This window comes from Babylonia areolata, chromosome 2, assembly GCF_041734735.1.
Source record: "Babylonia areolata isolate BAREFJ2019XMU chromosome 2, ASM4173473v1, whole genome shotgun sequence".
Classification (NCBI taxonomy): domain Eukaryota; kingdom Metazoa; phylum Mollusca; class Gastropoda; order Neogastropoda; family Buccinidae; genus Babylonia; species Babylonia areolata.
In genome coordinates, this window is record NC_134877.1 from 26607673 (window position 1) to 26679761 (window position 72089).

Sequence of the window (72089 nt, forward strand, 5' to 3'; positions counted from 1 at the left end):
TAAGTGTGATGTGAGTGGCGATGATGATTTTCATGATGCGGCTGTTCATTCTTACTTGTCAGCTCTACTGTGCTAATGCATGTACTTGGCTTTGATGTATAATTTACATTCGTCTGTGTGTGTGTGTGTGTGTGTGTGTGTGTGTGTGTGTGTGTGTGTGTGTGTGTGTGTGTGTGGTAGTAGTAGTAGGAGTAGTAGTAGCAGCAGCAGTAGTAGTGTTTTTATTGTTATTGTTAGTCTTCTTTTTGTTATTACTATTATTTTATTTTATTTTTTAAATATATTTTTTGAGTTATCATAATCTTCCCCCGAAAACGGAGTGTGGCTGCCTACATGGCGGGGTAAAAACAGTCATACACGTAAAAAGCCCACTCGTGGACATACGAGTGAACGTGGGAGTTGCAGCTTACGAACGTAGAAGTTGTCGATTTCTATTATTATTAGTAGTAGTATCATCATCATTGTTATCATTAATATATTGATACTCTCTCGATCCCACAACTCAACCTATCTCCACAGAAGAAACCGCGGATCTGACCAGCAGCCAGACCTTAGAAGTGACCGAGTCGTCCGCAGACCCCGTGACGTTTGAAAGTGTGTCTGAAGCCATCAGCGAGAGCCAGGCCGACTGAAGTGGTCTGTGGAAGGAAGGAGCTGAGAAGCAGACGTCTGGCTTCAGCAGTGTGGATTGTGTCCTGAACAAGCTGAGGGACAGACAGCTCATTGTTTTTGCATGCATGGTCCTTATTTTTCCACAGTGGCATCAATATGTACGACAATGCTGCAGAACCCATACACCCAGTTTATTCATCTAAATTGTCTACAACAAATGAATAATTAGACTGCCTGACAGTTCAAGACAAATTGTTAAGATGTCACCAGCCAGTCAGCACCAGTGACTTATTAAACACATGGGGGGAAAACGCAAATTCCTGGACAAAAACCCCTGATCTGAATCATATATAGATAGTTTGTGAGAACGTGCTGGAGAAAAGATGCCGAGGAAACTGATCATTTCTATTTTCACAATCCTTTGTGCCATGTCCCTATCATTTTGTGTATGATATCTATGAACAACCATGTGAATAAACATTAATACTTTCCTTCAATCTATGGTTTGTCACATTAAACACAACACACACACTCCGCATGAGGTTTCATATGGCCAAATATTCTTTTATGTGGAATATTTACTGAAATTTAATCATTTAAAAAAATATCGTTCAGCTTATGACTTAAAAAGAAATGCCTGATTTAAACAAGGTAGTGTGTGTGTGTGTGTGTGTGTGTGTGTGTGTACGTGTATGCCGAACTTGGATGTGCAATTTGCGTCTGCGCTGTTCATTGTGTCTGACATTCAGTGCAGTGATGCAAGACCCCACCACGCAAGTGCATAGGTTATATTTTGATAGCATGTTTGTTTTTTTACGGATTATTGCAATTTAAGTTATTGAGGTGTGTGTGGGTGTAGGGGGTGGGGTGGGGCGTGGGGGGTGGTAGAAGGAGGGGGGTGGGTGGCTGGTGGGGGAGTGAGTGCTCTTGTATGTCTTTTTCTGTCTGCTGTTTATTTGTATGTTGCTTGCCTGTTTGTCAATATGTCTGCTTCTCTTCTCTCTCTATGTTCTTTCTGTGTCTGACTGGTGTAGTTACACACACACACACACTCACGCACACGCACACACACACACTCTCTCTCACTCATACACACACACACACACACACACACACACACACACAGATTTACAGCAACCAGCGAAGTCAGTTACACGTTTACCCAGTGGCGAAGTTCCCTTTCACCACTGCAGGCATTCACCGACCCATGAACACAAGATGCCGAGCCATGTACTGATAGTTCAACACACGCGTACACCCGTCTGTCAAGTCATGCTAAAATGAACTTTATTGAGGGTACATAGCCTTTTTGCATCCTGCCCTCAGAAAATAAGAGAACAAGAGAGGCAAGGCCTTCAAGACTCACTTGTGATACACTTTAAAAAAAATCTAACCGTTAAAATGTGTTCTGTATTTGTTATTATAAAGCTTTGGGTTAAAAGAAAAAGAAAAAAAAAGTCCTAACGGCAGATTCGAACTGAAACAGCAGACACGGTACTGACCATTAATAGAACAGCGTTTGTTTCCCACATGGTAACCAAGTTACGACACCAATTTTCTATTTAAAAAAAATCAAATTCAAGTATCTGGTCTTCTGATGTGTGAAAATCCTAATTAGTCATCTCAATGTGCATAAAATGTTTGTTTACGCAGAAAAAGAAAAGGAAAAAAAGGAGAAGCTTCAAATGTTCTTTCACTCTTCGTTTGTCTTTTTGTTGTTCATGTAACCTAAGCCTGTGGCCTTTCGAATCTAGCGGTCTCATGTGGCGATGCCAATAATTGTGCTTCTAAAACATCCTGGACACCAAAATCACGTCTTTTAACCACGTGGATGTGTTTAAAACGGTACTTGTAAGACAGAAAAATCAAGAAAACTACAAAATTATGCCATATATTGGTTAAATCAGATATTTTTTAGAGCTACAGAGACAAACAAAAGGATAGACAGGAAGTTAAAAACTATTCTAGGCATGTTTGGAAGTGGTGGGGGCACAATTCAAACTGATGTGGTTTCTGGTAAAAGAGAACTTTGGCACGGCTCTTTCTCCTCAAGTTCTTCATTCACGTTCATCTCTTTTTCTTCTTTCTTCTCATGGGGGTTTCTGTGGAGAAGATTGAAAACAAAATTCAGAGGAAGATGCATGAAACCCCTCTTCACAAAAAAAAAAAAAAAAAAAAAAATCCCTAAAGAACACTCACATATACATTTGTCCTCATGTGCAAGCATGCATATTATATATTAATTGGAAACAGATATCTTAGTGTTTTCTTGAAAAAAGTACACATTTTCAGATTATATTGTGACATACATAACCTCTTTGAAGACTACAAGAATGTTAGTACTGTTGCGGTACTTCACAGTAACTGAAAATGAGGTCTTTGTAACTGTTAATGGTTTGAAGCCCAAATCAGTTAGCTGTGATTTCGTCAGAACACATATCGGTTCAAGCAAATAATGAAAAAGTATTCAATGGAAAAACATGTGATCAAAATATTCAAATTTCTCGCGATCTATGATCAACATTTAGAAATATTTCCAGTTTCATCAATAAAATACTGTAGAAAACTGTCATTTGTCAATATGAATTCTTGAATGACATAAACAAGTGAATCAAATTTGTTATTTGTGTTGATGCATGAAGCGGGCATTTCTGCGTACAGAAAGGGACATAGCACGGAAACGGCCTTATTACGTGTGGTCAATGACCTGTTGCTAGCATCTGATGCAGGCAAGGTATCCATTCTGTCACTGCTGGACCTTTCTGCAGCATTTGACACGATAGACCATGACATTATGGTCAGAAGGTTGTGTGCTGTGTTCGGACTCAATGGTACTGTTTTGAAATGGTTTCATTCCTACTTATCAGGTCGCACACACCCTGTCCTTATAAATGGAAACCAGTCTGTTCCGTCTGTGCTCAGATATGGGGTACCACAAGGTTCCGTCCTGGGACCTGTTCTCTTTACAATGTACACACAACGTCTAAGTTTGATCATCCAACAGTCTGTACTTCACTATCACCTGTTTGCTGACGATTCTCAACCGCATGATTCTACTATTCCATCTGAAATTCCATGTTTAGCTTCTAAATTTAAAACTGGTATAGAAAATGTAGCAAAGTGGATGAAACAAAACAAACTAAAAATGAATGACAACAAAAGAGAACTCATGTTGACTGATTATAAAAATAAGCTCAAGCAGATAAATACAACGTCTATCATTTGTTCTGGCATAGAAATTTCTTTTTCTAGTTCTGTCCACAATCTTTTTTTTTTTTTCCTTTTTTTCTCTTTTTTTAAGGGTGAGCTTATATCGTGCTCTTTCATGTGTCACAAACAACAAACGCAATGGCGAAAATACACACAATATCTGATAATGAAAAGAAAGTTGAAGTGCAAGGCAAAACTAAACAAAACAAGTAACCAAAAAAAAATTACTTCTATCACTACAACTACCACTGATAACGACAACAACAATGATAATATTGATAATGATAACAACAGCAATGATAATGCACTGAAAAGTAAATATCGCTTACAGCGTAATGTAATTGGAGAGGGGAGAGAGAGAGAGAGAGAGAGAGAGAGTGTGTGTGTGTATGTGTCAGAGAGAGAGAGAGAGAGAGTGTGTGTGTGTGTGTGTGTGACAGAGAGAGAGAGAGAGAGAGTACAAAGTGAACCCGGGGCCATTCATCAAAATAAATTTTTTTTATATCACTACAGAGAATATTTCACGCTGCTGTGACCTACATTTTCCTTTTTTCTTACCATTCTGCTGTCCACCGGGCTTGTGAGATACAGACACCTGCAGTGTTGGATTTTAAAAAAACAACAACAACCCCAAAACCCAAACAAAAAACAGAAAAAAAAGATAAAAAATCACAAAACTCTCAGTGCTGCATGAGTTAAGTGTGCAATACTCGATTGTATCGTCTTTCTCTCTCCACCCCCCCCCCACCCCCGCTCTCCCCCCCCCCGCGCCCCCGACCCCCAACCTCCGTTCTCTCCCCGTCTGTATCTCGTTGTCTTTCTCAGTCTGTGTCTCTGTCTGAGCTCGAACATGAACAAAAAAAACCCCACAGAATAACGTATCATAAGCATGGTAAAAGGGTTCGAACCTAAATCCGACCATTCATCAATCAGCCCGTAACGTGACACTAATCGATGTACCACGTCAGTTGAGAGGGTGCGTCCGAGAACGACGATGGGAAAGGATGGAAAGAAGTTCGCTGCGTTGCCGTACTTGGCAACCATTCTGAAGATTAACGGCTTCATAAACCATCACCGTTATCGTCATCCATCAGTGTCATAAACTCTTGGGATCGCAGAAGGGGAGATGATAGGGGTGTAGGTGAGGATGGGTGGGTGGGGGGTGGGGTAAGGGATAAGAAGGAGGAGGGTTAGTAGTGGAGAGGGTGAGATGAAGAAAGGGGAACAATGTACAAAGATGTATTGCCTGTTGTTGTTCCCCCCCCCCGCCCCCTCCCCACGGTCTTGTGCTACGGTTTGCGTTGATCAGTGAGGAGATTTTCTTTCTTTTTTTATTTTTCTCCCCCCCCCCCCTTTTTTTTTTTTGTCCCCTTCTTACTTTTTGCTGCCTGTCACTCGCTTCTTCTCTCATTGTTTTCTGTGTACTTTAATTTCTTTCTTTAAATTTTTTTTTAAATTTCAATTCTGATTACACACATATATATTGAACATAAGTACTTAGATACATCAATTAAATACATAAATAGGAAAAGAAAGAGTACATGATAAATGAAACATAAGGCATGACGACGTACATAATAGTGAAAATAGGAACTGCAACTCAAGTATATGTCATTTGAATATATCCTCAAAAAACAAAAACTAAACAACAACAAAACCACACACACCAACAACCCCCCCCCCTCCACCCTCCCCCCAAAAACAACAACAACAACAACAAAAAAGACACAAACAAACAAACAAAACATACCATTCCACCCGAAGTAAATAATTTCCATATAACATTACACAATGCTTAATTTCTTCACCCCAAAACAAAACATTTGAAACAAGAGAGGCAAGGCCTTCAAGACTCACTTGTGATACACTTTAAAAAAAAAAAAAATCTAATCGTTAAAATGTGTTCTGTATTTGTTATTATAAAGCTTCGCGTTAAAAAAGAAAAGAAAAAAAAAGTCCTAACCAGATTTGAACCCGCGTGTTCGGGTGAGAAAAAACTGCCTTATCCTTACACTATCGTGGCTCCTTAACTGACGTTCTAAAATTTAACATTTTAACATACTTTTTTAAAGGGCGATAAATCAATTGCGGTATTCGCAGTGAGAACGCTGTTTAAATCATATTATTTTTGTGTATCTTGGGCATTAAAAAAATCTTTAAGGGCAATAAAAAAAATTCTTTTTAATGGCTATCGCTGCAATCACACTGCAATATTTAGCCATTTTCACTAGATTTAGATAGATGTACAAGTTTAGTTACACCCGCCGGGAATGTAGTACGACACGGTCGATTCAATTTCTCTTTTATGTTCATGGTAGTTTTATAGTTTTAAAGTTGATAGGAAACTTTAATATTTTGTTAAACTAAAAGCATGTAGAGCCAAGTACAAGTACTTCTAAACGTCGCAAGAAGTGAATAGGACTTCATTTTGAGAAAAGTCAAGACTGGAAATTTTTTCGTTTCAGCGTGATCAACTCGCATGGTTTACAATTTTTAACTGTGAATTCCGACTGATTCTGTGGATATTTTTATGACAGTTTGGGGCATAATCCAGTAACTTTCCATCACATGTTATCATGTATTGTCCATTGAATATAGGATTGAACGGGCAGGTCAACAACTTGAAACAAAATGGCGTCGTTCGCGTTCGCGAAGAATATGAGCACACGCTTTGAATGTGTATAAATATGTGTATGCAACTGATTTTTGCCCATGACCTTCAGGGCTCAGCCAATAGATCTATAAAGTCCACTCATCATATTGATTTTAGTATTTTCCGAAAAAGACCACTTGGGCGAATGAACATAGTGAAAGCCCTGTACACTGAGAGTAAAACACACAAGCTTTTTATGTACTGAGCATAATTTCAAAATGCAATGTTTAAGATGAGAAAGATCAGTTTAAAGCAAATTAAGTCCCTTAGCATTAATTACGGAGTAATTTCCCTTTTTAACTTTCTGCACCAAAACGTTTGCAAAATAAATAAAACTTCCATGCTTAGCAAAAGAGGTTCCTGTTTGAACAAAAAATGACAATAATGACTGCTCTTGTTGTTGTGTCAGAATATCAGATCAAAGTGCCAAGTTTAGAGAATACAAAAAATATAACAGTAAATGCAGTTTGCATATAATTAGGCTTCATTTTTTATTTTTTTGTGCCCATCCCAGGGGTGCAATATTGTTTTAAACAAGATGACTGGAAAGAAGTGAAATTTTCCTATTTTTATGCCTAATTTGGTGTCAACTGACAAAGTATTTGCAGAGAAAATGTCAATGTTAAAGTTTACCACGGACACACAGACACACACACACACAGACAACCGAACACTGGGTTAAAACATAGACTCACTTTGTTTACACAAGTGAGTCAAAAAGCATCATGGAGATTTACATGTTTGAGTATCTTAACTGTTAATAAGCGTCTCATATATTGTTTTCAAGCAAAGGTAAATATGGTAGCCATTTTCTCTTGAAACTGTGTATTTTACATGTGATCATTGCATTATATTCTTCTATTTTGTATCTTGAGGTGATATAATTTTGAAATGAGTGAATATTTGGTAGACATTTATTTAATTTACATTTATATATATACATCTTCCCCAGGAGGATTATCAAATCAAGAACTTGGTCATTAACTATATCCATATGGAAACCAAAAAGTATTATATGCTTGTTAAACTTTAAATTTGCACACATTGTACATTTTGTTTTGAGTAAATCTGCTAAATTTATCCAAAAAATTTTTTAGAGTGATCGCATCGCCAGGAAAAATGCTCAATACCATCTTTAGCTTCTAAGCAAAAGTCACAATTATTACTGTTTACTGTTCCCATTTCTTTTAAAATTACATTTGTTCCGATGATTCTGTGTATTGTGCGAAGTTGTAGCCATTTCAATTTTATTTCTTCTATTTTATGAATTTTAATAAAAACCTTTTCCCAACATATATTTGTTCCCATTTTCTCAGACCATTTGTAACAAGCATTTGGAATTATATTATCAGATGTCAAAACATCGTAGTTTGCACGTGATCCCTTAGATACTGAGTAGATTACTTTTAATGCCCATGGTATATCCTGTGTACTTTGGTTTGTTAGCATACTAAGTTCTATCCGCTGACAATAATTCTTAATTGCTTTCAAACAACCGTTGTAAGCCAAGAAATGTACATTATTTCATATCTTCTGGTGAAGTCATTTTGGGTAAGAAATCTTCCATTGTTGTCTAGAAAATGTGAAACACAATAAACCCCTTTATCAATCCAGGTTTTATAATTTATCGTTATAGAAAACTGGTTCTGACTGAAGATATATTATTGATTTGGGCTTCCACTGACATGAAAATTCCCTATATGCCATAAAAGTGTGTTTCCAAAATAAATTAGTGTTACTTTTAAGCAGTGCATAAACAGTTCCATATTTTTCTATTTCATTTAGAAATGGAAACATTTCCATTGCAATGTTTTTCCATTTGTGTTTTGTAGTTCTAAACTTTCTTAACCAAGTTAATTTCAGTGCTTCAATATATTTTCTTATATCTGTAATGTTTAAACCTCCTTTCTTGATACATTTTATTGCTGTCTTTCTACTTATCTTGTCTCGTTTGCTATCCCATACGAACTGAAAACACATTTTCTGACAATTATTTATATAATTATCTGGAGGATTCGGAATTCGGAAGAAATGTTTCTTTTTACCCATATCTTAAATAGGGCCTTCATTTCAGATAATTTCTCTGCATAATTAATATTTTTGCAGTCTTTGATATCATTTATAAACCATATTCCCAGTATCTTAAATTTATATGGGTTCCATTTAATGTTTAAATGCTGCATATGTTTTATTTTTAAATTCTTTTTATTTTCTAGCAATATAGCTTGTGTTTTTGTGCATTCATGAACAGGCCTGAAAACGTACCAAACTCTTCTACTTGATGAATAGATCTTTCAAAAGATTTAGCATCCCCAATATTCATCAGCTGTGCATCATCAGCGAATTGACATATTTTATATTATCATCAATGTTTATATCTTTTATTTCTTCATCTTCCCTGATCATAATTGCTAATATTTCTACACATAATATAAACAGATATGGAGAAAGTGGATCACTTTGTCTACAGCCCCTTTCGATAAGGAACCATTCTGAAGTTTGACCATTGACTATTACAGTCGATTTTATGTTTTTATAAAAGGTTTGTATCCATCCACATATACTATCACCAAAACCATATGCTCTCAAAGTTTTAAACAAGAAATTCCAATCCAGCGAGTCGAAGGCTTTTTCAAAGTTTAAGCATAGTAAAAGTCCAGGTAGATGTCTTGATTCTAAATAAGTGATTAAGTCATAAATTAGTCTTATATTATTTGTATGTGTATGTAAGCCAACATGTGTGTGTGTGTGTGTGTGTGTGTGTGTGTGTGTGTGTGTGTGTGTTAAGTTTTTGTGTAGTGTGTGTGTGTGTGTGTGTGTGTGTGTGTGTGTGTGCGTGCGCGCGCGCGCGCGCGCGCACCCGCGCCCGCCGTGTCTGTCCGCAATCTTGGTTTTTACCTCGATTCATCCCTCACGATGGAAACTCATTTGAACCACCTGTGTAAAGTTCTTTACTTTAAGCTTCGTAAGATTAGTAAAATCCGCCCCTTCCTGTCTGTTGATGCCGCCAACAAACTTGCTGTTGCCTTCATTTTATCCCGCCTAGATTCTTGTGATTCTGTCTTAGCTGGCCTTCCCAGTGATAAACTCTACAAGCTCCAGAAAATACAGAACAGTGCAGCTCGACTCGTCCTTTAAAAGTCGAGGAGAGACAGTGCTACTGCTCTCCTGCGGACTCTTCATTGGTTGCCTGTTCAAGCCAGAATTGAATATAAAGTTGCCTGTCTATGCTTTCAGTGCCTGAATTTTGATACCACACCCTCATATCTTTCTGAGCTTGTTAACCTGTACTTGCCAAACAGAACATTGAGATCTCTTGATTCCTCCCAGCTAACTGTTCCCCGATACTTCCTTAACTCCTGTGGAAAGAGGTCATTTTCCGTCTTCGGCCCAACACCTTGGAATTCTCTGTCTATTGCTCTCAAACAAACAACTAATCTATCTACCTTTAAAGCAAATCTTAAAACTTATCTCTTTAAAAAATACTTGTCATAACTCAAATAGTGCTGTTGTCCCAGGCCCATGGCAATGTGAGTGTGTGTGATGGGAGAGTAGAGAGAATCAGGGTGAGTAGATGGATGGTGGTGGTGTGGTTCGAAAGGGAGAATTACCCGATTTTTACCCCTTTTACCTTTTCTATCCAAAATTTTATTTTACAATCTTTACAAAATATGTGGCATGCAGATTACAGTTATGTTCCTTTTTACATGCATGTATTTTAAGCAAAAATTGCTGTCATCTCAGCCGTTTAATCATGTGTGTGTGTGTGTGTGTGCGTGTGTTAGCGTGAGTGCTGGAGTTTAACAGTTGCAGTATTGATAGAATTTTACTTTGTGAGTTTTATGCATTGTGCTTTTATAATATCAATGATTCTGTTTTATGTTTCTACTACTTTTTATATGCTTTCTTGTTTCACTTTAGGTACTGGATTGTAAAGCGCTTAGAGCTTGCTTATGATTGTATTATAGCACTATATGAAAATAAAATATATTATTATTATTAAATTTACCTTTTTATTGCCATAATACTTCCATACCTTGGGAAAGGATTAGAATACCATTGCTAGTTCCTGGCATCAGCCATCCTTGAATGTCAACCATGCACCACCCCTCCCAAATAAACACTGGCGTTTACCGTTCGATGAAGTATATAGTTGTCGATAATATCCAGTTCCAATACAGGACCAACAGATGGTGCATTCTCTTATTCTATTCTATTTTTCAATTTAACACAGTTTCAAACGTGCTGTCACACGTGAGACTTGAAAACAACCACATTTTGTAACAATCAGTTGATTCATGACATATTTATCTCACGAAACCTGCAAAATGATCACCTACTACTTCTCAGATGATGTGTGTCAATGTTGTTGTTTTTTGTGTGTGTGTAGAAATGACTGTTTTGTTTTGCAAACTGGAAACATTATTACTTGCATTGTTCTTAGTTTAGAATAGTAAATTGAAATAATGTCTATTGTTCCATAAATAGCATCATCAAGTTTGATTTATATAGCATGGGACTTACTTCACCAAGTTGACGGCATCTACCAGTGTGTCTGGCAGCGTACGGTTCAAGGTTTCCGGCAAGTAAAGTGCCGACAGTCCAGCCAGAAGAGCAAGTCCCCCAAAGATAACCAGCGGCAAAGCACGGCCAAACCGTCCTCCGACATACAGGGCCTGGAGAGATGCCGAATGTTTCAGGTTGGGGGAAATGAGATAAGATAACAGTGAATGAAACGCGTAGCAGTCACATCTTAACTTTTCTGAGGGAATTGCAAATGCATAAAACTGAGGACAGAAGACGACTCACAAAGAAATCGTATGCACCTACTAATTTGTGATGTTATGAGTCAGTATCTGAACTGCCTCGGAACATAATTTAATGTAAAAAGATTATGACTGATGTGCAACACCATCAGGCCAGTGTATTTAACAGCTACAACAACAATAATAATAACTATAAGAAAACATTAAAAAAAATAAATGTGCAGAGACAAATCGAATCACTTTCACACCCAACTTTCAAAAATAGGTATTCATGATAACTCGGAAACAAAGGGACTGAAGACAAAACTTATAAATGAATACACGTAGACAAAACGCCAAAATGGAGTAGGGGTGAAAAGGTGGGGAGTTATTTTGGAAAGCGGTAGGTTTTAATACCAGAATTCCCTGTCATTGTGTTTGTGAAGATTTTGTAGTTTGGGAAACCACGCTGAGGGGCCAGTCAACGAACAGGTACATTGCGTCTTTTCATTCATTCATTTATTCCATTCGTTCATTTTTCTAAATTGTTCGTTTATTTGTTAATTTGCTTTACATACCTGTTTGTGTAAACATGTAATTAATTAGGACCTTACATAGAATGACATTTTAAATCATGCAGAAAGCCTGCACTCTGTGACACAAGATTACTAATTTACAGTCTTTACATGCAGTGATATCACAAGTTGTGTTAACCAATCACAGTACCTACCAGGTCTGCTACATAGGGTGACACAATACTGCCAATTCTTCCAAACCCCGAGCTGCAGCCCATACCAAAGTTACGGATAACTGTGGGGAAGATCTCAGCAGTGATGAGATATATAGCTGTGAAGGACCCAGAAATTCCCAGCTTTCCCAGCATGGCCAGAGCTGTTGTGATCCACTGTAACTCTGTGAAAATAAGGAGGATTCTTTCAGTGTGAGAGAGACACAGAGAGAGGGAGAATTGAATTGAACTGAATACATTTTATTTTCTGATGGTAATATTGTAAGCAAGACACTGCTTTTTTTTCATCCAGTGCTTGAAGGGGAAACAGAAATGAAACAAAGGGGGAAATTTATTTAATCAATACAGCGTGCACATTATAATCACCATTACATAAATGGTAATTTGGCATTTACAACAATACTTAGGTAGATGAGAATGAAGAGGAGAAAATTTAAGGGGGGTAGAGCGAGAGAAAGTGACACAGAGAGAGAGACACCGGAGAGGGGAGAAAGAGAGAGAGAGAGAGAGAGAGAGAGAGAGAGAGAGAGAGAGAGAGAGAGAGAGTACTAGACATGAAAATTAACATATGTTAGATAAGGATTAAGCAATAAGAAACTGAATTTGAATAAGCACGCATGTGTTGCAAAAACAAAAACAAAAAAACAAACAAACAAACAAAAAAACAAACCAGTAATAAGAATAACGCCATTTAAACAGGGAGAGAAAGATACACACAGACCGAGAGAGAGATACAATGACAATGACAAGGTTATTATCATCAAATTAGCATTATAACGCCCTTCAGACAAGGGGATGAGAAAGAACAAGACACAGCTGAGAACACATCTTAAATAATTTGAATGATCATTTAAACTACACACGCATGTAAGATTTCAATCAAACATAAATTAAGTCACGCACGCTCAGACTCGCGCAACGTTTCGAGCGCCAAGGCGCAGCCATCCCTATCCAACCCCCTTCCCCCTCCTCAAGTTCACACACACACACACACACATACACACACACACACACACACACACCAACTCTGTCCTCTTTCAAAGGAAAACTTAAAACCCACCTGTTCAAAATGGCCTTTGGATGTGACAAAGCATAGTCCTTTGTCTGTCTCATCCCACCCTTTACACTTCCCTTATGTCCCTCACCCTCCATTGAAGTCTTCCTCTAGTGCGTGCTTGTGGGTTGTGTGTGACTTTTTTATTTCTGTAAAACCTTTCCTCCCCTTTCTGCAGGTCTCAGACAAAGCAGTACTGATACTCAATTTTTGTTATAAAAATGATTCCATCCATCCGAGTTTATTACCTTAACATCTTCCTCCAAACTGATCCACTTTTTCCCTGCTTGCCAAGTGTCTCTCCCTTCTAAATACACCAATATTTGTCTTGTCAAAGTAAACTGCCAAGCACAGTCTGTCTGATTCCCTTTTTAAATACTTCAGTCGTCCAACAACGAAATCAGACAATGAAATATTACCTTCAGAGAATATCAAGAAAATATTTGTATAGCACCAGGAACAAAGTGGATACTATGTTAGACTGATCTGGACAGTCAATAGCTAATTTATCAATAAAAAAACAGAAAACAACTGAGGCCTTAGTTGGCAACCTTGTTGAAATAATCAGAATAGCAACATTTATCATTTGCACAAGCCAGCACATTATCATAAACACCTCTTAGCGCGTACCAGAGTTGACCTTTAACACCGTTTCCCTCAAAATCGCTGAAAGCACATTTCTTTTCACTGAGTCAAAAGCCTTTCTGAAATCAACAAAAGCTACAGGAAATTTTGGTTTTTGCTTGAAACATACAATGCATATTTTAAAAAAAAGAAAGAAAAAAAGTGGGACCATTACTGAATAGTGGTGTTATTATTTATGATTTTTTTTTTTTTTAAATTTTTTTTTTTATATTACATGTATGTAAACTGACCTGATTGTTTGCGAAAATTGTTCCAGGTCGTAAAATGTTTGTCTCAGTTTTGTTAATCTTATTTGATCGAATCAATTTGTCTTTGTGCGTTATAAATGGTTACATTATTTTCCTTCTTAAACGTAAGTTTTTTTTTCTATTTTTTCTTAATGTGACCAAGCACGCTATGCTTGCTCCAACACTATTCACGCACAAGCCAGAGCAGACGACGTTTTCCCTCCTAACCCTTGCACAGAATATGTGACGTCACTCTGCTTACATCATTTTGTCCTGGCCAGACCACCTGCTGACTGCTCGACCAGTGTCGCGTCGCGATACGTCATTGGCTGAGAGCAAACTTGTGTTTCTGTTCCACAGTATTTAATTAATAGCTCTTTTGTCAGATCAGTAAACTACAAGTATTATATACTGGCAGTATCGTCGCAGTTCCATCTTTAAGTCTGTTCCATTTATGTTAGCCTACGTGAAACTGATTTAACGCAGTTTGTAATTTTCAGCGACGAGCTCGTTAAAACTGACCCTGTTCAGGTGACTTAAATTAAGATTATAAATTCATCTTAAATAATCAACACTTCATTTTACACTCATTATAAAGTAGGCGTTGAGCTCTTTCTTTTGCAACTTATCCGATGCAAATCGGTTCAGTAATCATCTAGAAATCTGTCACTGAACACCTTGTAACAAGCACAGTTCTCATCAGATTTCTTCAGATTAGTGACGATCTGGTTTGCAGCCCACGTGATTGTCTTTGTAGTTCGCCTAATTTGTATAAATTGGCCGAGCGGTGATGAGTGGTCACTTCCACACCCGAGCCAGCCGCGGTCAGCACCTGCTCTCTTTGTCTCTTGCCGTGTAGTGGTCAGTGTCGTTCCCACAACAGCAACATCTCGCTACGTATGGCTGTAAGTACTATTGTGTAGAATGTGTTGACTTGTGAAAGGTATCCTTCGACACAGTACTTGTGTTCATATAAGTATGTTCAGTTGTTGCTTTGTTCAGTTAATTCTTTGTTTAGTTACGGCTTTGACATGTTAGGCACAGCTCGGCTATGATTGATCTAGAAAATCGCCATGTCGTCATATGTCCGTAGAAGTATTCCATTTGATTCTTTTTACGTCAGTCAATGACGTCTCGGGACACAAGATAGTCTGTTCCAGAATGTTCTAGGGGATGACTCATTCTCTCTCATCTGCTGTCACTGAAGGTTAGGTTACTTATCCCCGCTTCAGCGGAGACGATTTAAATGTTGAGCGCAAGCTTAGCTATGCTCATATTTGGCTTTGATGCAACAGATAACTTGTGTAAGTTCATTCACCACTTAATGGTTAAGCCATGATGGTGCTTCACTTACTCTCTGGTCTATCAGGTTGCCAGTATTATATCTAAGCCACTGATTCTCCATCTTGTTTACTATTCAGGTATTATCTTACATGCTGATCTCGGTTGTACTGCAACAGTGTGCTCAGTACTCTTAAGATGTGTGTAGTATTCTGTTGAGGTGATTACAAGATAGTGTTTGATTAATATCAGTTATTGGTTAAAACGACCTGATATGTATCAGTCTGTTAATTGTAAGTTAGTTATCATGCTCTCTCCTATACGGCTTATTCCCGTATAGTGCTACATGATAAACTGATTCATTTGAGTCACTTTGACACGGTATGAGCTTTTCCTAATCTAAACTGTCAGTGTACATCTAGTCAATCAGCTTAGCCACAACCACTGTAACTGCACTGTTTAAATGTATTAGGAAAGTCTTTGGCTGTCATTGTTTGGTTTTCACATGTATGCATTATTTTTATGCTGTGGCTTAGTCCAGACCAAGCATTAGTCTTTCCAGCTCAGTTATTATGCTTTCTCCTATACAGCATACTCCGGTATAGTGCCACATGATGATTGATTCATTTGAGTCGCTTTAAATTTAATACAGCTGAAATAGTTTTCCATGAATTAGGTTGTTTGGTTACTTTACTAATTAAGTATAACCCTAGCCCTTTAGTTGCATGGTCTTGGGGACCAGGTGAAGAATAACAGACATGTTGCTTTTATGAGTTTACTGTGTATGTGTACTTGATAGTGAGTATATTTTATAAATTATATGTTAAATATTTTATGTACTAAGTTTGAGGTTTGATTTCCCATTTGGAGTTGGTAGGATGAGTTTGTTGTATTTTGATAATTATGTTGTTATTATTTACTATAAGGTATGTTAGTATTAATGTTACTTGACAAAGGGAGTGCATATAGTTGTTTTGGGCAAATACCAAACCCAGAGGTAGGCACAGCACTGTGTATGCTCCATGTTACCCACATCCATGAATGACTGACTTCCCACTTATGGTGCTTCTGGTGTTCATGTATTGTAGCATATGGTTTTTGTGTTTCGGTTTGGTTTTGGTTCCCTCCTTTATACTTTGTTGATGCAGGTACTCCACCAGTCTTGGTCTTTGCCTCATGTATGCTCATTGTTATACGTACATGCAACGTTGACATTGTATTTATGGCTTTTATTTGTTTGTGTCTTGCAGGCACTGTTTTCGTGTAATAGCTGTAGTAAATAAACAATTGAAAGGGCGTCCGCTTTCATATGCTCCTACCTGCACGAGAACCTGCTATCTTCTACTATTCCTCATTCCACTCCAACCATACCCTTATCCCCTGTCCTACTTATCCCTATCTCCACTCCACTCCAACCCTACCCTTACCCTGAGTCCATCACATTAAGATCTCTTGAGACGGCTGTTCTTCTGTATATCGAGCCATACAATCGTCAGAACAAAAATACGTTCTTCAACATTAAAATTGTCAACCACATGTCTGTCGACATCATTGCAACAATAAACATCCTTCCATTCAAACTCAACAGGTGAGTGCCATGAATCTGGTCTGTCACCAATAATCAGATCACGTCACTGTTTGTAAAACATATCTTCTGACAACATCACGTTAATCTATGACACTGTGGCCATGTAGAGAAATGTGAAATTTAACTGGTCACCATTAACATTGCTATGGCAACGTTCTTTGGCTAAAACACAGTTCAGCAAAAAACATGAATTCAGTAAAGATTTTCAAAAATCACTGGACTCATCTATCTTTTGAATTCCTTTGCACACCATTTAAACATAAAGATTTTCAAAAAAAATATTAACTCATCTATCCTTTGAATTCCTCTGCACGCAATTTAAACATGTATTCCCATCATCACCACCACCATCACCATCACAACACCATCATCGTCATCATTGTCATCATCAGAATATGAGGAGTAATTCATCGTTCATTCAGTTTTAGATTGTTTTGTTTACTTGCAGTGCATAGTGAGAAAGAAAGAGAGAGGGGGAGGCAGGGAGAGAGAGGGAGGGAGGGAGGGAGAGAGAGAGAGCGAGCGAGCGAGAGGGAGAGTTTCAGTTTTTCAAGAAGGCGTCACTGCATTAGGGCAAATAATCCATATACACCACCTCTGTTAGGAACATTCCTGACAGCAGCATAACCCAACACATTAGTTAGGCCTTGAGTGATGCTTGAGAGAGTATCAGTATCAGCATCAGTAGCTCAAGGAGGCGTCACTGCGTTCGGACAAATCCATATACGCTACACCACATCTGCCAAACAGATGCCTGACCAGCAGCGTAACCCAACGCGCTCAGAGAGAGAGAGACACACACAAAGAGAGACAAAGAGAGAGACAGAGTGTGTGTGTGTGTGTGTGTGTGTGTGTGTGTTCTGTCTCCAGAAAATTTATTTGTCATTTTTAGCTCCTGTTTATATCGTCTTTTAAGAGCCTGGTCGCTCTTCCAAACATTCCGACTTCAAATCCCTTCAGTTCACATTAAGTAAGCCTTTTCTCTTTGTTTGCATCATGAAGTAGATAATCTATTTTTGTTGTTGCATTGATGTCAAGTGCAGATTATTGATATTTTTGACATAGTAAGTGATTTTCTATCGCATCCGGTCGATCATATTTTTAGATCTGATCCCAACTGAGACAACAAATTGATTTGGCATGTAGATTTGTAAATTTCTGGGTTCTTCCAAAAGCTTAACCTTTCTTTGCTATCGTAATAGTATTTTAACACACAGTTTTTGAAGCCGTGTTCATTTTTATGTACTGTAGTATCAAAAGTCACGTCTTTTCCGTGGAAATAATTGTTATAATTTTCGGTGTACGACATCTTTGAAAAGCACAATGTGACGTCGCGCTCTTTCAATGTTTTTGGTGTGCGGTGGCACAACGGATCTGACTTTCATTATTTTCTGATGTTAGCATTTGTGTTTTGGAAACTAAGTATCTTTTTGTTTATGTTTCAGTTCTTCGCCGTTTCAGCTTACCTGCCATGCTATTGGGCTGCACATTCATCATTAAAGGAAACAGATCTGACCCATATTTGTCGTGTGGTGTGTATGGTTGGTGGTTGCTAATGACACTTTCTGCATGACCATCTGTTTAAAAGCGAATATGTGAAATACTTTTATTTGAGAACATATGTTTATTACTCTTGTTTAATCAAGTAATCCGTGTGTGTGGGGTGAGTGGGTGCGGGTGTGTGCCGATTATCTGGTTGCGGGTTTTCCGCAATTTATCTTTATTCTTATCTTATCTGTCTATTATAATCAATGTGCAGTATAGCAGGCTATGTTTATAATTATATTCAAATAATGTTTCTTAATTCTTTCTGTTTTTACATTAAGGATACTAGTTATTACCTGCAGTGTGTGGATGTATGTATGAAACGGTATATGTGATATTTTTTACTTTTGTATCTTCGTAATATTCGTAAAAGCTGTTGTTGACGTTTACAGTTATGGTCCCCATGTTGTGTACTTGTCTTTGTTGTGATAATGCACCTGACCAAATTTCTCCAGTTGGAGAAAAGTTATTCTTATCTTATCTTATCTTCTTTCGGGACTTGAGTCAGAAAAGACACCTCTCTCTCTCTCTCTCTCTCTCTCTCTATCTGTATATGTATATGTATATGTATATATATATATATATATATATATATATATGTGTGTGTGTGTGTGTGTGTGTGTGTGTGTGTACAGAGAGACAGACAGAGAGACACAGAGAGCAATAAATAATGGTGAATAATCTTGACCTATGGCCAGTATACAGATATACGATATTTCATTTTTGCTTTGACCTGCTTTGACGTTTGAGTGGCGTTCTCATTCTTAGCCCCCTACAGACAAGCACACCCAGGTTGTTCTGCTGCAGTCCCAGCGTCAGCAGTCAGTAGGCAACAATCAATGTCAGGTCACAAGGAGGCTACACTCCAGATGGAACACCAATGAGTCTCTTTGATGGTGCTCAGAAGCATCTGTTCTAATTCCCCACACAGAGAAACCACCTGCTACGCCTCCTGCTGACAACAGTAATCGCTTACTTGCAGAACAAGACTGAGTGAGTGTTCCCTGGAGTGGAGGCTGTCACCACGTCCCTCCAAATACAGTCCTCCATGAATCCTTTAGCACCAGAGACCTTTACAGGAACCCACCACAAGCATGGAAGTGGAGGGGAATTCGGAACTGAGGTCACCATGACAGCAGCGTGTGAAAGATTTTGAGATATATTTTCTTTTCTATATTTGATTATAGACGTGCTTTTGAATTGAATTGGGTTGAATTATACTTTCACATTTTGCTATCTAAATGTATGTATTTTAAATAATATGTGACCTCTAAGCATCGTGCATTTTACGCTGGAAACGTGAAATCCATTTTCCTCCGGCCTCGGATAAAATGGGCAATCATCGTTGAAACTGGTATCTTCTCAAACATATCCATTATTAATTACTCTAAGATCACTTATGAAGAAACGGAGTCTGATAAGGATGTCTGTAGATCATGTTTTTAATGCACAATCTAAGAATATTTCAGGAACAAGTGAAGACTAGATATAACAATTATATAAACTGTCTGTCTCAAGAGGTCACCAGAGAACATTTCGAATGGAGTACAAATAAAGAAATAAATATTTTTCCTGCGAATAAATGCACAGGCTCCACTGGAACATTTCTTCCAGAACGCTCCAGGTACAAAAATGCAAAAGGATTGGTTAAACCTTTTGAATGAATATAGTTCTGACTAAATTCCCCTATTCAGACGGTTCTAGATTTAACATCGAACAGTGCTCATTTCGCATTCATAGCCAGTTGTTAGGTTTTTATCAGGGACTCATGCTGTGATAGTGAAACTCAAATCAATATCTCTGTTTACAAGAACACCATACGGAATTGTCATGATTACTCAGATACGGACCCCCGTCCCCTATTCGCTCTCCCCCTCCATCCACTTTCTTCTGTGATTTGAAGGCTGAGATCAGTTAACACCTTTAGAACACGGTCAATTAGCATTTGAAGTCCATATGGACTTCATAATAATCAAGCAATAACTAATTCAGCTGTACTTGGTGAGACATCGATGACACGTTATAGATATATTTTGTTGAGCTGTTGTATAGAGGACAGGGAGGGAGAGAGAGATTGACTTTTTAAGTACAGGTACTGTGGTTTTAGTTGTGTATGGTTTTGGATATTTATATGTATCTTACATGTAAGGAAGCTATCGTTTTAGTGTTTCAATGCATGTTTAATACATCATTTTTTACATTTTGAGCACACCATCAACATAATAATAATTATTATTATCATTATCATAGTGCATTCATAGTATTTAGATATACAAAAGACATACCAGCTCTGCTTAACATCTTCAATATCCTGGTTCATTTGTCTGGGTCATATGCTTTGGAAAGATTAATACAAAGTAGTTTCCTCTGCTTTCCGACTATTTTGAAAGGCTGTATACAATAGACATACAATACGATCCACCTGGAATGTCTACATATAAACGCAATATTTTTTTTACTCACTTGTGTGAACAGAGTCTATGTTTTAACCCAGTGTTCGGTTGGCTGTGTGTTCGTGGTAAACCTTAACGTTGCCATTTTCTCTGGAAATACTTTGTCTCCCAATACCAAAATTAGTTTAAACATAGTATGAAAAAAAATCTTCACAGTCATACCAATAACAGGTTGCAAAGTCTCCCGAATTAAGCCGTTTTTCTGAATCATTAACGGATTATTTCGTTGAGATCTGCTCCGGAATCCGAAAATTCTAAAAACCGCTTTCAACGTGTTTTCCTGTCTAGAATGCAGGTCGTTTTCGAAGACGACATGACCTCGTGTTTCTTGTTCACAATTAAAAGGAAAGAAACACAAATTCTGGACAGAACACTTAAATGATACTAATTACACCATCGACGTGTTTACTGCATATAAATATTCTAAAGTGGGCACTGAATTAACTGGAATGAACATAAAAGAAAAATGGAATCAATCGTTTCATTCAGCCTGTTGTAGACTGGTTTGTGCAGATATGGAGATCTACAATGTGTTGCGTTGTGCTTAAAGGAGATGGCAACGTCTCTTTTACCGACGATATGAAAAAAAAAAAAAACAAACCAATCTTCTTCTTCTGCGTTCGTGGGCTTCAACTCCCACGTTCACTCGTATATACGCGAGTGGGCTTTTTACGTGTATGACCGTTTTTACCCCGCCATGTAGGCAGCCATATTCCGTTTTCGGGGGTGTGCATGCTTGGTATGTTCTTGTTTCCATAACCCACCGAATGCTGACATAGATTACAGGATCTTTAACGTGCGTATTTGATCTTATGCTTGCGTATACACACGAAGGGGGTTCAGGCACTGGCAGGTCTGCACATATGTTGACCTGGGAGATCGTAAAAATCTCCACCCTTTACCCACCAGGCGCCGTCACCGTGATTCGAACCCGGGACCCTCAGATCAAAAGTCCAACGCTTTAACCACTCGGCTATGGCGCCCGTCTAAAAAAAAACAATCGAATTATAATAAAACACACAAAAAAACATGATTTAAACACGTTATTACGTCCACCACAATCACGTCTATTCATCGCATGAAGAAGAAAACGTCAACAATTTGACGTCAAATGTGCTGCAGCCTTGGGGATTAGTCTGCTTGCATCGGAACTGAACATGCGTGGGTCGATCCCACTCACATTCCTTATCTTATAAGCTTATCTTATATATCATATTTAAAACAGAGTACTTTTCAAAGATTTTTTTAGAATTTTTTTTCTCTCCTCATGATTCCTTTACTGGATAAAGCGCAAAGCACAAGTGAGTCTTGAAGGCTTTGCCTCTTGTTGTGTTAGTGTTTGTTTGCTTGTTTATTTTTATTGTTTTTTGTTACCTTCTAGCCAACTGTGCATTTTTTTTTCAGTGGCAGGGCTGCATTTTCCAACAATATAAAGTAGTGGTGCATCTTTATGATTATAAACTGAACACACGTCACCTTTCTCATAACACAAAGGCAGACAGTCACAGAGACAGACAAGTAAAAATACAGTGACTCAGAAACCCATCAAATAAGGGATTAAGTAGTATATATATATATATATATATATATATATATATATATATATCAAACTTCGCAGGACATGAAAAATGATAACTTGAAAATATTGATTTATGACAAATGGGATTCTAACCATGTTGACAGTTTTGTCTTATGTATTCAATTAACACCATGTTCCTAACAAACATGTTCTTTATTATTTATCACTAAAACTAAAGGACAAAACAGTGTAATACCTTGGCCTCCAAAGGACACAGTCAGTATGGTAGCCAGACAGGCCAGACCAGCTGTCAGCATGAAACAGCAGTGAGAGCGCTTCCTTCCCAGCCTATCCAGCAACACCCAGCCCAGCACGTAACCTATCATCTCCACTGTGGTGGACACAAAGAAGTTGATGCGCAGACTTCCACCAAGGTTGCCCACATTCAGAGAGATGCCATAGTAGGTCATAACGATAACAGTCCTGGGGTAAAAAAGACACACACACACACACACAAATGATAACGTCTTTTAAAAAGTGTATTTTTGTACCAAGCGAGACATGTGACCATGGTTAGGACTCAATGAGCAGCATGGGGATAATGGCACTGGAACAGCGCAGTGGATGGGCAACAACAGATAAGAGGAAAGTGGAGGAGGAGGAGAAGAAGAAGAACAAAGAGGAGGAGAAGAAGAAAGGAATTCATGAAGTAAAAAGAAACTTTCAAATCACGTTTAAATTTCCTGATTTCACAAATACTCAATCTTTTTAAGAATTGTCCCAGTGTTACGCATAACAGTGCTATTATTGAATGTTAATTATGGATTAAGGGGCACTAACTTGCAGAAATGACCCCTTTAAATGACCACCTCAGGCAAATTCTAAAAAGAGAGTGACAGGAAGCACCATCAATTTTTGCTGTTACAGATGCTTTGATCAACACTATAAATGTATGTTTGAATAAGATGGTGGACGGAAACACTGTTTCGACGAAAAAAAAAAAGTGTGTTTATCGAACTGAAGGTTGAGTGCTAGAAACGGGGCAATTCTATCTTAAGAATCCATATTCCATTGATTTACGATCATAAAATAGATCTATGAAAGTTCCTAACATTCCCTGTCTTTATCCCGGCTTTTCAATTTCTAAAATTCGGATTTTAAAGAAATCGCCTTTCGACAAATTATGTTTGGCAGTTCGGACACAAATTTAAAAAATGTCGTCTTTTCTGGGACTCAAGTTAAGGTGACCTGAGGTGTGTACACTACCAAAGTCACTGACTATGATATCCAACCATGTTCGAACATCGCTTTGCGCTGTTTATTCAGCACGAACCCCCCTTGACCCTGATTCATTCTTGATGGACCTGATGAACTCTCCTATGTCTCTCGTTTATCAGTTTACTGATCCAGATGAAGCATTTGAAATATGGTATCATAATTTCCTCAACATTTGCAACAAACACACCCCATTCAAAACTAAAAACCAGTCTGAAAAAGCCTTGGATAACGGGAGACATAGAAGACGCCATCGATTTCAGAGATTTTCTTTTATCAACTGGAACCCGAGAAGATTTTCAAAAGCAAAGAAATGCAGTAAATAACATGAAACGTTTAGCGAAAAAGAAATGTTTTCAAAAGTTGATCACTTCTAAGTCTGATAGTAAGTCTTTGTGGAAAGCCATAAATCAGTTGAAAAATAAGAATAGAGCCACACAAATTACATCACTCACAGACATATCCACAGATAGACTTAACTCACATTTCTGTAACATAGCTACTTCAATTATAAAATCAGACAAATCAAACCTTAACTCTTTAGATGCTCTGTTAAAATTCTGTCAATCAAAAAATATTTCATCCACATTAGATATTCCTTTGATATGTGTACATGAAGTTTATAATGCTCTGATCCATTTAAAACAAACTAGTACAAGAGGTCTTGATGGCATAGACGGAAAAATATTAAAACTCTCAGCTCCTATAATAGCAGAATCCCTCACATACATATATAATTTAAGTATTACAAAAAATAAGATTCCCAAAACGCTCAAAACTGCTGAAGTTATTCCTGTATATAAGAATGGTGATCGCTCTGAACCATCAAACTACAGACCAATTTCTATTTTGCCAATATTATCAAAACCCTGGAAAATCATATAAATAAACATATTCTTAAGCATTTTAATAATTTTGACTTGTTCCATCCAAATCAGTCTGGATTCAGAGCTAATCACTCATGTCATTCTGCACTAACAAATTTAGTAGATCAATGGCTCACTAACATTAATAATAACGAAATTACTGGAGCTCTTGTTGTCGACTTTATGAAGGCTTTTGATGTGATTGATCATTCTCTCCTCCTGAAAAAACTAAAGATTTATGGTTTGTCTTTGAATACATTAGAACTTATCTCATCTTTTCTCTCTGAAAGAAAAAAACTTGTGTCCACAAATGGTTCAAAATCAATGTTATTACGAATTAACTATGGTGTACCTCAAGGTTCTGTTTTGGGACCTATCTTATTTTCTGCATATATTAATGACCTACCCTTATCTATCAAGACACCATGTGAAATGTTTGCTGATGACACCACCATTCATACTAGTCATACTAACCTATGTATCGTATCTCTTTCTCTTCAGGAAAGTATTGACCAATTGATTGAATGGTCCGAACTAAACCACATGTGTCTCCATCCTAAAAAAACAAAATTCCTAATAATCACAACAAGACAAAAACGTCAAAATATATCCATAAACTGTCCGCCTATTTTCATCAAAGGTGACAAGATTGAAGAAGTTGACCACCATAAAATCCTTGGCATCACTATCGATAATAATTTGTCATGGTCACATCATATTTCTCTGTTGTGCAAACATGTATCAAAAAATATCTATCAACTGTCTAGAATCAAACACTTTTTGGATCTTCACTGCCGAAAACTATTTGTCAGTACTTATATAGAATCACACATTAACTATGCTTCGACAGTGTGGGATTCGGCGAGTGACAGTATTATAAAACCTCTATTGAGTCTGCATAGAAGAGCTGTAAAATTAATTCTTTTAAAATCTTCATCATTGACTGTATCTGATTATAAAACTCTCGATATCCTCCCACTGAAAACAAAACTTCTATTTAACAAAGGTCTATTTATGTTCAGAATCATGTCTGGATTTGCTCCCCCCTCACTGAAGAATAAATTTGTAACCAACACTCATCGTCATCTTCATAAAGTTATGGTACCACTTCCAAGGATCGATCTTTTTAAATCTAGTTTGTCTTATTCAGGGGGCTGTTTATGGAATGAATTATTATCCTGCCTCAATGTAAACACTGTAAAAAGCATCCCTAACTTTAAAAACATATATCGTGCACATTTATTGAAAAACATGTGATTATGTGACACATATCAATTATAAACAAAAAATCATGTATAGATTGTCATTATATATACGCCTCTCTCCTCCCCTGTTAGTCTCTGTCTCTCCACTGTCACTGTTACTATATCTGTCTGTTGTCAGCCTCCCCTGCCTTCTTTACTCTTCCCTTTGTCCATTCTTCCTTCCGCTCTACACCCCCCCCCCCCTACCCTATTGTCCTCGTTGTTATTCATCTATTGCGATATTGTATTGTACATAAGTTCTATGTTTATGTTTGCACATGCTTATGCAATTTTGACGTTGGTGTTGTGAATTGACTCTCGCTTTTTTTTTATTTTTATTTTTTTATTTTTTACTTTGTTGCTTTTTTTCCAATTATTATTTATGCCCAGAGGGCTGGATGTAAAAACGTACTTTGTGCTTACTCCTTTACCCTCGTAAAATAAATTTTCGTTCGTTCGTTCGTTCGTTCCCCCACCCCTCCAAAGAAAAAAAAGACAACTCATAAGCGGATTCCGTGAAAACGGACATTGCGAACGCATCTCTTAACACACTTTTCTCTCCCTCAACTCTAGGAAGTGTCATTGGGGTACCAGTTGACTAGATTACTCCAGGTGTATTAACTGTGTGCCAAAGCCTGGGTCTCTGGAAGTGGTTTTCCTGTCCAGTCTGCAATGTTGTCAGTCCTTCGTTTTTCCTGTCTTCTCCTCCGTTTCCCTCCCTCAACAGTTCCTTGGAGGATGTAGCAAAGCCATTGGATCTTGTTACGTGGCCATACCAGCGCAGTTTTTAACTTTTGTCAGCAGATCTTAATTCCAGTGTACTGCTTATGGTTTGGCGTACATATGATTGGTGATATGATCAGTGTATCTGATGTTTAATATTTTAGAATTTTATTTCCATGGCTTGATTCTTCTTTCCAAAATGTCATGAGGGTCCATGTCTCACATACACACAGGAAGACAGAAAATACCAGTGCATACAGGCGTCTGGTCTTGTTGTTCATACTGTCAATACATGTTTGTTACAGTCTACACAATGCTGATGTAGTCTTTGCTACACTGAGAGGATTTCTGGTTTGGATCCTTCATTGCTCATGATGGATCCCAGGTGAGTGGACGGCCGAACAGTTCCTATCTCCTGTCCCTTGACAGTTACATCAGCAGTAGTGGTGATGTTGTGGCTGGCCATCAACTTTTTTTTCAGACGTTGATTTCTATGCCATATCTTATTGATATTTCATCCAGTCTTTTGACATGCTTGGTGAGTTCTTGCTCACTACCTGCAAAGCCACACACGTGAGCCCAAAATCCTTCACTAAAACAAAGCAAAAAACAAAAAAACAAAAAAACAACAACAACCCTATTCAAGTTATTGTTGACTTACCAGTTGAAAAAGATGATGAGAGTCACAATGACCAGCTGTGGATATTTGACCAACTGAAGCACAGTGGACATGATATTTACATTCCTGTCTGCTCTGGGGTCTTGTTGAAGCTTTGCAATGGTCTCCGGAGAAGGAGAAAATGGCGTTTTGTTGACACGTGCCACCTTCTTTATCACCGTCAGTGCTGCTTTCGTCTTCTTCTTCATCAGAAGCCATCGGGGAGACTCTATCAACAGCCTGTGATTCAGGTGAATAGCAAAATGAAGGTTAAGTTATTGCACAGTCTGATAAAGTTAATTTCACTACTCTAATCCCACTCCCCTTCTGCACGTCTATCTGTCTATGCAGGAAAATAATTTCCCAGGTAGTCCTGTGTAAATCATCCTTTTCCCAACAGATGCCTTTGGTAACCATGTGTTACATTTAAACTTTTTTCTGCAATGCACACAAATATTTTGTTTACAGGTTACCATTTCGTACATATATTTTATGATGAGCCATTACTAATAATTGTGGAGGGGTGAGGCCATAGTTCTGAGCTGCTACGCCAAGCTTTATCTTCTCAGCTGGACGGGAACCATTTGTTGCCTTCGTAGCTGAAGGGGGTGGTCGGCTATTGGTCTGATTGTATCAGCCAATTAGGAGCAAGAATTTGATAAGCTGACCACCCTCCTCCCATCACAAGGTTGGAGGTTCACTTTGCTAATGTCAGGTGATCGTGGAGATAAGTTTGCACACTTGATCTAAGGACGTCGGACAGGGCAGACGTACTGATAGAGGCCTGTGTGTGACTGGCCAGTAGTGCTTAAATGAAGTACAGTATTTCGTTTTCAAGCTGCTTAGTTGAGTAGTGGTGAGACAGGCAAATTAATGTAACATTAAAACAGAGAATTAGCAGTAATAAACCGATATACAGGTGGATTACTTTCAGATTACTTAGTTTATGGACCTTCCGAAGACAGTGTTGATTGCGAGTAATAATTAAGGTTGATGTGTGCACACCCAGCTCTTCCTCACTTTCCGTGGCTGTGTCTTGCGTGAAAATTGGGGGAAGTTCATCATTCTGCATAGCCTGGCTGAACGTGGATTGCAGAGAGCGGCCAGTTGTTCTGGTGAAGTGCTTACATTAATCATTTGAGCCCTTCTATGGGAAAAGTAGAGTTAAGCCAGTGTTAGTAGGCAAAGGCTTCATCCCCGTGTCACTGTTGTCCACATATCTATGTATTAATCCGCCTGCTTCTCCATCTGTTCAACAATCTACCAACACCTTCAACTGGTTATTGGACCATCTTCTTCTACTGCCACTGGGCTTGACACCAAATGTTCCTCTCCAACACCACCACGAGCTGTTGCTGGCTGCCGCCAGACGCCACCACTCCTTGGGCCACTGTGTCAGCTGGAGCCAGAGCTGTTACTGTTAAAGTTTTCAGTATTACAGCATGTGTTGGAAATCGTTTAACTTTTTTTTTAACCCTAGCAGAGAAGGTTCTTTTCTTTTCAATAAGCACAGCATTTTTAACACATAATGAGCTGAAAAAAGATTGGCATTTAATAAAGTCAGCACCACTGATAATATGAAAGAGTGCTGATCTTGTACTTGCAAGAGAGGAGTGATTTTCTTGATCGTTTTTCTTTCTTTCTGAGGACAAGTCGAAGCGAGTGGAGAATCAGGTTAACTGAACAGTAGTTACAGAAAATTCGAGGCTAGAGAGAACGAGAAGCGATGTGCTAAAATGCTGCGCTGTTGGACAGATATTTAAGAAAATATTTGATGCGCTGTAATTGACAGAAGTATGATTAACAGTTCCAACTGATTATGTTTTGCATGGGCAGTGTAGTGTGTTCAAGACCAAGGTCTCGACTGAGGGATGTGTTGCCGAGTTTGACTGAGTCAACAGTGAGAGAAAAGAGTTTTTGTTTTGTGTGAGATGGGTTTCCAGATTTCAGGTCAAAAATACTTGAATTTATACATACAGAATGTAGACAGTAAGTTTACTATTTGTTGCAAATCATTCATATTACTACAGTACTAAAGTATTCCCATTAATTTCATCTCTGGCTTCATCGATATTTGAGAGGTATTTTTGTTTCATCATTATTACTACTAATGTCAGCTTTTAACTTTGACAATAATTTCGATGTTCAATTTTGTTGTCTCCCTTGCATTATCATTTGTAACAGTCAAATTATGCAGATGATAGACTGAATAACTGTTTGGAAATAATGAGTTATATTTGGTTTCAGTTTCAGTATCAAGGATGTTTCAAGGTGTGGAGACTCATCCATATACGCTACACCACATATGCTTATAAAACGTCATGAGCTTAAGAGTTTCTGTGGGAACAGATATAAATCAATGTGTAAGGATAATACCCTAACATTGTGATTTTACTTTGGAATAGGTCAAGTGCTTATGATATGCTTCTATGTTGACTGCAGAAATAGTTTGAGGGCTAAGGGGCTAGGGGATGGGTTTCACCAAATCTGGTTGTTTTGCTCACAGATTTTTTTTTTATTGGTTGCTTGGATATTGTTTTTGAATTCAAAAATATGAGTGAACAATTTTGTTTTCAGAGCCATAAAGAAAAATAAAACTAACTGGTTTACAATTACATTTTCGAGCATTATGAGTTTTTATGATAAAATTCCAAGAAACAAAGTATATTCATTAGTATGCTTTGCAGGAAAAACCACAATATTTCGAAAGTTTCTTTATTACAAACGGCAAAAACTGCTGTTTCAAATATATGATTTTTGAGTGATCCCAACATTGGTTAAGAGGTATATCTAAGATGTAACAATGTTTGTTCACTGACACAAATAAAGTACACACACACACACACACACAAAAACAACACAAAAAACAACTTATATAGTGATTGAAAAGTCATTTGTGAGATTTTTTCTACTCGCTTTCCCATCCTTAATCCTAAAATCAGTGGAATAACCAGGTTAAAAAGAATACAGAACTCACCACCAGTGACCCAAGCAGAGGACTAAGGGAGAAACGCTGGCAATCTGCAGGTAGTGCCACTGTCTCAGCAGGAAGGAGAGAGCAGTCAACAGGAAGGGACCCACCAGCCATATAACAGACAGCATGGTGGCTGCCCTTGTTCGTTTCTGTGGTCCGACCAGCTCCACCACTGGTACCGTTAATAAATCCAGACCATGTCATTGTATTGAACAAACTGTCTTTAATCATTTTGTACATAATCTACTCGTCCTATGAATCATTCACTTCAAAAACAGTTATAAGCTGTACGTTAGTTACTTTTTTTGGTCTTAACAGAGGACAGACTACACAGTGCAATTGATCCCAATAATGTTGGTGACACAGCAAAATCAAGCAGCACATGAGGGGAGATTGTGACCAAGAAAGAATGTGACAAATAATCTGACCAGACTACATACATCCCCTCTTCACTTCAACACCCACCCTCCCAACAGCAAATGTGATCAAATAGCCACAGAGAATTCAGAATAAAACATTACAACTTGGGATGACATGGCATTGCTGATTCATCTATCAAGGGTTGCTTCCCTTATACTTACACAGTAATTGTATGTATGTTTAGAGAACGTGTTTAGTTCATTGGCTGATTTTGTTTGTAGTTCTTTGATCATAAACAAAACATGGTCAAGGCAACTAATGATTTTCTTTCATTTTTTTGTTTGTTGAAATTATGAGCCGCATAACCAGATATCAATCGTTTATGAAACTTGGTTTATTCTCTCATCCCAGTGCCTTCTCCAAGACCTAAGGCGACATGAGGGACACTACCCTGGCCAAATTCCTCCATCTGGGCCCGTCTTCTGTCCTTTATTGCTCCATGTTCACCCATTATTTCACGCTGTCCACCTCTCCGTCTGCCTGCCTCTTCAAGTGTCATCCTCTGGGATTCTAGCAGACCTGTCTTAGACAACGTATTAAAGCAAGGAATATGGCTGAACCATGCTGTTTTCTTTCTGTTCACTACTGCCAAAAGGGGCCCAAGTCGGCCAACCAGTACTGTTATCTGCCTTCTAACAAAGTCGATGGCCCTGCAGTTGGACCAAGAGACCCCTTGTTTTCATCTGTAGACTTTGGTCTCAAATTTCTGGGTCTTTGTGGCATCTGGTGCTGCTTTTGTTTTGTATAACAAGGAAACAACGAAGGTCTAGTATCGTGTCAATGTTGTACGAAACATGATGTATTTGCTCTCCCATATTTTGCATAACTTTGTTCTAAGTATTGTTTCAATATGAAAAGATTTTGCTTTTGAAAGTTTTAATTCCTTGTGCAGATATATGTTTGGCAAAGCTTAAGATTTATTAAAACACTACATGCTTCATTATGGAAACGCACTCTGAAACAAAACTCTTGTTGTGAAACATTGGAGGACTGACAGCCAGCTGGTTTTATGCAGAATAGGCTAGGCCAAAACTCTCCCAGTGAGTGTCTTTCACTGTGCCTCTGTCTGTTCCTCTGCTTGTGTATGCCTAAATACTTATATACATCTGATCACACATTTATAAACCAAACAATTATGCACAGTTACACATTCTCTTCCCGTCCCTATTCCTGTTTTACTGTCGCTATCTCTCTCCGTCTCACTGCAAGCGTGCACATATAACATTGCCATTGTTGCTTCTAGCCGAGCCAACCACACAAGGCCATATCAGGACTGCTCTGCACATTCACACACGCTCACAAACGCACAGTGATGCACAGTGAGAGGTGTGATACTGCTCCAAAAATTAGTTTTTCAAATTTGAAAGACCTGTCGGGGAGATGTTCAAGACATCCACAACCAACAAACCAACAGTAATCAACCAGTTAGATAACCAGCCAGACACAAAACGACCCAGTGAACAAAGACACAAGCAACATGTACTGCTGCACATTACACTGACCCAGTACAAAGGCTGAACCATATATGGACATTCCAAAGATCGCAGTCGGGACACGGTAGACAATGAGGACCTCGACAGTGGGCGGAAAAGCACAAGCCACGCCCAAAGCCAAAGCAATCACGCTGCTGATGAAAAAAACTGGCTTTCTGCCTAACCTGCAACAGATCAATGAAAACCAGTTCTTTTTGGTCATTGCTTAAATCTGGATCATGCCATTATATCCCACAAAAAAACACCAAAAAGCCCCCAAAAAACTGCTTCTTGATATCTGCTTTGTAGTTTATGTCTGTCATATGACTTCAGGTATATTCTCAGTCAGAAAACAACTCCACAACTAATGACCCAGATTCATATCTTAGGAAATACGCTCCGAAACCCTGTGATCAACCTCGTGGATGTATTTCCAAGTAAAATCCCAGAATCCCCAGAGTGAACCGTCTAACGACTCTTCAGAAGGTATTTTCATGTCGAGGGAAAGTGTGTAGGGTGGACAGACAGAAATTGATGGAAAGGAGAGACTAAACTTATGAAGTAAGTTTGGATAAGTTGATCAGGGAATGATCCCTTTTCATATCTGTAAGGCGTTACACTAATCATATCAAACTAGCCATTTGCTACTCTGCCTCTCTGTTGTGCCACCCACAGACCAAGGCATATACTGGATCCAAGCACGAGAGAGACAGCAAGTTCTGTTGTTGTTTTTTTTTCCAGTGTTAACCTTTGTCCATGATTCCAGATTTTTGTAAACCAGTGACAAGTCTGGATTTTTTATTTTTATTTTATTTTGTATATTACTCATGTCTGGTCTTGGACAACAAATCATGATTTTTCATGATTTTCATTCTTCCAACATTAATGTAACACATGTCCTTCCATTGCCTCTCATACTGTTGATCATGACTTTTGAGTGCTTCACATTAAACTGCACCAATCACAAGGTAATCAGGCATACTAGCCACTCTTGTAAACATTCATGTCTTACCACTCATACGGTAAACACTCATGCCTTACCAATCAGTCAGGTAGCCCGAGACAAAGGCACCAAAGAATGTACCAACGAAATACGCCATGTTGAGATGAGCTTTGTAAATATTCCTGTCACATACCAGATCAAACTGCACACACACACACACACACACACACACACACACACACACACACACACACAGAGGGTTAAGTTGCGTCATTATCATCATCAGTGTTGTTGTGATAATGTATTATTTTTGTTGCTACTGTTAGTATTGTTATGGTGATGATGATGGTGCTGATCATACAATAATGATCATAAACATTTGTTTTAATAAACATTTTACCATGCGGCTCTAACTGCATTTTGCAATACATGAAAAAGGCACATTATTATCAGTATATTATTATTATTATTACTACCAATCTTCTTCTTGTTCTTGTTACTAATCATTATTGTAATTTTGTGATGTACCCGTGCATGCTTTGTTCGCAACCAGCTGACAAACATACGATACACGTGCAGTGTTGCAGGCAGTCACGCCACTGACAAAATCAACGCACATTGAGACCATGGCACGACATGCCATTTGAAATGAGAAAACGTTGTCCATTAACACGAACACCTCAAACAGTTTATTACACAAACTTATGCGTCAATCATGTCAAATGATGATTGTTGTGCCAGCATACTCTTTGACACTGGTCAGTATAGATTGTCATCTCAAATACACACACACACACGCACACACACACACACACACACACACATACACGCACACACGCACGCACGCACGCACGCACGCACACACATCCTGTGTCACGTCACACAGTCCGTTGGCTCCACGGTTGCTGCACTGTCTTCTTTCTCCTTCTTCTTCTTCTTCTTGTGGATATCTTCAGTTGAATATATGACTACTGTAATAAAAACAAATGAAAACTCAGTTCGACTGGCCTCTGTATGTCCATACCTGCGTTGATTTATCTTCAGTTCACGGGATGTAGGATCCCGTTCAACCCTATATCCCTATTCTCCATGTCCTTAATTCATCTTTGCAAACCTTTCCATTTTGAACCACTTAACCATTGGATATTTTGGTGCTGCGAGCAGGATCAGCTGGGTGCGAGAGGCAGTAACTTAGATGGAGATTAGAGTGTAGTAGATTATCAGAATGACCCCGTCCAACCCCCTGCCCAAACTACAGACGTTGTCAAGTGAGAAATGTCATGAGGATTAAAATGAACAGGGGGTGTGTGCTCACTGCTCTGAACGATTATACCCACTATTAATGACTCTCTGTCTCTCTCTCTCTGTCTCTGTCTGTCTGTCTCTGTCTCTGTCTCTACCTATCTATATGTGTCCGTGTCTGCATCTGTATCTGTGTGCCTACACGTGTACACGTGAGGTCATATGCAAGTTCTCAAAATAGGAGGCACAGTATAGAACCTGACTAATGACGGATGTCTCCACTACGGACGTATCATAGACCCATGCATGGCAGTCTTGCAGCTGGCGGCTTTCTTCACTGTGATTGGTGACAGTGCTGTGGTTCCCACGTGTGAAGATGGAGCACTGGGAATAGCTGGAGTCGTCACTGTGCTCCATGGGAATGGTCTGGTTCACCACCAGTCTGTGCTCTTCGTTCTGAATGGCGTAAGTGTCGCCCTGCCAGCCTGGGATCTGGCATCTGCAGGAATCAGCAACACTGAGGTAACTACAGAAGTCTTTCCTGACCGTTTTAATCGATTTTTTCTGTATATGCATCAAGTTTCCTTCTTTAAACGTTTTGATTAATACTGTTCAAGAGGTAAATTGGCCATCACCTGTGGTAGGGCATGTGGAAGATGAAGACAGGCAGCATAGTCACCATACCCAAGGAGACAATAGGGACAGCAAGGAGGAAAAAGACACGGGTTTGGTATGGCCCCCACTCCCCAAGGTATTCGTAAAGCTCTTCCATCCTTGGTTAGGTCTGCCAACACATGCACAGACAAAAGCGTAGTGGCGTTGAGCTGGTCTCTCATTGCTATTCTGTGTTGTATATATTCAAGATAACGTTGCTCTACTTAAGGAATACACATAACCTCCTCTCTCTCTCTCCTTCTATCACACACACACACACACACACACACACACACACACACACACACACACACAGTGGGGCGTCTATCTGACGAACGAGAAGTAGAAGAAGATTAATAGACATAAAACCAGCACTAGAAGAGTGGCAGAAAAGAGACCACAGCCAAGCTCTTTGACTACCTCAGACGTCCAGCGACACGGGATAACCTATGTTTAAGCAAATATTCAAAATCAAAGACTGACTTACCCTGAAATCGTTGTGAACACGCAAAACCACGCTACACCGTACTATAAATCGTGAGCAGTTTATGTGCTCAGATTTTATCTGAACAAGACCAGTCGGGTGTATTTTTGCTTCACTCCTCGGCAAACGTGTCTGGCAACTTTAGCGAAGAAAACGGCTGTGAAGCATGCAACTATTTTGTCACGCCATTCATTTGATAAACTCAGCATGAGAAATATGCTTGCTCAATGGGCCCCCTACTCGAGACGACTTGGCACGTTTTGCTGCAAGGCGAATGTACTTTGATGAAAAAACATGTCATCAGTTTCTCTTTAAGAGATGAAGTAATTTTGTATCTTGAATTCCAGTAACAGAAGGGCCAAGTCACATCATACTCACCAGCGTCACATGGACGTTGCAGGAGAATTGACCACGGGACACCACGCTCTGTGGACACTCATAAAACAGAAGTCATTCAGGGCGTCAGATGTGAACAATACCATCTGACCGTAGTTGCTTTTGCCTTCCTCTATGGGACACCGCAAAAACAGGTTTGATGGATCTGAAGAGAGACACCGCCCGCCAGGATATGTTCACTCTGAAACTGTCTGGTCGTGATGAACAACTGTCTGTGGGGACGAAGCCCAGATACGAGTTGTTTTGTTACTCACAGCTAAAAATTCGGTTATGACAACCATAGGCACACGACAAGAACTTAAGATACCAAAACGAATGGGGATATGATTATGTGATACTGATATTAAAAGAATTATTTCTCGTGATGGGTTGAAATTAAAGCATTAATTTTCTTTTTCAGTCTGCAGATTTATGCAGTCTATGAATCTCTTTCTTTCTCTCATCCAGTGTTGGAATCTGTTGCATTAATATATGAATGAACGGAGTTGTTATGTGTTGGGTGGCCTGTTGGTTTCTACCATTTCTCTTCAAGGAAAGAACTTTGTTTTGCTTCAATATTTGCTTTCATAATTTTCATTCGTTTATTCGAATGTTTTGTTATGCAATGAAAGTATGTTGACGCATTCACCCATGTCATAAGGACCTCGTGGCCAATTACATTTGAGTGTCAGTCTCTCCTTCTCTCTCTGTCTCTGTCTCTCTCCCTGTCTTCCTCTGTCTCTCTCACTCTCTCCCTTTGTTTGTTAACTCTTACTAGTCACACAATAATGATTCATCCCATTTCTCTTTGCTTTTGGACCTTTAGATTTCTTTTTAAGAAGATACTTGTAAAGCATTTTTTTCCTTGAAGCGTTTTTGTTTACTCCCGGGCGGACGTGTGAGAATTGTGCTCTTGTTTGTTGTGTAAATTACAACTGTTCTAGTGCATAGATTTCGGAAAACTTCGACACAGATGCTGATGGATGGTGTGTTAATGTGAAAGTGTTTTTCGTTGTGTCAGAAGGTTGGTAGATTGTCCACAATTACTGTTTTTATTAATTATTATTGTTGAAGAAGGGACCAAAATATCAACACCACTCAAGACCGTCAACAGATGTTCATTTCGTTCCGTGTCTGCTGCACGAGTTTTTCGTAGGCACGTTTGCAGTACGGCCTTACCGAATGTTGTTGAACTCGTCACGTGAGCGTGCTTAAACACATCTGTTATTTGCAGTGCACGTGCACTCAGCGAAACAAGCGTCATTGAACACAGGCGCCTGCAGACGTTAAATTTTGTTTCATACAAAAAGTTATTAAACTAACAGAACTCATGAGTTTTACCGGCATTTTGAGCATTTTCATATATTTCCCCCTGTGCCCTGTGAAAAACGGTCCCTCCCCTCAGCCCATCACGCTTATCAGTATGGAGAGCAGAGGAATTGAGACTGTAGTGGATGTTTTCTGTCGCTCTGCAGCCCACCACCAAGCTGATGACCTCGCACGATACAGGCCATTAAGGGCCAGAAACATCAAATAAGATTGACGGTCAAGCTACTCCACCACACTTACTGGACTCCGGGCACACTCAAATGGGCAACGTCATCGCCATCAATGGTCGGCATCAAGACACCAGAATGACTGTGGGCCTATTTAATACAGTCTGTCGGCTCAAAGTCTAAGCGGACACAGATTGTGGACTTCATCAAGGATGAGAATATGGATGTTTTATTTTTTAACAGAGACGTGGCTGAAAACTAGTGGCGATGAAAGCAAATGTGCTGACTTAGTTCTGCCAGGCTACAAGCTGAGGTCCTTCCCTTGTGCAACACGGGGTGGGGGACTTGCTGTCAACACATCCACTTCTTCTGCCTGTACAGACCACCGCCAAGCAAGCAGAACAAACTTCTGAACTCTACTTTTTTGACAGAGCTGCCAGACTCGCTCGACTACTGCAACCTCCTACGTGGGAAGTCAGTGGTGGTCGGCGACTTCAATGTGCACTATGGCGTGCCCGCCGATCCACTTACCTCCAAGGTGCTGGACATTCTGTCGAGGTTCGACTTCACACAGGGTGTGCAGGAGGCTACCAACTACAGAAGCGGCCACATCCTCGACTGGGGCCTGCACCGAGAGACTGATCAGCTCGTCCATTCTTGCCGGGTCAACCACATGGTCTCCTCTGACCATGCCGCTGTTCTCTGCAGGCTTAAAGTGTCCCGCCCCAAGAGGCAGCCTGTCTACCGCACAGTGCGGGACAACAAGGCCATCGACAGGGACTCCTTCAAGGCTGACGTCCAAGACATGCTGGATGACCTTGGACCCGACCTCTCCGCCCAACAGCTGGATGATGGCCTGTGCGGACTGCTCGACAGACATGCTCCAGCTACAGAGAATCGTGTGCCTTCAGGCCACACGTCCCTGTGGTACGCAGCTGTCTGCGACATCCTGCGTGACGCCAAGAAAGAGCGCCGTCATGCTGAGAGGAAGTGGCGCAAGAGTGGTCTGACAGTGGACAGTCAGATCTTTTTAATAGCAAAACAGTTAGTCACTGATATTGTTCAGAATGCCAAAGAAGAGTACTGGAGCTCAAAGATCGAAGGCAGTACATCTGTCAAAAACTTATTCTTAACCAGTGACCGTCTCTTTGGCAGGAGCAGAGACTTCATCCTGCCAACTGACATTCCTCCAAATGACCTTTCTGATGCTTTCGCTGATTTTTTCACTACCAAGATAAAGACAATTAGAGATGAGCTCGAAACATTTAGCCGGTCTGTACCCGATCCTCTCTTTGCTGACAAACCCCACTCTTCCTTGTCTTTCAACAGTTTTCGTCCTGTCACAGAGGAAGAAGTTAAGCAAGTCATTATAAAATCTAGCCCCAAAACATGTGCACTTGACCCAATCCCCACATTCCTTTTGGTTGAATGTGTTGATGTGCTCCTCCCAGCCTTGACCTCTATCATCAGCAACTCTCTTCAGTCAGGCACTTTTCCAGATTTTGTACAAAAAAGCCATTGTAACACCACTGCTCAAGAAGCCGACTCTCGATGTAAACACCCTCAAAAACTATGGTCCTATCAGCAATCTCTCTTTTCTTTCCAAGACCACAGAAAAGATTGTCCTCCTCCAGCTCTCTGAATATCTGCATCACAACAACCTGTTTCCTGTCTCACAGTCTGCCTTCCGCCCTTCCCACAGCACTGAAACAGCTCTACTCAAAGTTATGAACGACCATCTGCTGTCTGTAGATACTGGTAAACTTTCTGTTCTCACCCTCTTAGATCTCTCAGCGGCATTCGATTTAATCGATCACAACTTCCTCGTTAATCGTCTTTCTCATTCATTTGGCATCTCTGACACAACACTGAAATGGTTTTCATCTTACCAGTCCAATAGAACCCAGACTGTCGTTACTAACAAACACCTTTCTCAACCTTCTCTTCTGGAATTCGGAGTCCCCCAGGGATCAGTTATGGGACCCGTGCTCTTCATTTTGTACACAAAGCCACTTGGTACCATCACAGCTCAGCACAACGCCCAAAGCCAATCTTTTGCTGATGACACACAATTATAAAATTATGACTCATGTGCACCTGACCAGACCAATAACACCATTAACAACATTCAAGAATGCATCACTGACATCAAGCATTGGATGACAGCAAATAAACTCAAACAAAATGACGACAAAACTGAAGTCCTCCTGATTCAATCACAGAACAAACCATTACCTGACTCTGCTCCCTCCTCTATGTCTGTTGGTAACACAAACATTCAGTTCTCATCTGCTGCAAGTAACCTAGGGGTAACGTTTTCTGACACTCTGTCCATGGAAAAACATGTGTCCAACATCTGTCGCTCTACTTACCATGAACTCAGGAAAATCAGTAGCATTCGCCATCTTCTCACTTCTGATGCAACCCAAACTCTCGTCTGTTCTCTCGTTCTGTCAAAATTTTATTACTGTAACTCCTCACTCTCTGCCATTCCTCAGTACCTCCTAGACAAACTTCAAAAGATTCAAAATTCAGTAGCACGAACACGCGCGCGCGCGTGCGTGTGTGAGTGTGTGTGTGTGTGTGTGTGTGTGTGTGTGTGTGTGTGTGCGCGCGCACGTTGTGTGTTTTGTATGTATGTATGTATGTATGTACCTACGTATATATGTATATACGTGCTTGTGTTCTTTCAATTTCAATTGTCTATTTTTTTGTTGTTATCGTTATTTCGTTTTTATCTTCTTTTTTTTATATCCCTGTTGCATTTCTTGATTTAATCAACTGACATGGCCTCTTCTAATTGTTCTCTCTTACCTATGTTTCAAATTACATGCATATGCTTGTGTGGGGATGTTTGAATGAATGTTTTTAGTGCTATTATAAAGCACATAGAGCTTCAAGAATATGCGCTACAGCAAGAAGTCTTAATAAATAGATAAATAAATAAACAGACCGATCTTTTTTTCATAGATGTTCAAATGACACATCCTTCGGGCAAATCCATATCTAAATCGGTACAGTGGTTTGGGAAAATTGGTTGTCCTCAAGTAAGTAACCACACAAATACTCGCACAAACATGGATAATGAAAGTAACCGACTAAAAACAAAAACAAAACAAAAAACAAGAGAGGCAAGGCCTTCAAGACTCACTTGTGATACACTTAAAAAAAAATCTAATCGTTAAAATGTGTTCTTTATTTGTTATTATAAAGCTTCAGGTTAAAAGAAAAAGAACAAGAAAGTCCTAACGGCGGATTCGAACCCCGCGTGTTCGGGTGAAAAGAAACTGTCTTACCCATTACACTATCGGGGCTCCTTAGCTGACGTTCAAAAATATAATATTTAAACATGCTTTTTTAAAGGGCGATAAATCGATTGCGGTATTCGCAGTGAGAACGCTGTCTAAATCATATTATTCTGGTGTATCTTGGGCATTCAAAAAATCTTTAAAGGCAATTAAAAATTCTTTTTAAGTCCGCGGTATCGCCGCAATCACACTGCAACATTTAGGTGTTTTCTCTGGATCTAGATAGATGTACAAGTTTAGTTACACCCCGTTGACACGGTCGATTCAATTTCTCTTTTATATTCATTCTAGTTTTATAGTTTTAAAGTTGATATGAAAATTGAGTATTTTGTTAAACTAATAACATGCAGAGCCAAGTACAAGTACTTCTAAACGTCGAATGAAGTGAAAAGGACTTCATTTTGAGAAAAGTCAAGACTGGAAATTTTTACGTTTCATCAATTCAAGTGTATTAACTCTCATGGTTTATTATTTTTAACTGTGAATTCCGACTGATTCTGTGGATATTTTTATGGCAGTTTGGTGCATAATCCAGTAAGTGATGAGGCGTTCACAAATCTTTCTCTGAATAAATATTTAACGATCTCCTTCTCCAACTATCCATCACATGTTATCGTGTTCAGGCTGCGTCCTGGCTCCAACGCTGTTCATCCTCATGTTCTCTGCAATGCTTACTGATGCCTTCAGAGATGGCGATGTTGGAATCGGCCTAAAGTACCGAACAGATGGCAAGTTGTTTAACCTCAGAAGGCTTCAAGCAAAAACGAAGGTCATGACAGACATCATCAGAGACTTTTTGTTTGCTGATGATTGTGCCCTCAACGCTGGATCTGAAGCTGACATGCAACTCAGCGTCGACAAGTTTGCCACTGCCAGCAGGAATTTCGGCCTTACCATCAGCACGAGGAAAACTGAAGTTCTCCATCAGCCAGCCCCAGGGAAACCCTACGTTGAGCCCAACATCACAGTCAACGGTCAGAGACTCAGTGCGGTGGAGCGGTTCACATACCTTGGCAGCACAATGTCACGAAATGCGACAATCGACGCTGAAGTGAACGTCAGGATTGCAAGAGCAAGCGCAACTTTTGGTAGACTCAATGCAAATGTCTGGAACAGAAGAGGCATTAGTCTTGAGACCAAGCTAAAGGTCTACAAAGCAGTAGTTCTCCCCACACTACTGTACGCCTGCGAAACTTGGACAGTGTACCAACGACATGCCAAGAAGCTGAACCACTTCCACACAACATGCCTCAGGAAGCTACTAAACATCAAGTGGCAAGACAAGACCCCAGACACAGAGGTGCTCGCAAAAGCCACCCTTCCCAGCATCTTCACCATCCTGATGCAGTTATGGCGCGCATGCCAGACCATCCGCTGCCCAAAAGGCTCTTCTATGGCGAGCTGCAACAAGGGAAGAGATCACACGGAGGTCAGAAGAAGCGCTTCAGAGATACTCTGAAAGTCTCTCTGAAAGCGTTTGATATCAACCCTGACTCCTGGGAGGAATCTGCAGTGGACCGTGACAAATGGCGCGCTGCTGTGCACAAAGGCGCCAGGTTGTGCGAGGCCAACAGGACTGCTGCAGCTGTTCAGAAGAGGCAGGCCAGAAAGTCACGGGCAAACAAGCTCCCTGACAATGGTATGCCTGTCTTTGTCTGCCCCAACTGTCAGCGAACATTTCGTGCGCAGATTGGACTATTCAGCCATCTGCGCATTCACAGATAGATTCATGAGCATCCTCCCCCTCCCCTCCACCCCACCACCACCCTCCCCCCATCCCCCAGCTGGATGACAACGATGGTCATCATCGATCTCGATGGACACACCACCATCGTGTATTGTCGATTGAATATAGGATTGAACGGGCAGGTCAACCACTTGAAACAAAATGGCGTCGTTCGCGTTCGCGAAGAATATGAGCACGCGCTTTGAATATGTACAAATATGTGTACGCAATTGATTTTTGCCCATGACCTTCAGGGCTCAGCCAATAGATCTATAAAGTCCACTCGTCGTATTGATTTTAGTATTTTCCGAAAAAGACCACTTGGGCGAATGAACATAGTGAAAGCCCTGTACACTGAGAGTAAAACACACAAGCTTTTATGTATTGAGTATAATTTCAAAATGTAATTTTTAAGATGAGAAAGGTCAGTTCAAAGCAAATTAAGCCCCCTAGCATTAATTACAGATTAATTTCCCTTTTTTACTATCTGCACCAAAGACATGCAAAATAAATATAACTTCCATGCTTAACAAAAGAAGTTCCTGTTTGAACAAAAAATTGATAAAAATGACTGCTCTTATGGTGGTGTCAGAATATCAGATCAAAGTGCCAAGTTTAGAGAATAAAAAAAAAAAAAATATAACAGTAAATTCAGTTTGCATATAATTTGGCTTCTTTTTTTATTTTTTTATTTTTTGTGCCCATCCCAGAGGTACAATATTGTTTTAAACAAGATGACTGGAAAGAACTGAATTTTTCCTATTTTTATGCCAAATTTGGTGTCAACTGAAAAAGTATTTGCAGAGAAAATGGCAGTGTTAAAGTTTACCACGGACACACACACACACACACACACACACACACACACACACACACACACACACACACAACCGAACACCGGGTTAAAACATAGACTCGCTTTGTTTACACAAGTGAGTCAACAAGAAGGGAGATGTGGATGCTTTATATTTGTCTGTGTGACATCGCATGAAAGCTATAAATTTGATTCATGGTATCTAAAACGAAACGCTGCTATTATGAAAGCTTGAATAGTAAACGAAAATGAATGTGACAACTAAGATTAATCAGTTTCACTTTCTCAAGGAGGCGTCACTGCGTTTGGACAAATCCATATACGCTACACCATATGTTCTTGGCAGATGCCTGACCAGCAGCATAAAACCAATGCGGTTAGTAAGGCCTTGAGTGCATGCATATATATATATATATATATATATATATATGTGTGTGTGTGTGTGTGTGTGTGTGTGTGTGTGTACCTGTCAGAGTGAACTTTTTTTACGGAATTCTGCCAGAGGACAATCCGTTTGTTGCTGTGGTTCTTTTTCAGTGCGCAAAGTTCGTGCTGCACACGGAACTTCGGTTAATCGTCTCATTCGAATGACCAAACGCTTGATATTTCGAGACAGACTTGGGAGAAGGGGTGAGCGGGAATCGAACCCACACCGTCACGGACACTACTGGCGGACGAGCGTCTTAACCTTTCTGCCTCCTATCTCCAATATTGATTTACATCATTTTGCATTGAATGTGGAGTTGAGAAAGATGTCCATATAAAGGTAAAACTGGAACATATAAAAGAAACAAACAAAAAAACCCCATTACGATCGGTGTTTTCCATATTGCGAATTTGACATTGTTTCCTGTGTTAGAAGTGGTTTAGTTGTGTGTGTGTGTGTGTGTGTGTGTGTGTGTGTGTGTGTGTGTGCGTGAGTGCATGCGTGTGTGTACATGTGTGCTTTTTATTTGCTTGTTGCTCGCCTGCTTGCCAGTTTGCCTGCTTCCGTTCTTGCTTTTTTACTCTCTACGTCTGACTGGTATAGCTACAAGCAGAGAGAGAGAGAGAGAGAGAGAGAGAGAGAGGGAGGGGTGATGGGGGTACCGCCATGAATGAAGTCAGTCAAGCGAAGTTCCCTCCCACCTGTAGCCCCCAAATAAAGACGCTGAACCATAAGTGTAAGTTCAAAGTCAAGGCAAAACTTTTTTTCATGAATTCCTTTCTTTTTTTTTTTTTTTTTTTTACATCAAGCCATCCGTGAATAAAGAAACAAAAAATCGAAACAACAAACAAAAAAAGTGAATATAAAAGAAAGGTATGGTATACACAGTGTGTGTGTATGTGTGTGTGTGTGTGTGTGTGTGTGTGTGTGTGTGTGTGTGCGCGCGTGTGTGTGTGTGTGTGCGTGCGTGTTCATATCACATCCATTCTACCCCGTGTAGATTATGTCGTGATGTATTGATCATCTACCATTGCAGCATTCTTGGGAAGAGAGAGAGAGAGAGAGAGAGAGAGAGAGAGAGAGAGAGAGAGAGTTGACACTTTAACACTTAAATGTTAACTGCTTTGAAGTCCTTATGACATTGGTGAATGCGTCCGAGAGATTTTATTGTAGAAGGCCTTCTGACCCATTACAATGTTGAGCGCACACACACCCCCCACCCCACACCTCCAGACCCCTTCCCACATCTCCCCCCCCCCACACACACACACGCGCGCGCGCAGACTCGATTTTGTAAAACCGGGCATGCAAACACATGAATCGAAAATTCAAAAAGGTAAATGCCTTCCATCGTGAGCAAGTCCGCTTAAACATGTACGTTCGTTGTTTTAAATGTATAACAGAACAGAACTCAGGTTGTGCCCATTATCATAATAAAGCAGCACGACGTTTATTAGAGTGATAAATAAAGCGACCTAGATCATGAAGGATTTTTGTGTCATGCATTATAAATTCTAAACTTTTGTCAGAGGGATGTTTCGTGTACCAACATGGAATATATTTATGTCGCAGATCGTTAAGAGATTTACAGTAAAATAAAGTGTGTATCTCGTCTTCAATACCTGCGTTACATAGTGGACATTTCAGGTCGTTTGGACTGACGAAAGCAAATCTCATCTTGTGTGTACGGATATCCGAGGCTCCTATTCTAAACCTTATAAGCACATCTCTTATGTGTTTATTTTTAACTGCGTCCGAGAGAGAGAGAGAGAGAGAGAGAGAGGGAGGGAGGGGTGATTGGGGTACCGCCATGAATGAAGTCAGTCAAGCGAAGTTCCCTCCCACCACTCCAGGCACAAAAGCTGTAGCCTCCAAATAAAGACGCTGAACCATAAAGTGTAAGTTCAAAGTCAAGGCAAAACTTTTTTTCATTAATTCCTTTCTTTCTTTTTTTTACATCAAGCCATCCGTGAATAAAGAAACAAAAAATCAAAACAACAAACAAAAAAAGTGAATATAAAAGAAAGGTATGGTATACACAGTGTGTGTGTGTGCGTGTGTGTGTGCGCGCGTGTTCATATCACATCCATTCTACCCCGTGTAGATTATGTCGTGATGTATTGATCATCTACCATTGCAGCATTCTTGGGAAGAGAGAGAGAGAGAGAGAGAGAGAGAGAGAGAGAGAGAGAGAGAGAGAGAGTTGACACTTTAACACTTAAATGTTAACTGCTTTGAAGTCCTTATGACATTGGTGAATGCGTCAGAGAGAGAGAGAGAGAGAGAGAGAGAGAGAGAGAGAGTGAGAGAGAGAGTGAGAGAGAGAGAAACAAAGACAAAGAGAGAGAGAGAGAGAGGGAGAGACAGATAGACAGACAGAGAACTCAAGCACTCAAGAATAAAAGCTGGTAATGTTTGTCATGTGAGGATGTTGGCTGATTAGACCATCAGCATAAACCAAAGAACATATTCGATGATCCAAACAGTCTGGATGTGAGCAAGAATTCTGTAAATTCGCCTTCGTCCTTCCCTGTCTGAGTGTGCATGTACTTATGTAGGTGTGTGTGTGTGTGTGTGTGTGTGTGTGTGTGTGTGTACGAGAGAGAGTGTGTGTGTGTTTGTGTGTGTATGTGTGTGTGCGCGCGCGCGCGCGTGTGTGTGTGTGTGTGTGTGTGCGCGCGCGCGCACGCCAACAAAACTGTACGCTGGGGCCAGCAAAAAAGCACGCCGGGGCTCATGGTTATGATTAGATCGCGCTGTTCTAGTCGGACAGCTCTAAGGAGGAAAATACCCATTCATGCATTGGTGATTTCCCCACCACACTGGCCCGCTGTGTCGCGAGCCAGCCAGACGCGACAGCAAAACCCATGAAATGCTCAAGGCAGCGAGCTTCTCGTTTTCCGTTCCACGCACACCCACACACATTTTTTTTTTAACTTGTGTGCGTGCCCCATATCCCCTTACTCTTTTGCCCCTCAAATTCGCTTTCCATCTGGCTATCTTCATTTTCCTCCTCCTGCTTTCTTTTTCATTCCAATCTTGTTTGAACGGTGAAGAGGCTGGCTGTTATTGTAGCCTTAACAAAGCGAAAATGTGGAGAAAAAACAAACAAACAAAAAAAAAACAACCCCAAACAAACCAACCCAAAAACCCCAACAACAACAACAACGAAAAAACAACAAACAAACAACAACAATAAAATTGCAGGACTGACAGGCCTTGCATTTATTGTTTTTACCGAAAGAGAGAGGATGAAACTCGGAAATGTTTTGTTAAAGGTCATAGCCACAGTCAAATACATATGAAATGATGAAAAACTGACATGTTTGCATGAACCCACTCTACTATCCTGTCTGTTCTGCTCCGTTCCGGGGTATGAGCAATTTGCAATTAATGTATACGTTAATGAAAACGTGTATCGGTTGTGGTGGAAACCTCACGGATCACTTCAACTTTCTACCGGTGTCGAGGCAAAACATCTCCTGTCCTTTTCCCCTTGTTTGTTAACGAAGTAACAAATGACATAATTACGCGTGGAAACAGCTTTCAGTTGTCCCAATCCGATATGGAACCTTTTTTTTTTTTTATACTTTGCTCTTTGCGGATCACTTCACTCCAAGAACATGTACAGTTGTAGGCTTACAAAACCAGTTGAATTTGCTGTTTCATCATCTCAAATTCTGGATCTCAAAAGTCAATATATATATATATATATATATATATATATATATATATATATATATATATATATATATATATATATATATATATATATATATATATATAAGGTAAAATGATTATCTTCAGGAATGGAGGTTGTACTGCAAAAAGAGAAACCGAATGCTTTCGTGGCAATCGCTTAGAAGTATGAAAATCAGTCGTGTCTGACATTGACCTTCAGAACAGCAGAGGAAGCAGTTGCTGTCCTGAATATCTGGGCTGGAATTTCATTAGAAGTACAGAGTGCCTTGCCCATGTTCCATCCCACTCGAGTGAATAGTTATAAGTATTTGGGCTTGACATTCTCAGCATGGCTAAAGTTTTACTTAAGCCATTGACGGCTTTGCTCTGAAAGCTACAAAAGGCACTGTAAAAACATTGAGAAAGTTCTGACTCATAAAAAAAATCCTCAAGTGTTTTGATACATTATTCGTTCCTTTTTGTTGTATTCATAAGTGAAATGGAAGTGTAAAAAATGTGAAAAAATAAACCTATGCACTTGTTCTCATCTAAAACAGGTTTAGAAAATCCCACATCTAACATTGAATGACATTGTATATGGAAATCTTGGTCGTTACCCGTTTCATGTTGTGCATGCTGTGACGTATGGCACCTGTTGGTTCATGTTGTGCATGCTGTGACGTATGGCACCTGTTGGTTCATGTTGTGCATGCTGTGACGTATGGCACCTGTTGGTTCATGTTGTGCATGCTGTGACGTTTGGCACCTGTTGGTTCATGTTGTGTATGCTGTGACGTATGGCACCTGTTGGTTCATGTTGTGTATGCTGTGACGTATGGCACCTGTTGGTTCATGTTGTGTATGCTGTGACGTATGGCACCTGTTGGTTCATGTTGTGTATGCTGTGACGTATGGCACCTGTTGGTTCATGTTGTGCATGCTGTGACGTATGGCACCTGTTGATTCATGTTGTGCATGCTGTGACGTATGGCACCTGTTGGTTCATGTTGTGCATGCTGTGACGTATGGCACCTGTTGGTTCATGTTGTGCATGCTGTGACGTATGGCACCTGTTGATTCATGTTGTGCATGCTGTGACGTATGGCACCTGTTGGTTCATGTTGTGCATGCTGTGACGTATGGCACCTGTTGGTTCATGTTGTGTATGCTGTGACGTATGGCACCTGTTGGTTCATGTTGTGTATGCTGTGACGTATGGCACCTGTTGGTTCATGTTGTGTATGCTGTGACGTATGGCACCTGTTGGCTCATGTTGTGTATGCTGTGACGTTTGGCACCTGTTGGTTCATGTTGTGTATGCTGTGACGTATGGCACCTGTTGGTTCATGTTGTGTATGCTGTGACGTTTGGCACCTGTTGGTTCATGTTGTGTATGCTGTGACGTATGGCACCTGTTGGTTCATGTTGTGTATGCCGTGATGTATGGCACCTGTTGGTTCATGTTGTGTATGCTGTGACGTATGGCACCTGTTGGCTCATGTTGTGTATGCTGTGACGTATGGCACCTGTTGGTTCATGTTGTGTATGCTGTGACGTATGGCACCTGTTGGTTCATGTTGTGTATGCTGTGACGTTTGGCACCTGTTGGTTCATGTTGTGTATGCTGTGACGTTTGGCACCTGTTGGTTCATGTTGTGTATGCCGTGATGTATGGCACCTGTTGGTTCATGTTGTGTATGCTGTGACGTATGGCACCTGTTGGTTCATGTTGTGTATGCCGTGATGTATGGCACCTGTTGGCTCATGTGGTGTATGCTGTGACGTATGGCACCTGTTGGTTCATGTTGTGTATGCCGTGATGTATGGCACCTGTTGGCTCATGTGGTGTATGCTGTGACGTATGGCACCTGTTGGTTCATGTTGTGTATGCTGTGACATATGGCACCCGTTGGTTCAGGCTATTAAAACAGAAAGATAACTTTTATTTTAAGAAAACATATAACATGTTATTTGAAATGCATGGAAAAGTTACTTGGGTCTCACACATTAAGTCAGTAGTATCTCCAAACGTGTTTGGTAAGTGTGGGTCACCTAATATCAGAGCCATACATATCGTTAATCTGAGGATGTCAATAAGAAAAAAAAAGTCCATTTTCTGAATTAAAACGAACACCCCATCCTGTTTTTGTGCTCTTTATACAACTCGTTAAAGCATTAATATTTCCACCATATCAAAATTGTTCATTTTCTACAGGTTAGAATATAAATCAATCGACGAAAAGATAATATCATTGACTTTTCCCAAAAGAAAAAAACAAAAAAACATCGCATTTGTCTTGGAATGAAGAAAGACGTTCTCGCAAATAATGAGGAAATGTGATCTACATTTCTGTTATTATTCACCCGTGTTCATGAGAGAGACTGAGGGAGAGGGAGAAAGCTGATTGTGTGTCAGTGCTGAGCACATAAACATAATTCATTTTTTGTAAACAATCTGGCCAAATAGGGGGCATCGATTCAATTGGATGTATGTTTAGTATCAGCGCGCGAGCGAGCGCTCGCGCACACACACATACACGCACACTCTCACACACACATACACACACACACGCAGGCACGCACTTAATAACACACTCCACATAAGTGCTGTATTGGTGGTTTAATACTAATATATAGAAACGTTGAATGTATCACCTGTTTTTAAACAAGGAAAACGCCAAGTAGATAATAGATCAGTTGCATATACTGGGAAACTGTACTGGGAACGTATCGAAATGATTATTTAAGAACGTCTGTATACCGTTGTGGTAAATCTACATCTTTCCCATCGACTTTCAGAGAGGCAGGTCTGCAATAGAAACATTTACTACATGTAATACAACGATTTGCGTGAAGAAGTTAAAACGTCCTTGCAACTTTTTGATAGCCTATGATCAAATCTGGCATGCATGATGAAATTTCATACCGAAATCTGTTGGGTTTTCATGACGTTTCTATGGCCATAGTTTAAAAAATTCCCAAGTAGCATGCAACTGCGTCAGTAATAAACTCAAATTCTTTGACACTTCAAGTGGCTTTAAATCAAGTTTCTGTTACTGTTCCTGTTCCATTTAATATTTAAGGGAAAGGGAACTGTTCACCTGAAAACCTGTCAAAAGCCATATCCCTAGTTCAATATGCACACGATAATTTGGATGTGGATGAACGTATCTATGAAACGGAATGCATCAAAAGGGCTTTAAAACCATGTCAATAAAACAAAACAAAGGAAATCAATAAAGTAAATAGATATATTATCTTATGGTCTTACAATATCAGCAGAATGAACACGTACATTATGCCTTTTTAATGATAATCCTGTTCCACAAGAATTACCTTTTAAAACTGAACATGTGGCAATTGAGTACAAAGTCATGAAAAATGTTACTAGCGTTTTTTCAGTAACTCAAGAACTATCCTGGAATGTCCGTATCAAACATATAGGAACAAAAAACAGGAAAATGTTAAAACGTACAAAAAACAGGAAGCAAACAGTCGTGGGGACAAGTATTTGCTCAAGAAGCTTCAATGTATAAATTGTATCGTGGGCAAAATTGCCCTGTTGTCACTCTACACTAGAAAGACAAGTTCAAGATGGACAGATGCACAGACGATCTGCCGTTGGCAGGAAGGAAGGCAGAACCTGACAATACATGCCCCAAGGTTGATCAGCCTGCTTGATCTGGCGGACATCTGTCACTAATAGCTTCGGCATCAAGAGATGCAGCTTAGGTACCTAAGTACATGCAGTTTGTGTGTGTGTGTGTGTGTGTGTGTGTGTGTGTGTGTGTGTGTGTGTGTGTGTGTGTGTGCGCGCGCGCGCGTACATGTGTGCGTGCGAATAAAAGTGTTTTCGAAACTCTGATGACCACATCGTCTTACACAACCCTGCTGGTTATTTAGTCAGTTGATAAAATTGCATGGTAGGCTTTAGATACTATCATGATCAGTTCATATCAAAGATCTGCGTCTCCATTTTCAGTGCTGTATTTTTTTTTTCTTAAAAAAAAAAAAAATTTAAACTCTGATGTTCAGTGTTTAGATCATAGGTATAACATTCTGGTATGTAGACAGCTGTAGCACATACGGCGGATGAATGCTTAAAGGGGTCAGCAGGGTCGAACAGCAGAGACGAATATGATTATCTATTGACAAGCATTAGGACAGACAGAGATACAGAGACAAATAAACAAACAGACAGAATGTTAATAATGGTTCTTGGCATGATTGGAATTGTTGGGGCCACCATTCAAACTGACGTGGTTTCTGACAACAGAGAGCTCTTGGGCAGTTCTTGCTCCTCGCCGTCTTCATTCACGCCCGTCCGTTTTTCCTCTTTCTTCTTATGGTGGTTTCTGTGGAGAAGATGGATAACAAAGTTTACAGGAAGAGGTAGAAACCCTTTTCATACAAAGTTTTCATTTGAAGACACTCACAAATATGTAATGATAATAATAATAATAATGTACATTTATATAGCGCCCTTTCTCACTAAGAGCTCAGGGCGCTTTTCATGAAAGAAAAATATTACAAGTAACATAAAACATTCATGGCCACTCTTTTTCAAAAAACCCTCCCCTCACTCACACTCTCCCTTTCCCACTCTACATACATCCAAAGTGAGCTGACATGGGTGGTGTTGGAGAAAAGGAAGCTGAGAGTACTTATAGATAGGTTTTAAAAAGATGAGTCTTTAGTGATGAGCGAAAAGCAGAAATAGAATCAGATGCACGGATATGATAAGGAAAGTTGTTGCAGATGTGAGGAGCAGCAAAGAAGAAAGAACGTTCACCATAGGTTCTTGTATTGACGCGATGAAGTTTCAAAAGGTAACCGTCAGAGGAAGAGCGGAGATTTCTTGTGGGAGTGTAAACACTGATAAGGTCAGAAAGATAAGTAGTTCCTGCAGAGTGGAAAGCAGAATAGCAGAGACACGTAACTTTGTATTTAATTCTCGCTTCAATGGGGAGCCAATGTAGAGTGCGGAGGTGAGGAGAAATGTGATCAGTAGGTGGGACTCTGAGACAGACGGGCAGCATTGTTTTGAAGTTTTTGAATTCGCTGAAGAATATTATGTGGACAGCCTATGAGAAGAGAATTACAGTAGTCAATTCGTGACAGCACAAAATCAGAAATAAGAGTTTTAGTAGTTTCAACAGAGAGGTACTGACGAATAGAATTGATGCGACGAAGTTCACAATTGGCTATCCGTATCAGATTTACTACCTGAGCATGCATGCTGAGGTTTGAGTCAAGAATGACTCCAAGGTTCCTTGCTGATTTAGAAAACTGAACTGTGGCGTCACCAACCACAATAGAGGCAGGAAAAGAAGTAGATGTGGACATTCTTGCAGAGGAAATAATCATAGCTTCAGTTTTGTCATCATTCAACTTTAGTTTGTTGTATGTCATCCAGGATTTAACATCGAGAATACAATCCTGCATTGACAGACTCAGACTATGTACTTGATTTTGTTCTGCAGACTTTTGTAGCTGAGTATCATCAGCAAAAGAGTGGTGAAGAACAGAATGGCCAGGAATGACATCAGAAAGATGAGCAGTGTACAGAACGAACAGAACGGGGCCCAGGACAGAGCCTTCTGGCACACCATAGGAGATCGGGGCTGGATCAGACTAGTTACTAACAGAGACAATCTGGAAGCGGTTGGATAGGTATGAAGAAAACCAACTCAGAACTGTTGAGTGAATCCCAAAAACATGTTCAAGTCTGGAAAGGAGTATGTTGTGGTCTATTGTGTCAAACGCAGCCGACAGATTGAGCAAAGTTAACACATAGTTTACCTTCATCAACAGACAGTATGACCTAAAGCGCAAGTGTGCATATTAGATCAGTTGCAAATCGTAATTTGTATTCTGTAACAAACAGAAGCTTCATGACAGATGCATCTCACTTATCATGCTGAATGAATACCTTCTACTTTTTTAAGAATCTTTCAACGTGTCTTGCTGTCATAGCTATTTTTTGCAAAATGGAAATATTTTTGCTTTCATTGCTTACACTTTTGAACAGTGAATCCAAACAATGTCGATTGTTCCATAAATAGAATCATCAAGCTATAAGTGGGTTTTTTTTGTTTTTTTTTTTTGTTTTTTTGTTTGTTTGTTTGTTTGTTGTTTTTTTAAAGTTTAGCATGCGACTTACTTCATGAAGTTGACGGCATCTTCCAGTGTGTCTGGCAGCGTACGGTTCAAGGTTTCCGGCAAGTAAAGTGCCAACAGTCCAGCCAGAAGAGCAAGTCCCCCAAAGATAACCAGCGGCACAGCACGGCCAAACCGTCCTCCGACATACAGGGCCTGGAGAGAATGCCGAATGTTTCAGGTTGGGGAAATAAAACAAGATAAAGATGAATGAAAATGATGGTATTCGCGTCTGAATGTTCCCGGCGGAAATGTAGATAGATAAAAATGAGGACAGAAGACGAGTGTCAAAGAAACCTTATCATCTACCTTATTGGTAGATCGTGCTAAGAATCAGTATCTGAACATAGGACTGCCTCGGGATAGAATGTAACATAAGAAATTATGACTGATGTGGGTCACTTGACTTAATGATAATTATGATTGTATTCATATGGGGCTGAGTCTTGTGCAGAAACAAATTAAAGCACTTTTACATCCACCATTCACAGTATGCATAACATAGGGGATGGAAGACAAAATGTACACAGGACAGAAAATATGGATGGAAGAGGGAAAATAGGAAGGGGTTATCTGGGAAGAGGTGGGTCTGAAGGCCAGAATTTCTTGTGACTGTGTTTGTGAAACCACGCTAAGGGGATCAGTCAGTCAATGAACAGGTGCGTTTACGTCTTCTCCTTCATTCCATTCGTTCATTTGTTCGAATACTTCATTCCTTCGTTTGTTCATTTCCTTTTATATATTTATTCATTTGTGTAAACACATCATTAATCAGGCCCTTATTAAAATGACATTTGAATGTTTACTATACAGGATTACAAAGCAGGTCTTCTACACTCAGTGAAACAAGGTTACCAATACCACGATCGTTACATGCAGTGATATCACAAGCTGTGTTAACCAGTCACAGTACCTACCAGGTCTGCTACATAGGGTGACACAATACTGCCAATTCTTCCACACGCCGAGCTGCAGCCCATACCCAAGTTACGGATGACTGTGGGGAAGGTCTCAGCCGTGATGAGATATATAGCTGTGAAGGACGCAGATATTCCCAGCTTTCCCAGCATGGCCAGAGCTGTTGTGATCCACTGTAACTCTGTGAAAATCAGGGGATTCTTCCAGTACGAGAGAGACACAGAGAGAGGGAGAATTGAATTGAACTGAATACATTTTATTTTCTGATGGTAATATTGTAAGCAAGACACTGCTTTTTTTTCATCCAGTGCTTGAAGGGGAAACAGAAATGAAACAAAGGGGGAAATCATTTCATCAATACAGCGTGCACATTATAATCACGATTACATAAATGGTAATTTGGCATTTACAATAATACTTAGGTGGAGGAGAATGAAGAAGAGAAAATTTATGGGGGGATGGAGCGAAAGAAAGTGACAGAGAGAGAGAGAGAGAGAGAGAGAGAGAGAGAGAGAGAGAGAGAGAGAGAGAGAGAGAGAGAGAGAGAGAGAGAGAGTACTAGACATGAAAATTAACATATGTCAGATAATGATCAAGCAATAAAAAACTGAATTGGAATAAGCACACATGTGATGCAAAAAAACAAACAAACAGTAATACGAATAACGCCATTTAAACAGGGAGAGAAAGACCCACACAGACAGAAAGAGAGATACAATGACAATGACAAGGTTATTATCATCAAATTAGCATTATAACGCCCTTCAGACAAGGGGATGAGAAAGAACAAGACACAGCTGAGAACACATCTTAAGTAATTTGAATGATCATTTAAACTACACACGCATGTAAGATTTCAATCAAACATAAATTAAGTCACGCACGCTCACACTCGCGCAACGTCTCGAGCGCCAAGGCGCAGCCATCCCTATCCAACCCCCTTCCCCCTCCTCAAGTTCACACACACACACACACACACACACACACCAACTGTGTCCTTTTTCAAAGGAAAACTTAAAACCTACCTGTTCAAAATGGCCTTTGGATGTGACAAAGCATAGTCCTTTGTCTGTCTCATCCCACCCTTTACACTTCCCTTATGTCCCTCACCCTCCATTGAAGTCTTCCTCTAGTGCGTGCTTGTGGGTTGTGTGTGACTTCTTTATTTCTGTAAAACCTTTCCTCCCCTTTCTGCAGGTCTCAGACAGAGCAGTACTTATACTCAATTTTTATTATAAAAATGATTCCATCCACCCGAGTTTATTACCTTAACTTCTTCCTCAAAATTGATCCACTTTTTCCATGCTTGCCAAGCGTCTCTCCCTTCTAAATACTACAATATTTGTCTTGTCAAAGTTAACTGCCAAGCACAGTCTGTCCCGATTCCCTTTTTAAATAGTTCAGTTGTACTACAACGAAATCAGACAATGAAATATTACCTTCAGAGAATATCAAGAAAATATTTCTATAGCACCAGGAACAAAGTGGATACCATGTTAAACTGATCTGGACAGTCAATAGCCAATTTATTAATTAAAAAACAGAAAACAACTGAGGGCTTAGTTGGCAACCTCGTTGAAATAATCAGAATAGCAACATTTATCACTTGCACAAGCCAGCACATTATCATAAACACCTCTAAGCGCGTAACAGAGTTTACCTTTAACACCGTTTTCCTCAAAATCGCCGAAAGCACATTTCTTTTCACTGAGTCAAAAGCCTTTCTGAAATCAACAAAAGCTACAGATAATTTTGGTTTCAGCTGGAAACGGATACAATACATATAAAAACTGCATACAATATACTGCCCATTTTATAGGTTGTAATTATCTGGTTGGTATGCATCGCCTTACTTATATAGTCACACTGTGAAAGATTTCGACCATTCTACAGGAAAAAACAACATGTAGAACAAATACTAAAGTGAAGTAACAATAAGAAAATCTACATCCGAAACATCTGCATGTTTTAACATCTTCTGTCGGGTCCTGCAATTTTCCTAGCTTTGAGGTAACTACTGCTGGCAAGAACCTGTTGCCTGGAAATCACGTTATTTAAAAAACATCAAATATTTCTTCTCCTAGGTCTCTTTATCATCAATTTTCTTCTGGTTGTGTTGTTGAATTTGTTTCAGTGAACACACACAACAACAACAACAACAAAAATTCTGGCAACATTCTTGAACAGTGATGTTATTATTTATGATATTCTTATCTCTCTCTCTCTCTCTCTCTATATATATATATGTGTGTGTGTGTGTGTGTGTGTGTGTGTGTGTGTGTTTGCGAAAATAGTGCCAGGTCACAGAATGCCTGTCTCAGTTTTGTTAGGCTAATCTTATTTGATCATATCAATTTGTCTTTGTGCTTTATATATGGTTACATTATTTTCTCTCTCAAACATAAGTTTTTTTTCTCTTTTCTTGAGACCTTTTCAGGCGGCTGTTCTTCTGTATATCGAGAAATATAATGGTCAGAACAAAAATACGTCCTTCAACATTAAAAGTTTTAACCACAGATCTGTCGACATCATTGCAACAGTAAACATCCTTCCATTCAAACTCAACGGGTGAGTGCCATGAATCTGGTCGTCACCAATAATCAGATAACGTCAGTGTTTGGAAAATATATTTTCTGACAAAATCACGTTATTCTGTGACATTGTAGCCATGCTGAGAAATGTGAACTGTACTTTACTGACGTCACCATTAACATCACCATGGCAACAGTTCAGCAAAAATCAAATTCAGTAAAGATTTTAAAAAATCACTGACTCATCTATCTTTTGAATTCCTTTGCACACCATTTAAACATAAAGATTTTCAAAAATTATTAACTCATCTATCCTTTGAGTTCCTCTGCACACAATCTAAACATGTATTCCCATCATCACCACCACCATCACAACACCATCATCGTCGCCATCATTGTCATCATCAGAATATGGGGAGTAATTCATTGTTCATTCAGTTTCAGATTGTTTACTTGCTGTGCAGAGAGAGAGAGAGAGAGAGAGAGAGAGAGAGAGAGAGAGAATGTGTGTGTGTATTCTGTCTCCAGCTCCTGTTTGTCTTTTTAGACGTCATGTGCAACTGTCATTTCGAAGAGCATGGTCGCTTTGCAATACATTCTGACTTCAAATCCCTTCGGTTCACATTAAGTAAGCATTTTCTCTTTGTTTGCGTCATAAAGTAGATGTTCTATTTTTGTTGTTGCATTGATGTTAAGTGAAGATTATTGATATATTTTTTTTACATAGTATATGATTTTCTATCGCATCTGGTCGATCATATTTTGGATCTGATCCCAACTGATACAAATTGATTTGGTATGTAGATTTATAAATGTCTGGCTTCTTCCGAAAGCTTAACCTTTCTTTGCTATCGCAATAGTATTATAACACACAGTTTTTGAAGCCGTGTTCATTTTTATGTACTGCAGTGTCAAAAGTCACGTCTTTTCTGTGGAAATAGCCTTTGGTTTGTTATAATTTTCGGTGTACGCCACCTTTGAAAAGCACAGTGTGGCGTCGCGCTCTTTCAATCTTATTGGTGCGCGGTGGCGCAACGGATCAGACTTTCATTATTTTCTGACGTTAGCATTTGTGTTTAGGAAACTAAGTATCATTTTGTTTATGTTTCAGTTCTTCGCCATTTCGGCTTACCTGTCAAGTTATTGGGCTGCACATTCATCATTAAAGGAAAGATCTGACCCAGATTTGTCGTGTGGTGTGCATTGTTGGTGGTTGCTAATTACACTTTCTGCATGACCATCTGTCCTCGGGGACTTTGGGACTTGAGGTGTGTGTGTGTGTGGGGGGTGGGGGGGGGGGGTGCAAAGAGACAGAGAGACACAGAGAGCAATAAACAATGGGGAGTAATATTGACTTATGCCCAGTATACAGATATACAATATTTCATTTTTGCTTTGAACTGCTTTGGTGTTTGAGTGGCGTTATCAACCTTAGCCCCCTACAGACAAGCACACCCAGGTTGTACTGCTGCAGTCCCAGGGTCAGCAGCCAGTAGGCAATAATCAATGTCGGGTCGCCAGGAGGCCACACACCAGATGCAACGCCAATGAGTCACTTTGATGATGCTCAAAAGCGTCTGTTCTAATTCCCCACACACAGAAACCACCTGCTACGCCTCCTGCTGATAACAGTAATCGCTTACTTGCAGAACAAGACTGAGTGAGTGTTCCCTGGAGTGGAGGCTGTCACCACGTCCCTCCAAATACAGTCCTCCATGAATCCTTTAGCACCAGAGACCTTTACAGGAACTCGCCACAAGCATGGAAGTGGAGGGGAACTGAGGTCACCATGACAGCAGTGTGTGAAAGATTTTGAGATAGGTTTTTTGTTCTATATTTGATTATAGACTTACTTTTGAATTGAATTGGGTTGAATTAGACTTTCACATTTTGCTATCTAAATGTATGTATCTTAAATAATATGTGACCTCTAAGCATCGTTCAATTTCGCTGGAAACGTGAAATCCATTTTCCTCTGGCCTCGGATAAAATGGGTAATCATTGTTGAAACTGGTATCTTCTCAAACATATCCATTATTAAGTACCCTAAGATCACTCAAGAAGAAATGGACTCTGATAAGGATGTCTCCAGATCATTTTTTTAAATGCACAATCTAAGAATATTTCAGGAACAAGTGAAGACTAGATATAACAAATATATAAAACAGTGTCTATCTCAAGAGGTCACCATAGAACATTTCGATTTGAGTACAGTTACATAAAGAAATATTTTTTCCTGCAAATAAACATGCAGGCTTCGCTCCACCTACAAAAAATACAAAAGGATTGGTTAAACGTTTTGAATGAATCTCCTTCTCACTAAATTTCCCTATTTAGACGGTTCTAGATTTAACATCAAACAGTTCTCGTTTCACTTTCACAGCCGGTTGTCAGGGTTTAAAAAAAAATATATATATATATATCAGGGACTCATGCTGTGATGGTGAAAGTCAAATCAGTATCTGTTTACAAGAACACAATACATAATTCTTATGTTTACTCAGATACAACCCCCTGTCCCCTATCCGCTCTCCCCCTCCATCCACTTTCTTCTGTGATTTGAAGGCTGAGATCGGTTAACACCTTAAGAACACGGTCAATTAGCACTTGAAGTCCATATGGACTTCATAATAATCAAGCAATAACTAATTCAGCGGTACTTGGTGAGACATTGATGACATGTACTAGATATATATTGTTGGGCTGTTGTGTAGACGAGAGGGAGGGAGAGGGAGACTGATTTTTTAAGTAAAGGTACTGTGGTTTTAGTTGTGTATGGTTTGGATACTTATATGTATCTTACATGTAAGGAAGCTATCGTTTTAGTGTTTCAATGCATGTTTAATACGTCAATTTTTACATTTTGGAGCACATCATCATCATAATCATCATTATCATTATTATTATCATTATCATAGTGCATCCATAGTATTTAGATATACAAAAGACATACCAGCTCTGCTTAACATCTTCAGTATCCTGGTTCATTTGTCTGGTCATATGCTTTTGAAAGATTAATACAAAGTGGTTTCCTCTCCTTTCCGACTATTTTGAAAGGCTGTATACAATAGACATACGATACGATCCACCTGGGATATCTACGTATAAACGCAATCTTTTTTCACTCACTTGTGTAAACAAAGTGGGTCTATGTTTTTAACCTGGCATTCGATTGTCTGTGTGTGTCTGTGTGTCCTTGGTAAACCTTAACATTGCAATTTTCTCTGGAAATACTTTGTCTGCCAGTACCAAAATTGGCGTACCAATAACAGGTTTAAAGTGTCCCGAATTAAGCCGTTTTTCTGAATCATTAACGTTTTATTTTGTTGAGATGTGCTCTGGAATCCGGAAATTATAAAATCCGCTTTCCACTGTGTTTGCCTGACTGGAAGGTAGGTTGTTTTCGAAGACGACATGACCTCGTGTTTCTTGTTCACAATTAAAAGGAAAGAAACACAAATTCGGGACAGAACACTTACAGTGATACTTATTACACCATCAACGTGTTTACTGCATATAAATATTCTAAAGTGGACACTGAATTGACTGGAATGAACATGAAAAATGGAATCAATCGTTTCATTCAGCCTGTTGTAGACTGGTTTGTGCAGATCTGGAGATCTACAATGTGTTGCGATGTGCTTAAGGAGATGGCAACGTCTCTTTTACCGCGGAAATGGAAAAAATAATCGAATTATAATAAAACACACAAAAAACATGATTTAAACGCGTTATTACGTCCACTACAATCACGCCTAGTCATCGCATGAAGAAGAAAACATCAACATTTAGTCATTTGACGTCAAATGTGCCGCAGCCTTGGGGATTAGTCTGCTTGCATCAGAACTGAACATGCCTGGTTCAATCCCGCTCGCATGCCTTATCTTATAAGCTTGTCTTATATATCATATTTAAAACAGAGTATTTTTGAACGATTTTTTAGATTTCTTTTTTTTTTTTTTTTTTTTTTTTTTACTCCTCATGATTCCTTTACTGGATAAAGCGCAAAGCACAAGTGAGGCTTGAAGGCTTTGCTTCTTGTTGTGTTAGTATTTGTTTACTTGTTTATTTCTATTATCTTTTGGTACCTTCTAGCCAACAGTGCATTTTTTTTTTTTACAGTGGCAGGGCTGCATTTTCCAACAATATGTAGTGGTGGATCTATATGATTATAAACTGAACACACGTCACCTTTCCTATAACACAAAGACAGACAGTCAGAGACAGACAGAAGAAAAAATACAGTGACTCAGAGACCCATCAAATAAGTGATCAAAGCAGTATATATATCAAACTTAGCAGGACATGAAAAATGACGATTTGAAAATACTGATTTATGACATATGGGATTCTAACCATGTTGACAGTTCTGTCTCATGTACTGAATGAACACCATGTTCCTAACAAACATGTTCTTTATTATTTATCACAAAAACTAAAGGACGAAACAGTAGAATACCTTGGCCTCCAAAGGACACAGTCAGTATGGTAGACAGACAGGCCAGGCCAGCTGTCAGCATGAAACAGCAGTGAGAGCGCTTCCTTCCCAGCCGATCCAGCAACACCCAGCCCAGCACGTAAGCTATCAGCTCCACCGTGGTGGACACAAAGAAGTTGATGCGAAGACTTCCACCAAGGTTGCCAACGTTCAGAGAGAGTCCGTAGTAGGTCATAGCGATAACAGTCCTGAGGTAAAAAAGACAAAAAATTAATAGCGCCTTTTAAAAAGTGTATTTCATACAAAGCCAGACATGTGACCATGGTTAGGACTCGGAATGAGCAGCATGGAGATAATGACACTGGAACAACGCAGATGATGGGCAACAACAGATAAGAGGAAAGTGGAGGAGGAGGAGAAGAAGAATGGTATTCATGAAACTTTCAAGAAACTTTCAAATCACGTTTAAATTTCCTGATTTCACAAATACTCAATCTTTTTAAGAATTGTCCCAGTGTTACAAATAACAGTGCTGTTATTCAATGTTGATTATGGATTATGGGGCACTAACTTGCAGAAATGACCCCTTTAAATGACCACCTCAGGCAAATTCTAAAAAGAGAGTGACGGGAAGCACCGTCAATTTTTGCTGTTATAGATGCTTTGATCAACACTATAAATGAATGTTTGAATAAGATGGTGGACGCAAACACTGTTTCGACGGGGAAAAAAAGTGTGTTTATCGAACTGAAGGTTGAGTGCTAGAAACAGGGTAATTCTATCTTAAGAATCCATATTTCGTTGATTTATGATCATAATATAGATCTATGAAAGTTCCTAACATTCCCTGCCCTTATCCTGGCTTTTCAACTTCTAAAAATCGTATTTAAAAAAAATCGCCTTTCGACAAATAATGTTTGGCAGTTCGGACACAAATTTCAAAAATGCCTTCTTCTCTGGGACTCAAGTCAAGGTGACCTGAGGTGTGTACACTACCAAAGTCACTGACTGTGATATCCAACCATGTTCGAACATCGCTTTGCGCTGTTTATTCAGCACCAAAAAAAAGACAATTCATGGGCGGGATCCATGAAAACGGACAATGCGAACGCATCTCTCAACACACTTCTTTTTCTCCCTCAACTCTAGGAAGTGTCATTGGGGTAGCAGTTCACTAGATTACTCCAGGTGTATTAGCTGTGTGCCAAAGCCTGGGTCTCTGCAAATGGTTTTCCTGTCCAGTCTGCAATGTTGTCAGTCCTTCGTTTTTTCTGTCTTCCCCTCCGTTTCCCTCCCTCAACAGTTCCTTGGAGGATGTAGCAAAGCCATTGGATCTTGTTATGTGGCCATACCAGCGCAGTTTTTAACTTTTGTCAGCAGATCTTAAGTCCAGTGTACTGCTTGATGGTTTGGCGTACATATGACTGGTGATATGATCAGTGTATCTGATGTTTGGTATTTTGTGATTACATTTCATTTCCATGGCTTGAATTCTTCTTTCCAAATCCATGTCTCGCATACACACAGGAAGACAGAAAATACCAGTGCATACAGGCATCTGATCTTGTGGTTCATACTGCCGATACATGTTGGTTTCAGTCTGCACAATGCTAATATAGTCTTTGTTACATTGAGAGGATTTCTGGTTTGGATCCTTCATTGTTTATGATGTATCTCAGGTAAGTGAACAGTTAAACAGTTCCTATCTTTTGTCCATGAACAGTTATATCAGCAGTAGTGGTGATGTTGTGGCTGGCCATCGACTTCGTCTTTTCGGTGCTGATTTCCATCCAGTCTTTTGACAATCTCAGTGAGTTCTTGCTGACTACCTGCCAAGCCACACACGTGAGCCCAAAATCCTTCACTAAAAACCCCCGACTAAAACAACAACAAAGCAAAACAAAACCCCTCCAAGTTACTGTTGACTCACCAGTTAAAAAAGATGATGAGAGTCACAATGACCAGCTGTGGATACTTGACCAGCTGACCCACAGTGGACATGATATTTCCATTCCTGTCTGCTCTGGGCTCTTGTTGAAGCTTTGCAATGGTCTCAGGAGAAGGAGAAAATGGCGTTTTGTTGACACGTGCCACCTTCTTCATCACCGTCAGTGCTGCTTTCGTCTTCTTCTTTGTCAGAAGCCAACGGGGAGACTCTGGCAACAGCCTGTGACTCAGGTGAAAAGTAAAATAAAAGTGAAGTTATTACATAATATGTAAACAACTCGCTACTCTCACCACGCCTCCCCCACCCCCCCGGCCCTTCCCACTCCCACCCCTTCCTTCACACCTCTCCTGCACGTCTTTCTGTGTACTCGGGGAAAATAATGTCGCATGTAGGTCAATGAAATCTATCTACTGGCTCGGCAAATACCTGGTAATCGCGTGTTAAATTTAAACTTTTTCTGCAATGCACACAAGTACGCATTCAAGTATAAAACATGAGGCAGTAATGAACTAAGATGTAGTCTTCCTCAACATTACCCATCTATGTTGATAAAATTACCACCATTAATGATACTTATGAAATTTTGTGTGCTTTTCGATACATATATATATATATATATATATATATATAATTTTCCTTCATACGTTAAAAAATGAAAGATTAAAGATTAAAAACAATATATGACAAATAAACATAAAAGATTAAAAAAAAAGGAAAAAGCATAAACAGTATGATCAAATATAAGAAGCACTGGCCATTAAAACATTTGCAGAAATTTGCTTTTACATTGAAGAAAAATCTACTGCTATGTATTGTAGAAAATTAGTATGCACTTTCTATCACTTTGCCATTGCCTTATCCCAGCACAGCATTTGTTGGGGTATTCATCATCTAATTGTTGTGGCCCAGAAGTAATTGTGAATAAAGTGAGCGGAAATTTCGCATTCTTTGTTTGTGATTATCATACTGATAGTAACTGAGATACGTGTTTCACACATACATATATTAATGAAAAATAGATAAATTCTCGTGTTTATTATAGTTATTGCGCTAAACCTTGTGCAGAGACAACACAAAGTGCTTCCATGCCAGCCGTTTACAAGGATGCATAACTCTAAATCAAAGGGATGAAACACAAAACTGATAAAGACATGTAGATAGAAAGTTAAACTATGGACGAAAAGAGGGCGAGAAGGGAGGATCTGTTTCGTCGAAAAATGTAGGATTTTGGTTTAAAGGGCAGGCCTAAAAGAGCCGAGTGTAGAAATTTGACGAAGAAAAAGAGGGAGCTGGTTTCAAATGAAAAATCAAGACTCCGAGAACAAGAAGCAGTTGATTATAGATTATCTGAATCTGAGAACGTGGAAAGAGAGTGAATCTGGGGTCTGATGCATGAGAAGAGGCAATGCCCAAGTCCAGGACTATCTCGACAGACTGAGACTAAAGTACTTGGTGTGCATGAGCCGAAGCAAGTCTGAGAGTATGTGCGAAACTGAGAGGCCAAAATTTAGTCCGCAAAGGGCGTAGGTTTGGACTGAAGTTATTGAAAAACAAAGGCGGCAACTGCTTGCCTGATGAACCTGAACCAAAGAAATAAGCACTGAAATCGAGTGTTTGGAGATCGTGGACATCAAGTCGTGATTTCTAATGATACAAATGCGTACGTGGAGTTTTGTTTCACTCGCTGTGAGATACATGAAATGACAGCCGCTGTTAAAGATTCGGCTGGGGGACCACTCATGTGGAAATGCCAGGTACACCTTGTTCGTTTTTGTGATCCTACCAGCTCCACCACTGGTACCGTTTCGCTCAATAACCAGCGCGGGGTTTCCCCATCTCAAAATTAGTTTGTGATGGATTGCAGAGACAACCAACCACCCCTTCAGCTCAAATTAACTAGTCTGACGTTTCTCTCTTCTTGCATCTATAGGCTTGCCAATGACGTATCAAGTCTGACAAGAGTGCAGCCCCAGATTAGTCTCTTCCATGCATCAGACCTCAGAAGCTGATCGCAATGAGTGAGATATTTGCAGAGGTAAAGCCGGTCACATAGATGCAAACGGGCAGGTTTGTTTCTGCAATTATGAGTGCTGATCTTGTACTTGCAAGTGACGAATTATCAATCTCTCTCTTTTTCATTTCTTTTTATATTTTTTATTTATCTTTTTTTTTATAGGACGAGTCAGGTGGCAGCTAAAGGAAGTGCATAGGAGCAAAACAACAGATAGTCACAGAAAAGTCGAGGCGAGAGAGAACGAGAGCAGCGATTAGTTTAAATGTTGCGCTGTTGGACAGATATTTCCGAACAGAACTGAAGCGCCATAATTGACAGAAGCAAGACTGACAGTTCTGCCTGATTATTTCATGCAAGGACAGTGTGTACAATACCATGGTTCTTGACTGAGCTGGAAAGTGGGATGGAGGTATTGCCGAGTTTGACTGAGTAAATAGTGACAGAAGAAAGTTTTTGTTTTATACGAGACTGGTTTCCAGATTTAACGGCAATGCTACTTGAATTTATACTTAGAGAAGGCAGAAAGTAAATTTATTATTCATAGCAACATCATTCAACGTACTACAGTACTAGAGTGCTCCTGTTAATCTCTGGTTGAATGGTTAACTGGGAGGTATTTTCATGTCATCATTACTGCTACTTATGTCAGGCTTTAACTTTCACAGTAATTTAAATGTTCATTGTTGTTGTCTCCCCTGTGCTATCATTTGTAACAGTTTAACTCTGCAGTTGGTAGAGCGAATGGTTGTTGCATGACGTATTGTTGTTCGTTTTGTTTATATGGTTAATAATGATACAACACTGATGATAATGATAATAATACAGAACTCACCACCAGTGACCCAAGCAGAGGACAAAGGGAGAAACGCTGGCAATCTGCAGGTAGCGCCACTGTCTCAGCAGGAAGGACAGAGCAGTCAACAGGAAGGGACCCATCAGCCATATGATGGTCAGCATGGTGGCTGCCCTTGTTCGTTTCTGTGGTCCTACCAGCTCCACCACTGGTACCGTTAATAAATCCAGACCATGCCGTTATTGTGAGCAAACTGTTTTTCTTTATGTAATTACAGGAGAATCTTCTAGTTCTGTGAATTATTCAACTAAAACATTTATGTAGTAAGGTTCACTAAGGTTATTAACCACTTTTTTGTTTTAACAGGAGACAGACTGGGTACACAGTGGAGAAGACAGACTGGGTACACAGTGCAACTGATCACGCTAATATCGATGACACAGCGAAATCAGACTACACACAAGCAAAGAATTTGACCCAGACTCTACGTACATACATCCCTCTCTCCCGCCTCAACATCCACCCACCCCATTGCTAATGTGATCAAATAGCCATTGAGAATTAAGAATAAACATTACAACTTACAATGGATGGGATGGCATGACGTTTATGATTCACCCCTCAAAGGCTGCTTCCCTCATGATACAGAGTATTTTGTGTTTGTTTGGATGGCGTGTTATTTAGAAAAGCAAAGAGCATGTTTAACGAAATTAATAATTTTTTTCGCAGTTTTCTTTTCAAATTACGAGCCAATAAACCAGAAACCGATCGTTTATGAAAACTGATTCTATTCTGTCACACCAGTGCCTTCTCCATGACCTAGGGTGACATGAGGGACACTGCCTTGACCTGGGCCCGTCTTCTGTCCTTCACATTATTGCTGGATTCCTCGTGTTCACCCAGACGTTAACATTGTCCTCCTCTCTGCCTGCCTCTTCGTCTGTCACCCTCCGGGATTCTTGGGGGCTGTCTTGTACTGTGTATTGTAACGAGTTAATGTGGTTGAAACAAATTTGTTTCTGTCTATTCGCCATTGACAGAAGGGTCACTGTGGGTCAGCCAGACTGGTGATAATCGCAATGTCGTTGGTCGTCCGGTTGGAACAAGAGACTCCTAGTGGGCGTCAGTAGACTTCAGTCACAAACGTTTATTCTTGGCAGGTTGTCCAATTCTTGCAGCTCTAGATATGAAAGGAGACAACGAAAGACCTGTACAGTCTCACTATAGTAGGAAAGCTGATGTATTTGTTCCCGTCTGTTGTTTGACTGACTGTTGTTGCAGATATGATTTTTTTTGGTCAAAGTTTGCACTGAGAAAAAAAAAGAAGATAGATTCCACCATGAGTTATTTTTTTCGTAAAATCTGCTGCAGAAGTTTTTCAGTATGTGTCTGGCAAAGATTTATCATCACTAAAAACAACATGGGTTTCATTTTGCAAACATTCTCTAAAACTAGTGTTTTGAAATATTGGAAAATTAATAACTAGACGGTGATATGCAGCATAAACTGAGTTAATTAAATCTCTCTCTCTTCTTCTTCTTCTTCTTGGCAAACCTACTGAATTCCCTCTCCGCAAATCTTTACAACATCACTGACTACGAGAAAGCCATCGATTATTAGCTGAATAGCTTTCGCGAAGTCTGTGATAAATATGCACCATTCAGTGCTCACAAGGAAAAGCAAATACCAAAACAAATGGTAGCAAAATAGTTTTGACGTTATGAATATAAAGCTGTTGAAGAAAAAATATGAAAAAGAGAGAATGCGAAGAAAAAAATGAAATCATTAAAACACAATGCAAAATCAACACAGAGTGTCATAAATCAGCAAACAGACAAATCACCAACATCACAGTAATCTCTTGATGTTATCAGGACATATGACATACGTATTATCCCGTTGTATCAGACAAAAGTACCGTACTGTATAAAACAACTTTACAGTGTTAAACAGCAGCTGTGTTGTGGCGTATATGGATCATGCTCCATGCTTTGACAGTTCATTGGAACTGAAAATTGAAACTGAAAGAGATAAAACAAATATGTGATTAAAAATATTGCCTTTTTTGTACTACCATCCATGTCAGTAACAGATGTGTTCAATACCCTGAATCACCTAAAGCAAGCAATGACTTAAGGACTTGATAGGGTTGATAACAAAAATTATAGATCTGCCAGATTCAACAATAACCATCAAGTCTGACCCATATTTACAACTTACATATTTTATAAAATAAAATAAAAATCATTTCCCATTAGAATTCAAATATGGAAAAGTATCTGTCTAATCGGATTTGGTGATAAAAGCCAACCAAGAAACCATATACGCATTTCTATTCAATCTTCATTGTCTATTCAATTAGATAAACATAAAAAAGTATATTTAACCGTATTTCACGACACTAAATTTTGATCTCTTGCAGAAAAAAGCAGTCAGGCTTAACAAATTGCTTGTCATACTGCACTTGTTAATTTTGTAGTCTACTGGCTTTACAACAATAACAACAACAAAAGCTTTCGATCTCACCGGCAATGAACTATTTTGTTGAGAAAAAGAAGAAAAGAAACAGACTCATCTGCTGAATGGAAAATCACACAATGGTATCAAACTGATATTATCTGTGTATAAATTAATGTCAAAGGCACAGACTCACTACAGTATTCCTCAAGGTTTTGTGCTTTGCCCTCTCTCTCTCTCATTCTCTGTATATATCAATGATCTCCCCTTATATACAAATGAATCATGTCAACTTTTCTGTGATGTTACAATCATACACATGTCTCTATGATTTTCAACAGTGTATCCCAGTTAATACAACCCACTGCAAACAAAATAACATCATGGTGTGATTTGAATCACATGACTCTGAATCCCATAAAACTAATCTGATATTTACTACATGACAAAAAAGTCAAAATTTGATTGTTCAGCTTTCAACAATTTACACAGACGGAGCAACTATCGAAGAAATCAACCGTGGCAAAGTATTAGGTGCCTTTATTTACATTTATTTTGCATAGAATGATCACAGTTACTGCATACCAGATACGATTTTAAACTTACATGCCATTATTTTTACATATATATGCGTTATCTCATCCATCAATTATGAATCAACGCTCTTTGACTGCAAGTACGAATCAACACCAAATTTTACTTGGTCTTAATATAAGACAATAAAAACAGTCATTCTCAAACAATCACATTTAGACAGACAAGACTATAAATCACTTGCTATCTTACAGAGAGAGAGAGAGAGAGAGAGAGAGAGAGAGAGAGAGAGAGAGAGAGAGAGAGAAGAAAATAAAGGAATTGCGACGGCGCAACAATTTCAGTCACTGTTCAAACAAATCTTGTGTCAAAGTTTCGTTAAGAGATTGTAGCAAACTCAAGATCCCTGTTCCAAGAACTGATTAATTCTAATCACGTTTATGTTCCAATGTTACTCTGGCAGTTTACCCTCGAACCAGCTCCCACCAAATCCCAGACCGTTCCGTAGCACAGCAACAGCTAAGAGGCATCTACACTTGATTTTGAAAATACTCAAGCCATACTTCTGTCGAACCTCTTGTTATCACTTTCCGTATACATTGAGCGCGCGCGCGCGCTATACACATGTACGAATGCACGTTAACTGATAAACAGTCAGAAATGTGATGAAGCTTTTCATTTTTGGAAAGATCTTTCTGATAGATATTCAGAACATTCAGAACCTACAAACCAGCAGTACTCGGCCAGTTAAATAACCAGCCAGACAACCAAACGACTGAACAAAGACACAACATGCACTGCTGTATATGACGCTGACCCAAGATAAAGCTAGCCATGTAAATGGCAGTTCCAAAGAACCCCACAAGAACACGGCAGACGAGGAGGTACACAACTTTGGGCACAAAGGCAGAGGCCACGTCCACAACTAGAACAGTCATGCTAGAGATGTAGAAGATCGTCTTTCTGCCCAGCCTGGAACAGAAGAATGAAAACATGCCTGTTTTGCCTCTTATGTCAGAATGATACAGTCACGTCACACACAAGGTAACTGCTTCTTTACATTTCGTACTGCTGTGTATGAATGACTGCATGCGTGTGAATGACTGATGTGAAAGTGCTATATAAATACTAAATACTAATACTTCTATGTGTGTCACATAACTTCAGATATATTCTTGTTGTCACTCCAGACGAAATCCCTCCTGTTTTACGTTCACCTCAAACATGTCTTTCCCAATCCCACCCCTCAAAAAAAAAAAAAAAAAAAAAAAAAAAAAAATCTCAGTCACAAAAGAAACTCACTTCCTCCATCTCTTGACCCAGATTCATATTCTGAGAACTATTCTCTGAAACTATGTTTAAACTTCATGGATGACTCTTAACGCTGAATCCCATAATCCCTTTCTGACAAACTTCAGCATTTCTGAAAGTATTTTCATCTGAAAGCAAGTGTGTAGGGTGGACAGACAATGATGAAAATGAGGGACGAAACGTGCAGTGACACTGGATAACAAGATCAGGGGTGGATTCGTTATGGTATCTATAATAGGGCTTCAATACCAATCAAATCAAATTTGCCAACATTGATCATTTTGATATTTCATTTCCTACTGCTGGCTATCTTTCATATCTATCACAGACCAGGGTATCTATCAAAGCTACCAGATCCGGGCATGATGCGTGCTGCAAGTGTTAATTTGTCTCCCAGTCAACACTTGTCCATGATTCCTGATTTGTATCAACAAGCAACATGTCTGAATTTTTACTTCCATATTGCCAACGTCTGGCCAATAGACCATGAATCGCATGCTTCCCATTAAACCATTTCAGTATAAATCAAGACTTTTGAATGCTTCACATTTAACTGTCAGTCCAGACCTGTCATTGCTTTACATTTAGCTGTCAATCAAGACTTTCCAACGCTTCACATTTAATTGTAAATCAAAACTTTCAATGCATCCCATTGTACTGTGAATCAAGACACTTTTAATGCTTCATATTTTACTGTCAGACAAGACTTTGCAGTGTTTCACACTTAACAGTCAATCAAGACTTGTCACTGTTTCACATTTAACAGTAAATCAAGGCTTTCACACAGATTGCCATTGTGTTTGACAAATCACAGGTGATCTGTCAGGTCTTACTGGGACACTCTTTATAACCACATGGATGGCTGTCATTCCTACCATCTTACCAGTCACATTTGAATCAAACCGAACAATGGTACTTTTCAGGTCTTTCTGTTCACAAAGGCAATGATGCTCAGGTTTTTCCTGTCAGACAGGCAGTTACATCACACACACTCAGGTCTTACCAGTCACACAGATAGCCACCCTGGTCTTACGAAGCACAGCATAAACATTCTGGTACTACAAAGCACAGGTCTTACCAGTCACACACGTAGACATTCAGATCTTTCCAGCAACAAGGTAACCATTCAGGTCTCACCAGTGACAAGGTGAACATTTAGGTCTTACCACTTACAAGGTAAAACATTCATCTCTTACCAGTCACACAGATAGCCGGTGACCAAGGAGCCAAAGAACATGCCCAGAAAATAGCACATGTTGAGATGAGCTCGGAAAACATTCCTGTCACATACCAGATCAAACTGCAAACACACACACACACACACACACACACACACACACACACACACACACAGGGATATATTGCATCATCATCATTGACAGTGTTCTTGCTTTATTGATGTTATTGCTATGATAATGATGATTCCGATGTCATAATAATGATAATAATAATAATGATTCTAATAATGTGCATTTTCAAAGCGCTTACCCTGTGACTCTAAGCGCAATTAGCAACACATGTGGTATGAATAAGGCATATGAATAAGATAAAAAAAATATTAACATATAAACTCAAACAAAAATGTTATTGTAAAAACAGTGTAACATCACTCACAAATCACACATCTCACCCCCACCCCCCACCCCCCCACACACAGTCTGGGGAGAATATAAAGATCGTAAGTTTAAAATATTGTTTGAACAATACATTCTTAGATTGGATTATTCTAAATGTATGTTTCTGTGTATGTGTATATGCATTTCGGTTTGCTTGTTTTTGGTTTTGTTTTTGTTTGTTTGTTTTTGTTTTTTTGTTGTAAGCTTGCATTAGCTAAATTACCTTCTTGGCGTTAGACCTATAAAACGCTATTGACCAATAAAAAAAAATGCCATTGTCTTTGTCTTTCTTTCTGTCTGTCTGTCTG

At 39.5% G+C, this 72089-nt stretch overlaps 2 protein-coding genes across 5 annotated transcripts in view; both read right to left on the bottom strand.

The window, feature by feature from the left end:
- Positions 1 to 1879: 1879 nt before the first annotated feature.
- LOC143279372 (organic cation transporter protein-like) lies at positions 1880 to 35831 on the bottom strand. 2 transcript variants are annotated; one of them, XM_076583398.1, is made up of 11 exons: positions 35614 to 35831; positions 34733 to 34881; positions 34356 to 34596; positions 32954 to 33057; positions 31943 to 32097; positions 30024 to 30192; positions 27050 to 27286; positions 22537 to 22763; positions 11951 to 12132; positions 11000 to 11151; positions 1880 to 2714 (listed from the first exon to the last, which is right to left on the bottom strand). In XM_076583398.1, exons 2-11 carry the CDS (start codon positions 34867 to 34869, stop codon positions 2609 to 2611), a joined length of 1710 nt encoding a protein of 569 aa, XP_076439513.1. In that variant the 5' UTR covers positions 34870 to 34881; positions 35614 to 35831; the 3' UTR covers positions 1880 to 2608. The 2 variants fall into 2 exon arrangements, with proteins under 2 accessions (XP_076439513.1, XP_076439514.1); XM_076583399.1 differs by lacking the exon at positions 35614 to 35831 and adding an exon at positions 35239 to 35372.
- Positions 35832 to 49682: 13851 nt separating this feature from the next.
- The window catches only part of LOC143299875 (organic cation transporter protein-like), a 36884-nt gene continuing 14477 nt past the window's right edge, over positions 49683 to 72089 (bottom strand). For 2 of the 3 annotated variants that reach the window (XM_076613372.1, XM_076613379.1), the window contains exons 5-13: positions 71362 to 71465; positions 69672 to 69826; positions 65903 to 66071; positions 63039 to 63275; positions 61130 to 61356; positions 54139 to 54320; positions 53226 to 53377; positions 50890 to 51417; positions 49683 to 50798 (exon numbers count right to left, since the gene is read on the bottom strand). In XM_076613372.1, the coding sequence (XP_076469487.1) occupies positions 51312 to 51417; positions 53226 to 53377; positions 54139 to 54320; positions 61130 to 61356; positions 63039 to 63275; positions 65903 to 66071; positions 69672 to 69826; positions 71362 to 71465 (1332 nt within the window). In that variant the 3' untranslated portion in view covers positions 49683 to 50798; positions 50890 to 51311. The remainder of the gene's footprint in view (positions 50799 to 50889; positions 51418 to 53225; positions 53378 to 54138; positions 54321 to 61129; positions 61357 to 63038; positions 63276 to 65902; positions 66072 to 69671; positions 69827 to 71361; positions 71466 to 72089) is intronic. The other variant, XM_076613387.1, reaches the window with a different exon arrangement.

What these genes read in the sequence shown, in the direction of transcription:
- LOC143279372 (XM_076583398.1), bottom strand. Translation starts at nt 34,869, where the DNA reads ATGGAAGAGCTTTACGAATACCTTGGGGAGTGGGGGCCATACCAAACC. An exon ending in CTCATCATCTTTTTCAACTG is followed by an intron (nt 22,764 to 27,049) that starts GTAAGTCAACAA and finishes TTTTTACCCCAG; the next exon opens with GACTGTTATCGTTATGACCT. An exon ending in GATGCCGTCAACTTGGTGAA is followed by an intron (nt 2,715 to 10,999) that starts GTAAGTCCCATG and finishes TCTTCTCCACAG; the next exon opens with AAACCCCCATGAGAAGAAAG.